Raw genomic sequence first — 72089 nt, forward strand, 5'->3', positions numbered from 1 at the left:
GGGAATGGTTTCAAGTTGTGGTGATGAACAGGTTATCGAAAAACTAGAAAAATTGATAGAGGCAGAGCATAAATTATCTTGACGTCATAGTAACTGGTAACTATTCGTTCAAAATTTTTTTATTCGTTTGGGTGTTTGTTTTATTTTATGGAATTTGAGGGTGTGAAATTGATTAATAATTTGTGGAAAGAGGTGAGAATGAAAGTGTTGTCCTGGAACATTAGAGTTATAGCTTAGTGTGGGTTTCCGTGAAATATGGTCAAATGTTATAAAGTTAATTCTCATTGGAAAGGAAGGAGTAAGTGTGTAATGCAAATGGAATCTCTGATGTCAATGCTGTAGTAGACACGGAATGGGTGGAAGTGTTTAACGAGTTGTGCCAGAGGGGGTTGAAGAGAACGATATCCGATCATTGTCCACTATTGATTTCTGTTGAAGCTGTGGATTAAAGCTCCAACTTATTTTGCTTTGTCGATTGCTAGCTGACTAAAGGGGACATTATGAAATCAACAGGCGATGAATGGAGAAATTTGTGGTGCTGGGTGGACCAAAATCATGTTTAAAAAAAAAAAAAAGGATGAGTAAGCTAAAAGACTTTTTAAGGGGATCGAATAGAGAAATGTTTGGGCTACGAATCGGATTTACTGTCAACTTAGATACAATAGGAGGAAAGAAGCAAGGATTGGAAACTCTAGTCTGTGTTAACGCAAATTGACTATGGATAGGGGAACGCCTGTTACCTTTGCCGTTCTGGCTAATTACTAGTATTAATAAAAGCTTGACTTAGGAAAAAAAAATTTTAAGAAATAATAAATACTCCACTTAATTATAAGTCACAATCTAATTTTTTTTATTATTATTAAGGATGTGAGATGTTCCTTATATAAGACGAAAGATATTAGAATCATGTAACCAAATTATATTAGATTTTATAGTTTATGTACTTATATTATGTATGTTTATCTTATCAAATATGTATAAAATATAAATAATATTATGTAACAATTTTTATCAGCACATTAAATATAAAATATATTTTATTTTTTTTGTTAAATTTGTATATAATTTTTATTAAAATTTTAAATTATATTATTTTCATATTTTTTATATCATTTTTATATTGTGTCACTGTATCACAATTAAAATTATCTTAAACTATAATTTATATATCAACATCTTACTGATTTAATCGGATCTTATCTGTTTTGGAGTTATTATAGTTTAATTGATTAAAAAGTTAATCATTGAGGTTAAGTGGAAGGAGTCACTTTCGAAGGGTTTAATCAATGAAAAGGGAAGAGGTTTCCCACGAAATGAGAAATGCAGTGATGTGGCAACGAGTAAATACCTCAATCACAGATGGATGATCACTTCTATTGTTAATAGCAGCAGCTGCTTCTGCCATCTTACAATGTTTTTCTCCAACTCTCCTTACCCTTTCCTTGAACATCTCATATTTTTCCTGACAAAAAAAAACAAAAAAACCCTCATATTTATCGATTATGTTTAATTATAAGTGACACATAAACATAAAAGTTTTTCTTTTCTGAGTACATATACAACAGTTTTTTGGCTTACATAGATGAAGTATAATTTATATTCAGTTCATGGTCAGAATATCAATAACTTTGTATTTAATAAAATATATTTCTTTTGTCTTTTTAAATATTATTTTGTCTTTAGATTTTAATAAAATAACATTCTACCAATATAATATAAGATAGGAGTTCAAATCTCATTATCCTTATTATAAAAAAATTATATATTATTTTATTTACATTTTTTTAACTGTCCCCAAAAATAAAGTATAATTTTTTTAATCCATAAGATTGAATTTATATGTCTTATTATATATTTAAAAATTATATTAATAATTTAAATTATATAAACTTTAAAAATAAATAATTTTGACTAATAAATAAATTATCTTAAAAAATTCTTGTACTCATCAAACACGGATGATATTATCATATTATTTTATCTTATCTTATTATAATCTTGTATGTCAAATACATTTCAAGTTCAAAACATATGAATATATAATTATACCAATAGATTTCATGTTTAAGAAAGTTAAGATAGAGTAGTAGTAATCAAATTACCTCCATCTTTTGCCTCTCTGCCATGAACTTAGAACAATTAAAGTCGCCATGGTTATTTTGAGATCCTGAAAAATAAGCCTCAGGGCACCTAGTTTTGATACCATACATCCTACAAAATGGAAGCCACGACCTAGCAAAGATCCAAGCCTCCTTGATACCACCCAAAGTTACAGCAGAACCACCATCATCCGAAAGATACACATGAAGCTTTTCTGGTGGATAATCTAGCGCCATAGCTGATATCACAGTGTTCATAACCTCCACAGTCGGCTCCTTGTTTGGATCCGCGGTGCAAATAAACACATCAATGGCTGGAAGTTTATCATCACTTGGCAATCTCTCTGGAAATACTGTCCGAGAAACAGTACGCCAACGATAAGCTTGTGCAAGGAGCCAGGAGAAAGAGAGAATCAATTCGGAGGCAAAGATTAGAAGCCATGGAAGTGTGGGTACGGTCCTGTTTTTGATTTCTTGGAAAAAGAAAGAAACCCTGTAGTATATCAAGAAAGCTATTGCTATCGAATGGAGGATTGCGTGTGATCTATTGATGATTATGGAGAAGTAGTGGACATGACAAAGATGGAGAGGAAGAGAATTATCCATGGCAATTCTTATTGCTTGCGCTTGATTTGCTTTAGCTCAAGAATCATATAAATCGAGTGCAACGAGTGCATATTTAATGGCTACAACCGTCTCTTTGGTGATAATTGGTTTTAGAGACATTGATAGAGAATTATGATTATGTGTTTTTTTTTTTTTACAAGGATTAATGTTACGAATATTTATTTTTGAATTATAGTAGAATATTTAATATAATACTTGATTTTAAGAATCTTTAATATGATATATAAATTATGAATTTATTAATTAATATGATATTTGAAGAATTTTTTGTCTATTATGTATTATTATTTATTGGGAATGAATATTATATTAATTAATAGATTTATTTTTCATATATCACATTAAAAAATTTTAAATTTAAATATATTAAATATTTTACTATAATTTAAAGACTATTCGTAGGCTGTCTTTTTTTAAGTTTGTGAAATAATTGCCACACAAATCACTATTCTATAATATTAACTAGTATTTATACTTATGTTTCACTTTGAAATAAATGAAAATATTTTAATGATAGATTATCAGTTAGTAAATTAAAGAAATAGTTGGTTAAATTAAAGAATAGTAACATAAATAAATAATATGCATATAGAGCATGATTATTAGTTAGAGAAGACTAAAAAACCCGTACCCGATGAGTTTTGACTTGACCCGACCTTTTAGGATCGATTTTTTTTTTTTGAAAATTGGGTATCAGGTCAGGTCAGGTCAGGTGGCATGAAGAAAAAGTCGGGATCGGGTTTTAGGCAAATTCGATCCTACCCGATCCGATATATATATAAAAATAATTTTTTTAATTATTTATTTAATTTTATAATTATTTTTATATATTTAATTTTATATTTATATTAAAAATAATATTTTATTAATTTCGGATCGGATCGGATATGATTTTATACAATGTCGGGCTGGATCGGGTTCGAGTATAAAAAATAATCGGATTGGGTCGAATTTGAGTTTGAATTCGAATTTTACATATTTAAAATCAGATCAGATTCGAGACGAGCAAAAACCCGTTATTATTAGTATAATTACGAAGCAAGGTGATGCAAAGCTTGAAGGAGAATTATTTAATTGTACCATTAATATTTTATATTACAAATAGATAATATTTTAATTAAAAAGTATTAGCAAGTACATAAACTAAAATGGACAATATGAAATTTTACATGATAAAATCCAATGAAATCCAATTCTATCTTTTTTACCAAGCTCATATGTCAACCTCCATTCACGTAATAAAAGTTCTAAATTTTATTTTAAAGGCTCATTTATTTCTAATTATCTAATTATATAAACATTTTTATTTGATTTTATAGTTTACAACTAAAATAATTCTAATCCAACGAATAAAATGGAATGATATAATAAAATAAAAAATCAATCTTCACTTAACACATTACAAACCTTTCTTGCAAAGCTCATAGTGTAATATAAACATTTCTTGCAAAACCCAAATTTGAACAGCTTGTAACTTGTTTAGCCGGCTCAACAAATACCCAATTGATTTTTTCATTGACCTTTTCCCAAATTCACACAAACCAGCCAATTACTTTACGTCATTTGTCACTCATTTAACTTTTATTAGGTGTCAAACAAAAAGTCTTACAAGGACTGTTTTAATATATAGGTTAATATTCAGCTTATAACTTGTTTAGCCCGCTCAACAAATGTCTAATTGGCTTTTTCATTAACTTTATCCTAAATCTATACAAACCAATTAATTATTTTAAGTCATTTGTCAAACATTTTTTTCAATAAATTCTAGTAATATTTCGATAATATTTTAAATATTATTTTAGTAATATTCTAAATTGATTTGATATAAATTTAGAAAATATTATATTGATTTAGTTGATTATATAAATTGATTTAATCATTATTTCTATTTATTAACATTTTATCTATGTATAAATAGGTTTTAAGCTTCATTGTAAAATACAAGTAATTACAATAAAAGTTTTCATCATTTTCTTCTTTGTCATGGTACAGAGTGATTTCATAGTTTATTCCAAAGGTAAATCATATTGGAATAACTAATATTTTCTTATTCTTATTCTTGGTTGATTTTCTCTTTACTTCTATGCTTCATTTTTTTTTGTTTCTTTTTTTATTTTTAAAATTTATCCTTTATATGAATACCCATAACTTATCATATCTCATTTCATTTTTTTAAAAGCTTAATGGTAAGTATTCAATGAGAAAATGTACAATCAATTTCAATTATCTTTGATAGAAATAACTTCAATCAATGGACTATGGCTATACGTAGTTATTTAAAAGGAATAAAGTTGTGACCTATTGTTACTAGTGAATGCAAAGTAACAGAAAAGAAAGAAAAGGAATCTATTGATAAATTTGCAAATTAACTAGAGGAGTGGGAGAGTCAGAATTATCAAATTCTTACATAGTTCACTAACAATGTTGTTTTTTCTATCAGTGTACATTTTTTGTAATTTGACCTTACTAAAGATGCATAAATTTTTTTTACCATATGATATAGCTCTATTACTCTTACTCATCAATATCATATATAGGAGAATAGGTTTATAGCGGCATGTTTTTCATATTTAACAGTGTTTATAAATGTCATTAAACGATTTGCAATATTTGCTAAAAATGCATCTAAGAGCATAGACAATACCTACGTTGAGAAAAAAAAGCAATATTTTAGGAAAAATTTCATGTACAAACGTTGTTAAATTATAAAAATTAATGACATTTGTATTAAAAAATGTAGTTAAATTTAGTAGCATTTTTCACTACAAATGTCACTAAATTAAGAAATTTATTTTTTTTTATTTCTTCCTATATTTACTACTATAATAAAATAAAAAATATTGAAACAACTAAAAAGGAATTTAAATTTACAAATTGAATATTATAAATATTTAAATGTCTAAATACATAATTTGTTCTAATATGCCTATAACACAAAGTTTAATACAATAACATTTCAATTATTTCAGTATATTAACCAGAAATTTAAAATGCATGAAATTGATGACAGCTTAGATTTGGACCTTTGCCATTTGATGAAATATTTTTTCCACTATGATTATTAGCGTGTTCAAGAACCTATTGAATAAAGTAAAATAAATTTTTACACTTAATAATAAGCTATTTCTGATATTAAAAAAATATAAATAGTTACTAAATATAATACCTGAATTGGTAGACTACTTAGAGTGGTTATTTAAAATTGTTGCTGCATAAAATTCATAAGAGTGTCAAATTGATCATACAATTGTTGAAATCTTGCATGCTCCTAATCCATTCTAGCATAATCTTCTTCAATTCTAACATGGTCCTCTTCTCTTTTTGATTCTATTTGTTAGATATGTTGTTGTATAGTTTGCAACCCCTTTCTCAATATAGAGATATCTCATGAAAACTAACTTACTGAGAATGTAAATTGCTGAGTGCTACATCCATAGTAGCTAGATCGCATTAGACCTAATCCAATGCCTCAGACGCTTCTACGTCCTTCTTTTCTAGCAACTTCTATGAAAATCCAATCTTTCAATTCTTGCATTTTGATAGAATAATCGGATCGTGCTTCAATCTCAATGGCCAATTTCTTTTTTGCTTTCTCCCATAAATTAAAGCTATGAAATTTACTAATTAATTCATAATATATTTGAAATAGTAAATATTTACTTTCTGTATTAAATGAATCCAAAAAATTGCTATAATTTTTTTTGTTTTGACATTCAGTTAAGATCTATCTTTTTTCATGTAGGTTAATTGAAAATTTTCACATGTCTAATTTTTTTACCCAACTCAATCTCCTATACAAAAACATATATTATTGTTAAACACATATTAACCTTAACTTATTTATGCATATCAAGCGTGGTAATCAAGTTCAAACATTTGAACAAATTTAATATCATATAGTGGAGCTATATAAACTATTAAAATAAAACAATAACTGTAAATTTATATTTTTGTTTTTTGACATCACAAAAAATCCTAAATAGTTATAAACCGTAACTTATTCATATATATCAAGTATGGCAATCAAGTTCAAAATTTTAGGCAAATTTAATATCATGTATTTAAGCTATCTAAACTATTAAAATAAAAATATAACTATAAAATTACATTTTTACCCTTAACGACACAACAAGTGTTAAATAGACATAAAAGACAATCATTTCACACATGTTAATTATGGAAACCAAGTTCAATCATTTGGACAAATTTAAATATCTTATATTTAAGCTATTTAAACTGTTAAAATAGAAATATAACTGTAAAATTATATTTGTGCTTTTTAACAGCATAAAATATCCTAAACAGACATAAACGGTAACTTTTTCTCACATATTAATTGTCAACTAAGTTCAATGATTCGAACAAGTTTAATATCATGTATTGAAGCTATCCAAACTGTTACAATAGAGCAATAATTGCAAATATGTATTTTTGCCTTTTAATAGTATAAAAGTCCTAAACAGACATAAACAATAACCTTTTCACATATATTAATCATTGAAAACTAAATTCAATCATTCGAATAAGTTTAATATCATGTATTTAAGCTATCCAAACTATTAAAACATAAATATAATCGTAAAATTATATTTTTCCCTTTAATGGCACAAAAAGTCTTAAATAGGCACAAATATTAATTTTTCACACATATCAACCGTGAAAATCAAATTCAATCATTCGGACAAGTTTAATATCATATATTGAAACAATTACAAGTTTAATATCATGCATTGAAGCTATTACATATCATGCATTAAATCCATCATTTTGGGGAGACGAATTATGAAAAAGTTGGTTATGAATGTTGAAAGTATCTTGCAACAAGCTTTCTATGTCATCTTGTCTAAAATGATTATGTTAGTGTTAGGGAGCCTTTGAAGTTAAAGGAGTTCTAGTCAATGATCTTGATGATACAAACTCTCTATGAAAATATTAATTAACATATCTGGAGAAAAATCCAATAAAAACTAAATATTCCAAAACATCTTCATAGATTTGCCAATCGATATTAGCGCACCTCAAGCATGGGCATGATATCATATTATTTCACTTGCATTTTCAACTATAAAATTAAGAAAAATTTCCACTCCATCTCAGTATTCTTAACTTTTGCATCCAACTCTTATACATTTAGTACTTGTTACATTATCAAACCAAAATATATAATTAATTATATGAAAACGAACTGTGAGCAACTTAATTAGACAAACTCTAAAACCAAAAATAATAACAAGTTGATATTACCAAACAAGTTATTTAACTTTTTTTTATATTCTACAACATACATCTATATCATGCATGAAACGTGAAAAAATACGAAATAGAAAAATAAAAGATTATTCTCAAATCTTTGAAAAAAGTATATGTTTAAACTGACCAAGTATGAAATTTGAAAACTATTAAGATTTATACTTTTCTTCTCTTTCCCAAAAGTCCCTAATCTTTACATTGTAGTCTAAATCGTAAAACCACTAACTCAAAGGTCAATCTCAAATTCAACCACTTGCATGCTTAAGAATATAATTTGACTGAGAAAATATCATTAAATGTAAACCAAAAAAACATATTATGTATCATGCATTGATTCCTTTTTAAAGGATAAAAGCAAATATATCAATACTGCTGCCAATTTGAATAGAATATAAAGAACTAAAACATTTTTCAAGCTATAGCTAGTAATAATTGTGATTGTCAAATGGCATAATAGTTTTTCAGTTGTTAGAATCCTTTAATCAAGCATATGTTGTATATTTAACTTCATGATATCATGTTTCTTATACAATGCCAAAAAGGAATAGAGAAAACATGAACAAAAAATTTATACAATTTTTTTAATCAAATATTCATACAACCAGAAAATTATAATGTAATAGAGGAATATTAAGTATGTGACAAACACTTTACCTTATAGTATTCACAAATGACTATAGATGTCTTTTTTGGTTCTTTATCTTCTGTTGTTCATGGTTTTCACGTACAACGAATCCTTTCAAGTAAGATTAACTCATTTCATTGAACACCATAACTTGAAAAAACAAACAAAACAAATGCAAGATGAGGTGAGAAAATTTTTGGTAACAATAATGTCTAGGCAAAGTGTTTTCTTCAAAACATTAGTTTAAGTAAGTTTATTTATATTGGGTTTAGTGAATTCATGAGAAATTATTTTCTCACAACTTACTAGCGAATTTGAACCTAAGCAACAAAGAAAAGAACAGTCTTTTTTTTACCATTTAAGTCAACCATCCGTTGGTAAATAAAATATTTATTAAAATAATGAAATTTTTATTTTTTCAATGATAAAAATAATAATAAATTATTTTTAATATAAATCATAGTGTAAATGGATAATTATTATATCAAATAATTAAATTAAAATGGTTTAATTAAATGATTGAGTTATCCTAAACAGTTTAAGGATAAACCAGTAAAAGAAAGCTTTAATGGAGTTTGAGAATTTTATTAATTTTATTAATGGAGGATTTTAAGGGAATAACTGATGAATTACTATAACGAAAAAGATCTATTTGTCGTGTAAAATTGAAAAGTTTAGGATGTAATGTTTATTTTTCAAATTAATAAATGTGTTAAATTATATTTAAAATTGAAAGACCTGAAATTTTCTCTTTATGATAATATTTTTTTCCCAAAAAAAAAAAAAAAAAACCAACATGGTGCCACCATGCTTGAACAAGAATCCAGGAAACCAAATTCTAGTCTTGCAAAGTGTATTGGAAGGACGAGAAATAATGGACTAGAGATGTCTGACAATGAGGGATTGCTTTGCCTGAAAGATTGGCCAAAAAAAAAAAGATGGCCCCGTTAGGATCGACACAAGCATATAAGTCGCGATAAAAACTCCATTAACACATCGTTAACTTCTAAAAGTTAACCAGCAATGTAAATTAAAGTTGCGAATAAAATTATTCTGACTTCAAGACTTTTGTGACAGAATTATACCACAAATTCTTCTTTTAGATGACTACTACAAGGCATTATTAACTTATCTGAAAAACTGACAGCTGTTTTGAATGGCTTAAAGGTAAAACCAAGCTTAATAAAACAAAAATACACACCTTGTTGTAAACACCATTTTTTTTATTTTTATTATTATTATTATTATTATTATTATTATTATTATTTATTTAATTTTTTTTCCGTTTTTTGCGTTTGTCTTCTTCTCTTTTCTTCTTCTTTCTTTCCTTTTTTCTTTTCCCTTCTTCTTCATCTTTATCCGGTTCAAATCTAGTGCATTAAATGCACAATCCTTAAAGTCAAAATCACCACCGCTAGCTGCCAACGACCGATTGATAAGCCGCCAATCACGAACGGCAAGCGTAATTTTTCAGTTGAAAAATGGGATTCGAATCCCAGAAGATCTGGGATTTGAATCCCAAAAAGCTCTATAAATAGAGCTTATTATTTGCAAACGAGATCGGAAGCAGAACCGAAAAGAAAATTGAAAAAAAGAAAGAGAACTTTTTGTCAAAAAAAAAAAACCCATTTTAGTTTTCTGTCAAAAAAAAAAAAGGAACAAAAATAATAGTCCCCAAGCAGAGGAACCCAACGCCAGAAAAGCTACTTACAAACAAATAAAGACGTTAGTCGATTCTATCAAAAAAAAAAAAAAAGGGAGACCAAAACTTTGAGTCCCGATCTACATTGATCGGGACTGTTTTCGATGAAAAGGAGATCGTATCCGGAAAGATCGCGTCAAAGAGAACCACCAGAAGAATTTTGACATTTTTCGACAATCGAAAACCATTGGCAGCGACTGTCGGCGGTGGCCCAGACGACAGTCAGCACGATGGTCCGGCGACCGAACGGCTAGCTCTCCCCAGAGCTTTCTCTCCATTTTTTTTTTTGAAAAATCAAAAGAATGAACAAAAAAAATTTTTCAGTTATTTATAGAAAACATTAAAAGCAAAACGACGCCGTTTTGAGCATAGGGTCAAAACGACGTTGTTTCGATCAAGGAGGATCCGCGCGTCAACCTGCGACCCAACCCGGGGTTCGTGTACCTGACTCGATGACCCGTTTCTCCATCAGCCTCTGATCGGTCTAACTGAATCGGAATCGAACGCCTAGACCGAACCAAATTGGTACTGAATCGTTGAACCGCCCAGACCGAGTCGAACCTTTGGATCAAACTGTACATTGACCGATCCGTTGACCGATCCGGTTCAGGTAAAAAAAAATTTTTTTTTAATTTTTTTAATTTTTTATATATTATTTTATTAATATTTATACATATTAAAATATTTATATTTGTTAGATTAAATGATGAAATTGTGGTTAAATTTCTTTTATATAATTATGTTAATTTTTAAAATAAACTTTAAAAAAATAATATAAAAATAAAAATAATAATAACACTAAACTAATAAAAAATGTAGGAAAAGGAAATTTTTATCCGACGATGAAATTTAAAGGTATTTCGAGTAGTGATACCTACAAAATCTTTAGGTGAGAAGATTTTTTTTAAAATACTACCAGTGTATTGGAGTATTTATAAAAAAATTTTCAATACAGTAAAAATTTTTTTTAAAAAAAATAATAAATAAAAATTGATTAATATATAAAAAATATAAGTAATAAAAATGAGAAGAAAAGAAATTTAATCCAATGATGGGATTGTAAAAGTATTTCGAGTAGAGATGCTTTAAGAAATCTCTAGGTGAGAAGATTTTTTGTAAAATATTACCAACGTATTGGAATATTTATAGAAAATCTTCAATATAATTAAATTCCTTTTTCTTCAAAATTTCAATTTTAAATGGGAATATTAATAAGATAATTAATAAAATTTCTAACAAAGGAGAATAAAATGTGTGCATAAACATGGTAATATTTTTGCATTGCATGCATTACATTTTCTTACGAAAAATAAATTCGAGCCTCCGAAGATGAGATTCTAAGGTATTTCGAGAAGTGATGCCCAAGAAATCTCTAGGTGAGAAAAAGTTCTTCTAATGTTACCAACGTACTGAAACATTTTAAGAATTATTTCAATAAAAAAATTTTAATTTAGTTTTCTCGAGAATAATTTTTTTAAATAAAAAATCAAGGTAATTTTTTTTAACACCGAAAATTGGACTATTTTTATCAAAATCAAAGGATAACACGTTGTTAATTGGTACCATTTTTAACGGACGCTGTGGGGGTGCTAATCCTTCCCCACACGTAACTAACTCCCAAACTTAGACTGTTGCGCAGACCCTAAAATTATCTTTTTAATAAATTTTAATTAATTTTAAGATTTCATTAAAAGGATATGTTTTAATAGGTAGTCAATCGCACCTAGCCAAAAAAAATTGGTGGCGACTCTGTTATTTTTATTTCGTTTTCAAATTCGTCAGGCAGACACAAAACCGTTATGATAGCTTGGCGACTCCACTGGGGACACCTTTTGTTTTTTAGAGTCAGGCCAAAATTAACTACTTGTTATCCTCAAATTTTGATTTAAACAGTCTTAATCAATTTCTTAAATTTTTATTTTTCATTTTCAATAAAAAAGGTAAAAACAAAAATAAAACAAATCGAAAATAAAAAGCAAAAAACTCACACATATTTCTTTTACTATGCCTCTTATGTTTTATTTTTCTATATATATTGCTCTCAATAAATTAAGATATATTTGCACACAATGGCACGATGCATCTCATACATGAGCTCTATACCTGGGCTCCGTCTTTTATAAGAGGAAGTAAAGTACCTATGCTCTCGTGAGGTGATAACCTCCGTAATGACAAGCGAAATACTTTCACTGGAATTGAACCCTTTTCGTTTGTAACCTGTAATGGGTGAAGATCGGGGTGCCTTACTAGTCCAACATGGACGATAGTGAGGAACAATTTGGGAACCTTTAGACCCTATCAATCCAAACCCAGCATATAATAAGCCTAGAAAACCAGCCTTATGTAGAGCCCCGTCCACCTTCTTGTAAGAAATACCTAAGAATAAAAGTTATGTATAATACGAAACAAAACAAAACAAACAAAAAATCTTAAACAAAAAAAATAAACACTAAAAAAAAAGAAAAAATATTTTTTCTTAAATCACATCCTTACACTAACTCAATTTTGTTTTTGCATTAATCATATCATACAATTTTGCATCGAGATATTTGCTCTAGGATATATTTCTCCTAAGAAGTTTTCATGGATCCCATAGAACTACAGATTTGCTCATCCTCAGTCAGTGTGCCATGTGAGTCGTATAATGAAGTACATGCTTGGTCGAAAGAAGCTCAACAAAAGAACGAAGATTGTTTGCCTACCAGTTATGTGTCTGAATTACCTGAAAAAGTGCATTTAGATCTCACACAGAATGATTTAAAAGAGTTAGCTGCTGTTTGGGGTCAGTTAAATGAAAAAAGAAAATAAAGTTTTTACAAAAAGTATGGGCAGATTGCATCTTTTATTTCATAACGATTGATGAACAGCTGGTCAAAGCAATTATACAGTTTTGAGATCCAACCTATAGATGCTTCACTTTTAATCAAGAAGATTTGATGCCAACTATTGAGGAGCATTCGATTTTGCTCAAGATAAAACTACAATGTCCAGATAAAGTATTTATCCAAAAGCTAAAATCAGGTTATCGTAAAAAGTTAGCCAAGCTTATGGGGGTTAAAGTGGAAACCATTGATTCCTTCGTGAAGTCTAAAAGTGAACATTTCGGTATTCGTTGAGACTTTCTTCGAAACTTTATTCATGAGCATTTAAATGATGATCAAGTTATGGTTGTGTTTGCTCTAGCATTGTATGGCATGGTAATCTTTCTAAAGATTTTGGGTTACACTGAGATAATTATGGTAGACTTTTTCGAGCAAATTAAAATCCAAGTAATTAATCCTGCTCCAGTAGTCCTAGTCGAAACCATTAGATCACTGAATTTTTGTAGATAAAATAAAAAAAGATGATTCATAGGATGTGCATATCTATTATATGTATGGGTTATAAGTCATTTCAAGTGTGGAAAGAGTGTATTTTCGAAATCATATCTTCAAAATAAGGCACCAATTGAAGAGTTTTGCAAAAGTCAATGGCCAACATTAAAGACTAAGGAAAAATGTGTCTTTTTCTTATGAAGGCTTACTGGGGATGAAATCGAATGGATAGTGCCTTGGATGCCTCGTGTGCCCTTGCTGTATCGTGAAGAAAATGAGCCATGGATACCGTTATTAGGGCTATGGGGTGTTATAAGTTATGCTTTATTAATGGTGTTTAGGCAATTTGGTGTAAAGCAGTTTGTTCCTACTACTCATGGCCTGGTCCAAATAGAATTCATTTATGAGGAACCGAATTCATCGAGAACTTTGGAGCAGTTAATCCAAGCATGGAAGAGAACATGAAGAATGAGGTTAGGACCTCTCATTAACAATGTCACTTCTGATTACTAGATTTGAAAAGCAAGACGGCCTAGAGACATAGTACTCCCTCATGATGATAGCTCATATCAATTGGTTAATCTTTTGAAAGAAGTGCAATTATCAGAAATTGAGCTTGTCAAGAAAGAATTAGAAGCTGAAAAAGAAGAAATAATAAGAAAAAATTTGAAACTTCATGAGAAAGTAAGGTAATTGAAATATAAAGCAGAGATACAAAGGAGTAGATTAGAAAAGGTCATAAAAGAACGAGATGTGATCAATAGTGATTTAAAAGATCTACATTAGGAAAATAAGAGGTTATGAGTTCAATTCAAAACTAAAAAAATCACCAAGTCTTACCTTAGTCGACAACGTGAAATGGATGAACTGCGAGAAGGAATAAACCAATGGATGGGCAAAGCTCAAGAAAAGTAAGAGAAGACCATCAGAATTTCTCAAGAATGTCAGAATTGAAAGGGATTATACTTTACAACCTCAGCAAGATTGGTGGAAGCCAAAACGAAAAGGAAAGGTTGAAAGTCATGCTCGTAAAAGAGAAAAGAAAGCACTTCTATGTACTAAATGAAAAAAAATCACTTCACCAGGTGATCCAAGGGTTAGAGATACAACTACAAGACCATAAGAGCCATATTTCAGCAATGATAGATGAGTGGCATAGAAGAAAAAAGGATTAGATCTTCACATGTGATTCAGAAAGGGATGCTCACATGATATGGAAGGTAACAGTACATAGAACACTTGACTAATCAAGTTTGTAAGGCAGTGAAAAAAGTATGAGAGATGGTTGAAAAGGTAGAAGCATTAAGAAGAGAAGTCAATCTCATAGGGGAATATGGACAGCGCCTAGTGAACTTTTTAGATAAGGCGAAAAACCATTATGAGCAAATCAAACGCTTTTATGGATATAACTCTATGATGATAAATCTTATGTAATAAAAAGTTGTATGGGATCAATAAAAAATTCTAATGTTGAAATTCATCCAAGAACAAATATCTCTCACTTGCATTCATGCATCATGTATATCATTTTTCATAAAATAAGTAAAAAAATAAAATTTTCAACACATAGCATTCTAATTTTTTTTCTTTCTTTCTTTTTTTTTTAAAATAAAAACTTTGTGGTAATAAAGGTTCAAGAATAGCTCACCCATCAAAAATTTTGACCCAACCTACTCGTCATTCATACAATACCAGGGCTCAGATAAGAATCATGAAGCAAGAACAGGTCAGTCAATTTGAAAGAATTGAGAAAGCTCAAGAAAAACTAAGAGAGAATCTCAGTATAATAATGGATATGCTCAAAAAACTTGACAAAAAAAAAACAGTGGAAGAAAATCCTAGCTTTCAAGAGTAATCGCCATATATAGTAGATCCTGTCTACCAAGGTTTGAGCCACGACTGACCTAACCTTCACAAAGAACTAGAGTACCAATTTCTACTCCCGATGGATATCCCAATCCTTATCCAGGAATGACATCCACACCTACTCCAGGATAATTTCAAAATTTTGTTAATCCCGTTATGATGAAAAAACCACCTGAGCTAAACTTAGTTCCTGATTTGGATGATCCCAAGGAAAGAGAAAAGCTAAGGATGCAGACACCTAAAAAAATAGAAGATACCAGTACCTGAGAGAAGATAAAGTTATTGGAAGAAAGGTTTAGGGCTGTAGAGAGAATGAATTTTTATGGCTCCACAGATGCAGTTGACCTTTGTTTAGTTCTAGATGTGGTCATTTTGCCTAAATTTAAGGTCTCTGAATTTGAAAAATATGATGGCACAAAACACCCGATGACCCATATCACCATATATTGTCGAAAGATGACAGAACATGCTCGTGATGAAAAGTTGTTAATGCACATATTTTAAGATAGTCTTACGGGTTCTGCAACTAGATGGTATGTTCAATTAGATAGGACTCATATTCGTTCTTGATAAGAGCTTACAAAGGCATTCCTTACACAATATCGGTATGTCACAGATCTGATTCCAGATCGTTTATCTCTACAAAGTATGAAAAAAAAAGTAACTGAAAACTTCAAAGAGTATGCACAAAGATGGAGAGACGTGACTGCACAAGTTCAACCTTCTTTCACTGAGAAAGAAACAACTGTTTTATTTGTGAATACCCTGAAAGTACCGTATTATGAGAGACTGATAGGTAATACAACCAAAAACTTTATAGATATGATGATATCAGGTGAAATCATTAAAAATGCCATAAAAAATGATAAGTTCGATGCAGGAGAGACAAGTAGAATAAGAAAAGGTTGAGCTCTCAAAAGGAAAGAAAATGAAGCCCAAGCAATAAACTATGTAGGGCAACAGTTCAGAGGTTTCACACCCTACTCTGTACCAGTCTACCAAACCTATTACCCTTTCATAAACAATGTTACATCTATCCCTCATTCATATCAACCACTACAACCACTACAACCACTAGCTTATCCATCTCATTTTTAGCCATCTTTTCGGACACCCATCTATTTCTATAGTTGTCTTACTGTACCTATAAGACCAGAATGGAGACCTAATAGTGGTCCAAAAGCCTCAAGAAATACTCAAGAAAAATTCACTTTCGATCTCATTCTCATGACATACACAGATTTGTATCCCTAACTTGTTGAGAAATATCTACTTGCTCCTGTTATTGTTAAACCTATGAAACATCCGTTTCCCAAATGGTATGACCTTAATTCACATTGTGATTATCACTATGGGAATCCAGGTCATTCCACTGAGAACTATACTGCTTTGAAGCGTAAAGTATAGGGGTTAATCAATAAAAGAGTATTAAATTTTGATACCAACCAACAAGAGACTCCAAATGTCAATGAGAACCCTCTACCAAATCATACCAGACCATTAATAAATGTTTTGGTTGATGGGCAAACAAGCTATGTGAAAAGAAAAATAGAATAGGTCAAAACTCTTATGGCTAAAGTGTTTGAAGCCTTGGTCAAAGCTGACATGTTGAAGCTAATAGAACCTCAAAATTACTCTGAAACAATTAACTTAACTGAAAGCTGTAATTATCACGGAGGTGTTCTAGGACATTCAATCTAGAATTATCACCAATTCCATCAAGAGGTGTAAAAATTGATGGATAAAGGTCGAATAGAGTTTTACCAAAAGAGAGAAGAGTTGGTGAAAGCTGAAGTGTCTACCATTAATTTAAAGAATAAGTTTATACGTAGACCGGTAACTATCTATTATGATGAGAAGCCAACATCGAAGCTTGAAAAGCCTGTTTCTCGACTAGTGGTGACAATTAAAGTTCATGGCCCTTTTTCATATTAGAATAATAAAGTAGTACCTTAGAAATACGATTATGATGTCGTAGTCAACCCAGATACCGCCAACATAATGGGTGTATGAGGTATAACTCGAAGTAGCAGGTGCTATACCCTAGAGGCTTTAGAAAAAGCTAGAAAAGAGAAAGTTAAGGTAAGAGAAGAAAATGAAAGTCAGAGTGGTCTTGATGCAACCTCAAAAAAAAATGCCAAAAGTTAGTATTTGAGAGTGAAACGGGTGAATTTTTAAAGTTAATAAAACATAGCAAGTACAGCATGGTAGAATAGCTTAATAAGATGTCATCTAGAATTTTGCTATTGTCATTATTGCTCAGTTCAGAGTCACACCATAATGCTTTGCTGAAGGTGCTAAATCAAGCATATGTGTCTCGTAATGCTTCTGTTGAATATATGGAATACCTTGTTGGTAATTTGACGATTTCAAACTATATCTCTTTCAATGACGAAGAGATTCCTCCTGAAGGTAGAGAAAGTACCAAGGCTCTTCACATTACTGTGAAATGTAAAAGTCATATAATGGCTAAGGTTTTGATTGATAATGGCTCATCCATCAATGTTATGCTTGTGACTACCCTGGTAAAACTTTCTGTTGATGGATCTTATATGAAACCTAGTCATATGATAGTGAGAGCCTTTAATGGAACCAAAAGAGAGGTGCTAAGAGATATAGAAGTGCCATTGCAAATTGGCCCATACACTTTCAACGTGAAATTTTAAATTATGGACATCTCTTCTTCATACAGTTGTTTATTAGGTAGGCCATGAATCCATATGAAAGGTGCTGTCTCATCTTCATTACATCAAAAAGTTAAATTCATTGTTGAAAAGAAGCTAACATGTGTGGCAGAAGAAAAAGATTTATTGGTAACTCATCCAATAAATACTCCTTATGTGGATCAATGTTATGCCTGTGACTATTCTGATAAAATTTCTTGTTGATGGATCTTATATGAAACCTAGTCATATGATAGTGAGAACCTTTGATGAAACCAAAAGAGAGGTGCTAAGAGATATAGAAGTGCCATTGCAAATTAGCCCATGCACATTCAACGTGAAATTTTAAATTATGGACATCTCTCTTTCATACAGTTGTTTATTGGGTATACCATAAATCCATATGACAGGTGTTATTCCATCTTCATTATATCAGAAAGTTAAATTCATTGTTGAAAGGAAGCTAACATATGTGGCAGAAGAAGAAGATTTATTGGTAACTCATCCGATAAATACTCCTTATGTGAAATCAACAGATGAAGCTTTAGAATGCTCTTATAGATCTTTTGAGATTGTCAATACAATATATATAGCTGTAGGATCTAAATTGTATTCGCCACACTTGTCTACGATAACTAAAATGGTAGTCAAACAACTTACCAAGATGGGGTAGTGACCTAAAGCCAAACTTAGAAAGAACCTGCAAGGAATCATGAAGCCATCGACCATATATGAAAAGAGAGACAGATTTAGCTTGGGATATAAGCCAACAAGAGGGGATAGAATAAGAATGGTGAATGAGAAAAGAGATAAGAGGATAGTTAATCTTAGGGGATATGAGCCAGAGTCAGAGCCCATAATTATTCCATACCTCTATGATTTTTTTCACTCAGGAGGATACATTTATCCAGATTTATAGGGAGCCCCAAATGCAGGATTTATGGAAAAATTTTAAGAACTGACCATTCAAATGGTGGATGATGGAGAAAAGAAGATTCGAAGTGAAAAGCTATTCGTGTACCTTTGTTTTTCAGATTTTGAGCTGGATAATTGAAAAGTTACAGAGCTGCCTGTTGTCTTTAAAACTTTGAAAAAGTAATGTACTATGAAACTTTAAATCTCTAATTACTTTTTATGAGTATTAGAAGATCTTTTATGGTGTGTTTATGTTTGTCATTTTAATAAAAGACTTAGAAGATGCATCCGTATTTCTTCTATTATTTTCATTTTCATTTTCCATCATTTTCTTGTCATTCAATTTTTGTGTGCCAATATTCTCTTCATCTTACCCTTTACAAGGTCCCAAACAATGAACATGAAGATAATCATGGCAATAATCTCATATTTGATTTTGAAAACTTAATTTATATTGATGAACTTAATAATGAGAAAGATTCAGATAACTACACACTGCCTCTTGATTTGCTAAAATTAATAGAACATGAAGATAAGCCAATTGAACCCCATCAGAAAATTATCAAATTAGTGAATTTGAGAGATGGTGAAAACAAAAAAGAGGTTAAACTTGGTATGTCTCTTTTACCAGCTGAAAGATAGAAGCTAAAAGAGCTGCTCTGAGAATATATAGATGTGTTCACGTGGACTTACCAGGATATGTCGAGACTCAGCACTGATATTGTAGAGCACAAGTTATCTTTAAAATCAAGATGTAAATCGATACAGCAAAAGCTAAGGCGCATGAAACCACAGATGCTGTTGAAAATTAAAAAGAAAGTGAAGAAACAATTCGATGCTGAATTTTTAAAAGTAGCAAAATATCCTAAATGGGTAGCCAACATAGTGCCAGTTTCTAAGAAAGATAGAAAAGTGAGAATGTGTGTCAATTATCGAGACTTGAATAGGGCAAACCCTAAGGATAACTTTCATCTACCTCACATCGATACTCTAGTGAATAATACTGCTAGGCACTCCACATTTTCCTTTATGAATGGTTTTTCAAGCTATAATCAGATCAAGATGGCTCAAGATGATATGAAAAAAATCATATTTGTGACCATATGGGGGATATTCTGTTATAAGGTTATGCCTTTTGGGTTGAAAAATACTAGTGTTACTTATCAAATAGCAATGGTAACTCTCTTTCATGACATGATGCATAAAGAGATAGAAGTGTATGTAGATGATATGATCATAAAATCTCGTAAAAAATAGGATCATATAGTCAATCTTAAAAAGCTATTCGATAGGTTGAAAAGATTTCAGTTGAAGTTGAATCCTGCCAAATGTACATTTGGAGCCAAATCAAGAAAACTATTGGGCTTTATAGTCAGTGAAAAAAGAATTGAAGTTGATCTAGATAAGATACAAGCCATCCAAAACTTATCTCCTCTTCATACCTCAAAAGAAGTGCGAAGTTTCTTAGGGAGATTAAACTATATTGTTTGCTTCATCTCTCAACTCACTTATAAGCGTGATCTTATTTCAAGCTTTTTAGAAAATATGATCCTAGAGAATGGAATGATGAATGCCAAGAAGCTTTTGATAAGATCAAAGAATACTTATCAAATCCACTTGTGTTGATGCCACCAATGCCAAGAAAACCTTTGATTTTGTACTTGACAATGCATGAAAATTCAATAGGATGTGTGCTAGGGCAAAGAAATGAAACTGATAAGAGAGAACGAGCAATTTACTACTTGAGTAAGAAATTCACTGATTATGAGTCCAAGTATTCATCATTAGAGAAGATGTGTTGTGCATTAACTTGGATAGCTCGAAGGCTTAGACAATACATATTTTATCACACTACTTGGCTCATAGCAAAGCTAGATCCTATTATGTATATCTTCGAAAAGCCCTTATTGATAAGAAGAATAGCACGGTGACAAGTTATGCTTTTAGAATATGATATCATTTACGTAACTCAAAAGGCTATTAAAGGGAGTGCAATAGCTGAATTTCTTGCTGATCGTGCAGTCGAAGATTATGAGCCAATGAAATTAGAATTTCTTGATAAGGATGTGATGGCCATTGAAGAAAATGAACCTGTTGAAAAATCATTGATGATGTATTTTGATGGAGCTGCTAATACTTTGGGTCATGGTATTAGGGTAATTTTGATATCTCCTGATGGATATTATTACCCCATCACAGTCAGGTTAAATTTTAATTGCACAAATAATGTGGCTGAATATGAGGCCTGTGTTATGGGTCTACAAGCAGCAATTGAAAAGAATATCAAAATGTTAGATGTGTTTAGAGATTCAGTTCTAGTTATTTATCAGTTATGAGGTGAATGAGAGATAAGAGACTCTAAGTTGATTCGGTACCATAAATACATCTCTGAGTTGGTCAAGCAATTTAAAGAAGTTCAGTTTGAGCATCTACCTGGAAAGGAAAACCAAATTACTGATGCGCTGGCTACTCTAGCTGTAATGTTAAAATAGATGCAAATACTGAAATCCAACCCATCAAGCTGGATGTAAAAGATGTACTAGCACATTGCTCAGGTGTTGAAAAAAAAGTTGATGGGAAACCATGGTATCATGATATCATGCAATACATTAAAAGCCAGCAATACCCAGAACATACAACAGAAAATGATAAGAAGACTATCAGAAGATTGGCTATGAGTTGCTTTATTGATGGAGATATCTTTTATAAAAGAGGTCAAGATCAAGTGCTTTTAAGATATGTAAATGCAACTGAAGCAAAGAAGATTATTGAAGAAGTGCATGATGGAATTTGTGGGGCACATACAAATGGTCATATGATGGCTAGATAAATTATAAGGGCTGGCTATTATTGGTTGACAATAGAGGGTGACTGTATTGATTATGCTAGAAGATGTCATAAATGTCAGATTTATGCTGACAAAATTCATGCTCCGCCATCAACATTACACGTTCTGGCTCCTCCGTGACCATTCTCTATGTGGGGCATGGATGTCATTGGTCCTATCACTCCAAAAGCTTCGAATAGGCATAGATTCATTTTTGTGATGATTGATTACTTCACCAAATGGGTAAAAACTGCATCACATGCTAACGTGACCCGATCAGTGGTATGTAAGTTTATAAAAAGAGAGATAATATGCAGATATGGGCTTCCAGAGACAATTATTTCTAATAATGCCAAAAATTTAAACAACAAAATGATGAATGAAGTATGCACTCAGTTCAAGATCCGCCATCGTAATTCGGCACCATATCGTCCGAAAATGAATGGGGCAGTGGAGGCTGCGAATAAGAATATCAAAAGAATCCCGGAGAAAATGACTGAAATTTACAAAGATTGGCATGAGAAGTTGCCTTTTGCTTTGCATGCTTATAGAACATCAGTCTGAACATCTACTAGGGCCACCCAATTCTCTTTGGTATATGGAATGAAAGTCGTGCTACTGGTCGAAGTGAAAATTCCCTCATTGAGAGTCCTGATGGAGGTAGAGTTAGAGGAAGTAGAATGGGTTTGAAATCGCTACAAGTAGTTAAACCTCATTGAAGAGAAAAGACTGTCAGCACTTTGTCATGGTCAATTATATCAAAAAAAGATGATGAGAGCACATGACAAGAAAATTCATCCTCGTTACTTTAGGGAAGGAGACTTAGTGCTAAAAAGAATCCTTCCAAATCAACATGATAATAAAAAAAAATGGACACCAAATTGGGAAGGCCCGTATGTGGTGAAAAAGGCCTTTTCTGGTGGGGCATTGATTTTGACAGAAATGGACGGAGGTGATTTACTTGCTCCAATAAATTCAGATATTGTGAAGAAATATTTTGCTTAAAAAAAAGAAAGAGAAAAAATGATAACTTATCTAAGCTGAAAACTTGAAAAGGCAACTTGGATGTGAAGCAGAAGCATTATCAGAAGGAGATTCCATAACACAGGGGCAAGTATAGTTTGACGAACTCTGAATGATCAAAGAAGTCATCTGATTTAGTTTTAAAGAAAGAATCTGAGAATATTTTGTTCATGATTATCTTATGATCATTCTTTTGGACACCTTTGTTTCAACTCAAACACTTTGACATGCACTTATGAAATATATTATCTTTCCTTTAAAAATAATGCCTATCCATTCCTTTATCCTTATCTGATATTTTTGTTCATCATACAAGTGAATAAGAGAAATGTTTGATTGCATTTTATTTGTCTTAAATTTAAAATGATGAAAAGAAAAATAAACATGAAAGATCTTAGCATTACTTTTAAAGTTGACAAAGGTAAATGAAAAAAGATGAAAAATGCATGACAAGACATTGATGTTGTAGACTTTTGAAGAAGAAAAATATTATGGTCAGATGTTAAAGACAGATTGTTCATATAAGAATTCTGATAAAAGAAGCCAAAAGCGAGAGATTTCGATAACCTTTTTACTACAATGAATAATTTTGATTACATTACATGCATTGCATTTAGAGCACTCAGTACATGCATCATTAAGAAGTTGTAACAAAGATAGAAATTTTCCATTTCTTAATGAAAAACAAGATTTTGGTAAAGACAATGATCAAACAAAAGAATTCAAAAGAGAGAAATTTACTTGTTCAGAGATGAGAACTCAATTTTGAAAACAGATGAAAATTTTAAAGTTGTTGAACCTATACTGAGATGAGTTTTTTCAAGAGATTTTTAAAGTTGTTAAGCTTCTGCTGAGAGGAGCTTTTTCAAGAGATTTTTAAAGTTGTTGAGCCTCTGTTGAGAGGAGTTTTTTCAAGATGAAATTTTTAAAGTTGTTAAGCCTCTACTGAGATGAGCCTTTTAAACTTTCAAAAATATCAATTGAGCCTCTGCTGAGAGAAGCTTTTTCAATAGATTTTTAAAGTTGCTGAGCCTTTGCTGAGAGGAGCTTTTCTAAGATGAAAATTTTAAAGTTGTTGAGCCTTTGCTGAGAGGAGCTTTTTCAAGAGATTTTTAAAGATGTTGAGCCTCTGCTGAGATGAGCTTTTCCATATAAGATTTTTAAAGTTGTTGAGCCTTTGCTAAGAAGAGTTTTTTTAAGAGATTTTTAAAGTTGTTGAGCCTATGTTGAGAGGAGCTTTTCCAATATGAGAATTCTAAAGTTGTTGAACCTCTGCTGAGAAGAGTTTTTCCAAAAAGAGAATTTTAAAGTTATTAAGCCTCTGCTCAAAGGAGCCCTTTTCAAGATAAGAATTTTAAAGTGGTTGAGCCTCTGCTGAGAGGAGTCCTTTTCATGATATGAGATTTAAAAGTTTTTAAACCTCTGTTGAGATGAGCTTTTTCAAAAAAAAAAAATTAAAGTTATTGAACCTCTGCTAAGAAAAACCTTTTAAACTTTCAAAAATATCAATTGAACATCTATTGAGATGAGCCCTTTTTTGTCGACCAAAAAAAAAATTTTTTTTCTTTTCTCAATGTTTTATCTTTCCAAACAAAATGATTGTTTGTTTATCTTTGTCTTATTCCTGATTCACATAAATAGGCAAAAAGGGGCAACTGTAAACACCATTTTATTATTATTATTATTATTATTATTATTATTATTATTATTATTATTATTATTTATTTTTTTTTTCTTTTTTTTCTTGTTTTTTACGTTTGTCTTTTTTTCTTTTCTTCTTCTTTCTTTCCTTCTTCCTTTTTCATTCTTTTTCATCTTTATCCAGTTCAAATCTAGTGCATTAAATGCACAATTCCTAAAGTCAAAATCACCACCGCTAGCTGCCAACGGTTGACCGATAAGTCGTCAATCACGAACGGCAGACGTGATTTTTCAGTTGAAAAATGAGATTCGAATCCCAGAAGATCTGAGATTTGAATCCCAAAAAGCTCTATAAATAGAGCTTATTATTTGCAAACGAGACTAGAAGCAGAATCGAAAAAAAAATTAAAAAAAAAGAAAGAAAACTTTCTGTAAAAAAAAAAAACCAATTTTAGTTTTCTGTCAAAAAAAAAAAAAGAGGAACAAAAATCACAGTCCCCAAGTAGGGGATCCCACCGCTAGAAAAACTACCTACAAACAAATAAAGAAGTTAGTCAATTCTGTCAAAAAAAAAAAAAGGAGGCCGAAACTTTGAGCCCCGATCAAGATCGGATTCGGGAAGATCGCGTTAAAGAGAACCACCAGAAGAATTTTAACATTTTTTGGCAACCGAAAACCACCGGCAACGACTGTCGACGGTGACCCAAACGGTGGCCGGCGCGATGGTCCGACAATCGGACGGCTAGCTCTCCCCAGAGCTCTTTCTCTTTTTTTTCTGAAAAATTGAAAGAATGAACAAAAAAAAAATTTTTCAGTTATTTATAGAAAACATTAAAAGCAAAACGACGTCGTTTTGAGCATAGGGCCAAAACGACGCCGTTTCGATCAAAGAAGATCCACGCGTCAACCAACGACCCGACCCGGGGTTCGCGCACCCAACCCGACGACCTGCTTCTCCGTCAGCCTCTGATCGATCTGACTAAACCGAAACCGAATCGCCCAGACTGAACCGAATGGTACTGAACCGCCCAGACCGAGCCAAATCGCAAGATCGAACCGTCGAACCGAACCGCTCGTTGATCGGACCGTTGATCGGTTCGGTTCAGGTAAAAAAAAAAATTTTTTGAATTTTTCTTATTTTTTATATATTATTTTATTAATATTTATGCATATTAGAATATTTATATTTGTTAGATTAAATAATAAAATTGTGGTTAAATTTTTTTTATATAATTATGTTAATTTTTAAAATAAACTTTAAAAAAAATAATATAAAAATAAAAATAATAATAATACTAAACTAATAAAAAATGTAGGAAAATGAAATTTTTATTCGACGATGAGATTCAAAGGTATTCCGAGTAGTGATGCCTACAAAATCTTTAGGTGAAAAGATTTTTTTTAAAATATTACCAGTGTATTGAAGTATTTATAAAAAAAATTTTCAATACAGTAAAAAAAAATTTTTTTAAATAATAAATAAAAATTGATTAATATATCAAAAATATAAGTAATAAAAATGTGAAGAAAAGAATTTAATCCAATGATGAGATTTTAAAAGTATTTCGAATAGAGATGCTTTAAGAAATCTCTAGGTGAGAAGATTTTTTGTAAAATATTACCAGCATATTGAAATATTTATAGCAAATCTTCAATATAATTAAATTTCTTTTTCTTCAAAATTTCAATTTTAAATAAGAATATTAATAAAATTTCTAACAAAGGAGAATAAAATGTGTGTATAAACATGGTAACATTTTTGCATTACATGCATGACATTTTCTTACGAAAAATAAATTCGAACATCCGAAAATGAGATTCTAAGGTATTCCGAGAAGTAATGCCCAAAAAATCTCTAAGTGAGAAAAAGTTCTTCTAATGTTACCAAAATACTTGAACATTTTAAGAATTATTTCAATAAAAAGGTTTTAATTTATTTTTCTCAAGAATAATTTTTTTAAATAAAAAATCAAGGTAATTTTTTTTAACACTGAAAATTGGACTATTTTTATCAAAATCAAAAGATAACACGTTGTTAATTGATACCGTTTTTAACGGGCGCTGTGGGGGTGCTAATCCTTCCCCACACGTAACCGACTCTCGAACCCAGACTGTTACGCAGACCCTAAAATTATCTTTTTAATAAATTTTAATTAATTTTAAGATTTCATTAAAATGATATGTTTTAATAGGTGACCAATCACACCTAACCAAAAAAGATTGGTGGCGACTCCGTTATTTTTATTTCGTTTTCAAATTTATCGGACAGACACAAAACCGTTACGACAGTTGTTGTAATGATAACAAAATTAAATTGAATTAGAAAAAAAAAAGGGGGCTTTTTCCATACTACTGTTATAAATCACCAACACGAGGCATAAAACATAAATTGAAGTGAGGACAAAATTTAAGATGGCATTCCATTAACAACTAGGTCATCTACCAAGTTCTACCAAACAACACATCAAAGAGCTCAAAAGACCAGCCAAAACAATCATTTCCTATATAGCATGCTTCTGTTTATTGCCATGTTAATTTAATTCAAAATAACCCGTCAAAGAATTTAATATAAAATATAATAAGAAAACAAAATTTAAATAAATAAATAAATAAGCTCTGTCCATTCCATTATGCTACTTTTGATTTGTACGTTCAAGTTTAATTAATCCTAAGTATGAGACAATTCACGGAAGATCATACCTTATTTTACTAATTAACTTTTTCCATCATCTAATATCATTGAAGTTTATTTTAATTTAAAGATGGATTATAAGAATTAGATCATCAATAATATATATATATATATCAAATTACTGAATATGAGAATTTATTTAAAAAGAAATTAAACTAAACAATACTGAAGGCGAAGACCGTTTTCCCTGTTGAAAATTGGGTACAAAATAATCTGAATTTTTATCAACGTTAATGAATAATTTATGTACAGCATAAATTAATTAATCCTCTTTAATTTTTTTAAGGAAAATTATCAAGATGTGTGCAACCATCGTTATAACATTGATTTTTCATACACCTCGTCAGCACACAATTCCATAATTTGTTTTATATATAAAAGTTTAACATACGATTTGTTATCAAAGGATAAGTTATCGCATGATATAACATAAGTTTCATCGATAACTTATATTAAACTTACAGATCCTTCATAAATAATAATAATAATAATAATAATGGTAATGAAAATTGAATCTACATTATAAATCTTGTGTATTTGTTGTGCTTTAATTTTTTGTTCGTTATTATTTACTAAAGAGGTTGACACATATAGCCAGGCTCCTTCCAGTCTAATTTGCAGACACATTTATATGATGGACAGTACTTTTTTATTTTAACAGTCAAAATTTCTTTACATAATTTGTGTGTGCCGATTGATTGCCATCTATTGACTGCTCAATGTTACTATTAATCAGTTATTTCTTTCAGCTTCTTCTTTTACACAACTTCTGCATCTTCTCTTAAAATTTCATCATACTGCCTCGCCAATTTTATTTCCCTGCCTCCTTCATAGATCTCCTGTATAAACACTCCCTTTCTTTACATGTTTTGTTTGCATCAACTTATCAAGTACCACGATGATTTGGCCAACGGAGAAGGAAAACCCATCTGGAAAAGGACTGCCCTCAATGAAAACCAACTATTGAGGGTGCCTTTGGATTTAATTGCACCCCCAATTGCTATGCCTAATTGCACTATGCAGTAAAAAAATATGCATTTTGATTTTATTAAGCAGTAAAAATAATCTCGGTTAGCTAATGATCATTTTTAGTGAAATGGCTCAACGATAAGTTCATTAATTTTTTATTTTTTCATATTTTTGTTGAGAATAATGACTCAAATCCCATAAGAGATTTGTTTGGGATTTGTTAGAGATTTGTTTGAGATTTGTCAGATATTGTTTGATGGACAAGAAGACTTGCAAAAAAGAATTCTAAGAGAAAGAAGATTCTTAATAGGTAAGTTTGACTTACAAGAGAAGAATTCTAAAAGAAAATGGATTCTTAATAGGCAAGTTTGACTTACAGGAGAAGAATTCTAAGAGGAGAGAGATTCTTAATGGGCAAGTTTGTATGGTTATAAATAGGTGAATTCTCTATAGGGTTAGGTATGAGAAAAAGATGTAAGAAAGTTGTAAGGTTTTGCGGGATAGACACCCTATAAGAGTATTGGAGCTTTATGTCTTGTGGGTGTGTATGTTTGTTTGTGAGTGAACTAGAGGAGACTGAGAGGGTCCACATAGGTATGATGTATAGGAATATATGGGTATGTGTTTGGTTATGTTGAAAGGGTGTACAAGGGTTTGGATTTGTGTTTGTTTGGGTTGAGAATACTTCATAAAACTAGAAGAGATTGAGAGTGCCTTATGAGTATTGATTGTTAAGTGAGGTTGATGATTTGATGTATGTTTGTAATTCTTTACAACTAGTAGATCTTGTTTCTCATCCGTGGATGTAGGTTAGTTGGACCTAATCATGTTAAAATATTTTTTCTTGTGTGTTTGATTTATTGTTTGATTTTGCTTCCGCTGGTGTGATTGAATTGGAGGCTTTTAGCCCAACAAATGGTATCAGAGCTATTGTGTTCTCCAATAAGTGGTATCAAAGCTGAAGTTTCGAAACGTGAGAAGAGTTGAAGATTCAAGATGTGAAAAAAGCTGAAAGTTTAAGATGTGAAAAGTGCATGGTTTGAGACATGAGAAGAAGCAAGTCCAAAAGAGCTCGATTCAAGAGAAGAGTTTGAATTTAAGTTTTGAAGATTAAGGATTAGTTTGTATGAAGTGTGAGACACAAGAGAAGAAAAAATGATTGTGAAACTTTCATTGTAGGTGGGACCAAACATGTCTAGCATGAAGATAGATGATTTGATGAAATTTGAGTCAAGATGGAGATTATTGGGAATAATGACTCAAATCTCATAAGAGATTTGTTTGAGATTTGTCAGATATTGTTTGATGGACAAGAAGACTTGCAAAAAAAATTCTAAGAGAAAGAAAATTCTTAATAGGCAAGTTTAACTTGCAAGAGAAGAATTTTAAAAGAAAAAAAATTTTTAATTGGCAAGTTTGACTTATAAGAGAAGAATTCTAAGGGGAGAGAGATTCTTAATGGGCAAGTTTGTATAGTTATAAATAGGTGAAGTCTCTACAGGAATAAGTATGAGAAAAAAATGTAAGAGAGTTGTATAATTTTGTGAGATAGACACCTCATAGGAGTATTAGGACTTTACGTCTTGTGTGTATATGTTTGTTTGTGAGTGGACTAGAGGAAACTGAGAGGGTTCACATAGGTATGATGTATGAGAACATATGAGTATGTGTTTAGTTGTGTTGAAATGGTGTACAAAGGTTTGGGTTTGTGTTTGTTTGGGTTGAGAATACATCATAAGACTAGAGGAGATTGAGAGTATCTTATGAGTATTGATTGTTAAGTGAGGTTAATGATTTGATGTATGTTTGTAATTCTCTACAATTAGTGAATCTTGTTTCTCATTCGTGGATGTAGGTTAGTTGAACTAAACCACGTTAAATTATTTTTTCTTGTGTCATTTGATTTATTGTTTGATTTTACTTTCGTTAGTGTGATTGGATTGGAGGTTTTCAGCCCAACAAATGGTATCAGAGCTGTGGTGTTCCCCAAAAAGTGATATCAGAGCTGAAGTTTTGAAACATGAGAAGAGTTAAAGATTCAAGATGTTAAAAGAGTTGAAAGTTTAAGATGTGAGAAGAGCTAAAAATTTGATATGTGAGAAGTGCATGGTTTGAGATATGGGAAGAAGCAAGTCCAAAAAAGCTCGATTCAAAAGAAGAGTTCAAGTTTAAGTTTTGAAGATTGAGGATTAGTTTGTATGAAACATGAAGACACAAGAGAAAAAAAGATGATTGTGAGACTTTCATTGCAGGTAGAGCCAAACATGTCTAGCATGAAAACAGATGATTTGATTAAATTTGAGTTAAGATGAAAATTATTGAGAATAATAACTCAAATCCCATAAGATATTTATTTGGGATTTGTTTGAGATTTGTTTAAGATTTATCAGATATTGCTTAATGGATAAGAAGACTTACAAAAAAGAATTATAAGAGAAAGATGATTCTTAATAGGTAAGTTTAACTTGTAAGAGAAGAATTCTAAAAGAAAAGAAATTCTTAATAGGTAAGTTTGACTTATAGAAGAAGAATTCAAAGAGGAGAGAGATTTTTAATGAGCAAGTTTGTATGGTTATAAATAGGTGAAATCTCTACAAAGTTAGATATGAAAAAAAGACGTAAGAAAGTTATAGGGTTTTGTGAGATAGACACCCCATAAGAGTATTAAGGTTTTACGTCTTGTGGGTGTGTATGTTTGTTTGTGAGTAGACTAGAAGAGACTGAGAGGATCCACATAGGTATAATGTATGTGAACATATGGGTATGTGTTTAGTTATGTTGAAAGGGTGTACAAGGGTTTGAGTTTGTGTTTGTTTGGATTGAGAATACTTCATAGGACTAGAAGAGATTAAGAGTGTCTTATGAGTATTGATTGTTAAGTGAGATTGATGATTTGATATATGTTTGTAATTCTCTACAACTAGTAGATCTTGTTTCTTATCCGTGGATGTAGGTTAGTTAGACCGAACCACGTTAAGTTATTTTCTCTTGTGTGTTTGATTTATTGTTTCATTTCGCTTCCGTTGATGTAATAGGATTAGAGGCTTTTAGCCCAATAAATGGTATCAGAGCTGTGGTGTTCTCCAATAAGTGGTATCAGAGCTGAAGTTTCAAAATGTGAGAAGAGTTAAAGATTTAAGATATGAAAAGAGTTAGAAGTTTGAGATGTGAAAAGTGCATGGTTTGAGACATTGGAAGAAGCAAGTCCAAAACAGCTCGATTTAAGAGAAGAGTTTGAGTTTAAGTTTTAAAGATTGAGGATTGGTTTGTATGAAGTGTAAAAACACAAGATAAAAGAAGATGATTGTGAGATTTTTATTGTAGGTGGGGCCAAACATGTCTAGCATAAAGACAGATGATTTAATAGAATTTGAGTCAAGATGAAGATTGTTAAGAATAAGAACTTAAATCTTATAAGAGATTTGTTTGAGATTTGTTAGAGATTTGTCAAATATTATTTGATAGACAAGAAGACTTGCAAAAAAGAATTCTAAAAGAAAAAAGATTCTTAATAGGTAAGTTTGACTTGTAAGAGAAGAATTCTAAAGAAAAAGAATTCTTAATAGGTAAGTTTGAATTATAGGAGAAGAATTCTAAAAGGAGAGAAATTTTTAATTGGCAAGTTTTTATGGTTATAAATAGGTGAAGTCTCTACAAGAATAGGTATAAAAAAAGATGTAAGAGAGTTGTATGATTTTATGGGATAAACACCCCATAAGAGTATTGAAACTTTACGTCTTGTGGGTGTGTATGTTTGTTTATGAGTAGACTAGAAGAGACTGAGAGGTTCCACATAGGTATGATGTATGAGAGCATATGGGTATGTATTCGATTATGTTAAAATGATATACAAGGGTTGTTTGTATTTGTTTGGGTTGAGAATACTTCATAAGACTAGAGGAGATTGAGAGTATCTTATGAGTATTGATTGTTAAGTGAGGTTGATGATTTGATGTATGTTTGTAATTTTCTACAACTAGTAGATCTTGTTTCTCATCCATGGATGTAGGTTAGTTAGACCGAACTACGTTAAATTATTTTTTCTTATGTGTTTGATTTATTATTTGATTTCGCTTTCGTTGGTGTGATTGTATTGGAGGCTTTTAGCCTAACAAATGGTATCAGAGCTATGGTATTTTTCAACAAGTGGTATCATAGCTAAAGTTTCAAAACTTGAGAGGAGTTAAAGATTCAAGATGTGAAAAGAGCTGAAAGTTTGAGATGTAGAAAGTGCATGATTTGAGACATAGGAAGAAGTAAGTCCAAAAGAGTTCGATTTAAGATAAGAGTTCGAGTTTAAGTTTTGAAGATTGAAGATTAGTTTGTATGAAGCGTAGAGACACAAGAGAAGAGGATTGTGAGACTTTCATTACAGGTAGGGCTAAACATGTCTAGCCTGAATATAGATGATTTGATAAAATTTGAGTCAAGATGAAGATTGTTGGGATTAATGACTCAAATCTCATAGAAGATTTGTTTGGGATTTGTTAGAGATTTATTTGAGATTTATCAGATATTGTTTGATGGAAAAGAAAACTTGCAAAAAAAAAAATTTAAGAGAAAAAAGATTCTTAATAGGTAAGTTTGACTTGCAAGAGAAGAATTATAAAAAGAAAGGGATTCTTAATAGGCAAGTTTGACTTACAGAAGAAAAATTTTATGAGAAGAGAGATTCTTAATGGACAAGTTTGTATGGTTATCAATAGGTGAAGTCTCTTCAGGAATAAGTATAAGAAAAAGAAGTAAGAGAGTTGTATGATTTTATGGGATAGACACCTCATAGGAGTATTGAGACTTTACATCTTGTGGATATGTATGTTTGTTTATAAGTGGACTAGAAGAGACTGAGAGGGTCCACATAGGTATGATGTATGAGAGCATATGGGTATGTGTTTGGTTATGTTGAAATGGTGCACAAGGGTTTGGGTTTATGTTTGTATTTGTTTGAGTTGAGAATACTTCATAGGATTAGAAGAGATTGAGAGTATCTTATGAGTATTAATTGTTAAGTGAGGTTGATGATTTGATGTATGTTTGTAATTCTCTACAACTAGTAAATCTTATTTCTCATCCGTGGATGTAAGTTAGTTAGATCGAACCATGTTAAATTACTTTCTCTTGTGTGTTTGATTTATTATTTGATTTCACTTTCGTTAGTGTGATTGGATTAGAGGCTTTTAACCTAACAAATAGTATCAGAGCTGTGGTGTTTCCCAACAAGTGATATTAGAGCTGAAGTTTCAAAACATGAAAAGAGTTGAGGATTCAAGATATGAAAAGAGTTGAAAGTTTGAGATGTGGAAAGAGCTAAAGGTTTGAGATGTGGAAAGTGCATGGTTTGAAACATGGGAAGAAGCAAGTCCAAAAAAGTTCGATTCAAGAGAAGAGTTCGAATTTAAGTTTTGAAGATTAAAGATTAGTTTGTATGAAACGTGAAGACATAAGAGAAAAAAAGATAATTGTGAGACTTCTATTACTGGTGGAGCTAAACATGTCAGCATGAAGATAGATAATTTGATAGAATTTGAGTCAAGAAAGAGATTGTTGGAAATAACGACTCAAATCTCATAAGAGATTTATTTGGGATTTGTTAGAGAGTTTTTTTAGATTTATCAAATATTGCTTGATGGACAAGAAGACTTACAAAAAAAATTCTAAGAGAAAGAGAATTCTTAATAGGTAAGTTTGATTCGTAAGAGAAGAATTCTAAAAGGAAAGGGATTCTTAATAGGCAAGTTTGACTTATAGAAGAAAAATTTTAGAGAAGAAAGATTCTTAATGGGCAAGTTTGTATGGTTATAAATAGGTGAAGTCTCTACAGGATTAGGTATGATAAAAAGATGTAAGAAAGTTGTAAGATTTTATGGGATAAACACCCCATAGGAGTATTTAGTCTTTACATCTTATGGGTGTGTATGTTTGTTTTTGAGTGGACTAGAGGAGATTGAGAAGGTCACACAGGTATGATGTATGGGAGCATATGGGTATGTGTTTGGTTATGTTAAAAGAGTGTACAAGGGTTTGAGTTTGTGTTTGTTTAAGTTGAGAATACTTCATAGGACTAGAGGAGATTAAGAGTGCCTTATGAGTATTAATTGTTAAGTGAGGTTGATAATTTGATGTATGTTTGTAATTCTTTACATTTAGTAGATCTTGTTTCTTATCCATGGATATAGGTTAGTTGGATCGAACCACGTTAAATTATTTTTTCTTGTGTGTTTGATTTATTGTTTTATTTCGCTTCCACTGGTGCGATTGGATTGGAGACTTTTAGCCCAACAAATGGTATCAGAGCTGTGGTGTTCTCCAACAAGTGGTATCATAGTTGAAATTTTGAAACGTGAGAAGAGTTGAAGATTCAAGATGTGAAAATAGCTTAAAGTTTGAGATGTGAGAAGTGCATGGTTTGAGATATGAGAAGAAACAAGTCCAAAATAGCTCGATTCAAGAGAAGAGTTTGAGTTTAAGTTTTAAAGATTGAGGATTAGTTTGTATGAAGCGTGAAGACACAAGAGAAGAGAAGATGATTGTGAGACTTTCATTACAGGTGGGGTCAAACATGTCTATCATGAAGATAAATAATTTGATGAAATTTGAGTTAAGATAGAGATTGTTGAGAATAATGACTCAAATCCCATAAGAGATTTGTTTAGGATTTATTAGAGATTTGTTTGAGATTTTCAGATATTGTTTGATGGACAAGAAAACTTGCAAAAAAAAATTTTAAAAGAAAGAAGATTCTTAATAGGTAAGTTTGACTTGCAAGAAAAGAATTTTAAAAAGAAAAGGATTCTTAATAGGTAAGTTTAACTTACAGGAAAAGAATTCTAAGAGGAGATAGATTCTTAATGAGCAAGTTTGTATGGTTATAAATAGGTGAAGTTTCTACAGGAATAGGTATGAGAAAAAAATCTAAGAGAGTTGTATGATTTTGTAGGATAGACACCCCATTAGAGTATTGAGACTTTACATCTTGTCGGTGTGTATGTTTGTTTTTGAGTGGATTAGAGGAGACTAAGAGGGTCCATATAGGTATGATGTATGAGAGCATGTGGGTATATGTTTGGTTATGTTAAAATGGTGCATAAGGGTTTAAGTTTGTATTTGTGTTTGTTTGGACTGAGAATACTTCATAGGACTAGAAGAGATTGAGAGTATCTTATGAGTATTGATTGTTAAGTGAGGTTGATGATTTGATGTATGTTTGTAATTCTCTACAACTAGTGAATCTTATTTCTCATCCGTGGATGTAGGTTAGTTGGATCGAATCACGTTAAATTATTTTCTCTTATATGTTCGATTTATTGTTTAATTTCACTTTCGTTGGTGTGATTGGATTGGAGGCTTTTAGCCAAACAAATGATATCAGAACTGTGGTGTTCTTCAACAAGTAATATTAGAGCTGAAGTTTCAAAACGTAAGAAGAGTTAAAGATTCAAGATGTGAAAAGAGCTGAAAGTTTGAGACGTGAGAAGAGCTAAAAGTTTGAGATGTGAAAAGTGCATGGTTTGAGACATAAGAAGTAAGTCCAAAAGAACTCGATTCAAGAGAAGAGTTTGAGTTTAACTTTTGAAGATTAAAGATTAGTTTGTGTGAAGCGTGAAGACATAAGAGAAAAGAAGATAATTGTGAGACTTTCATTACAAGTAGGGCCAAACATGTCAGCATGAAGACAGATGATTAGATGGAATTTAAGTCAAGATAGAGATTGTTAGGAATAATGACTCAAATCTCATAAGAGATTTGTTTGGGATTTGTTAGAGATTTGTTTGAGATTTGTCAGATATTGCTTGATGGACAAGAAGACTTGCAAAAAAGAATTCTAAGAGAAAGAGGATTCTTAATAGGTAAGTTTAACTTGTAAGAGAAGAATTCTAAAAGGAAAAAGATTTTTAATAGGTAAGTTTAACTTACAGAAAAAGAATTTTAAGAGGAGAAAGATTCTTAATGGGTATGTTTGTATGGTTATAAAGAGGTGAGGTCTCTACAAGGTTAGGTATAAAAATAAGATGTAAAAAAGTTGTAAGATTTTGTAAGATAGACACCTCATAGGAGTATTGGGGCTTTACAACTTGTGGGTGTATATGTTTGTTTGTGAGTGGACTAGAAAAGATTGAGAGGGTTCACATAGGTATAATATATGAAAGTATATGGGTATGTGTTTGGTTATGTTGAAAGAGTGTACAAGGGTTTAGGTTTGTGTTTTTTGGGTTGAGAATACTTCATAGGACTAAAGGTGATTGAGAGTGTCTTATGAGTATTGATTGTTAAGTGAGGTTGATGATTTGATGTATGTTTGTAATTCTCTATATTTAGTGGATCTTATTTTTCATTCGTGGATATAGGTTAATTGGACCGAACCACGTTAAATTATTTTCTCTTTTGTGTTTGCTTTATTGTTTGATTTCGCTTCCGCTGGTGTGATTGGATTGAAAGATTTTAGCCCAACAAATGGTATCAAAGCTGTGGTATTCTCTAACAAGTGGTATAAGAGCTGAAGTTTCGAAACATGAGAAGAGTTGAAGATTCAAAATGTGAAAAGAGTTGAAAGTTTGAGATGTGGGAAGTGCATGATTTGAGACATGAGAAGAAGCAAGTCCAAAAGAGCTCGATTCAAGATAAGAGTTTGAGTTTAAGTTTTGAAGATTGAGGATTGGTTTGTATGAAGCGTGAAGACACAAGAGAAAAGAAGATGATTGTGAGACTTTCATTACAGGTGGGGTCAAATATGTCTATCATGAAGACAGATAATTTGATGAAATTTGAGTCAAGATAGAGATTGTTGAGAATAATGACTCAAATCACATAAGAGATTTATTTAGGATTTATTAGAGATTTGTTTGAGATTTGTCAGATATTGTTTGATGGACAAGAAGACTTGTAAAAAAGAATTCTAAAAGAAAGAAGATTCTTAATAGGTAAGTTTGACTTGCAAGAGAAGAATTCTAAAAAGAAATGGATTCTTAATAGGCAAGTTTGACTTACAAGAAAAAAATTCTAAGAGGAAAGAGATTCTTAATGGGCAAGTTTGTATAGTTATAAATAGGTGAAGTTTCTATAGGGTTAGGTATGAAAAAAAGATGTAAGAAAGTTGTAAGATTTTGTGGGATAGACACCCCATAGGAGTATTAAGACTTTACGTCTTGTGGGTGTGTATGTTTGTTTGTGAGTGGACTAGAGGAGACTGAGAGGGTTCACATAGATATGATGTATAGGAACATATGGGTATGTATTTGGTTTTGTTGAAAGGGTGCACAAAGGTTTAGGTTTATGTTTGTTTGGGTTGAGAATACTTCATAGGACTAGAGGAGATTGAGAATATCTTATGAGTATTGATTGTTAAGTGAGGTTGATGATTTGATATATGTTTGTAATTCTCTACAACTAGTGAATTTTGTTTTTCATCCATTAATGTAGGTTAGTTGGACCGAACTACATTAAATTATTTTTTCTTATGTGTTCGATTTATTATTTGATTTCACTTCCATTGGTGTAATTAAATTGGAGGCTTTTAGCACAACAAATAATATCAAAGCTGTGGTGTTCCTCAACAAGTGATATCAGAGCTGAAGTTTCGAAACGTGAGAAGAGTTGAAGATTCAAGATGTGGAAAATGCTGAAAGTTTGAGATGTGGGAAGAGCTAAAGGTTTGAGATGTGAAAAGTGCATGATTTGAGACATGAGAAGAAGCAAGTTCAAAAGAGCTCGATTTAAGAGAAGAGATCGAGTTTAAGTTTTGAAGATTGAAGATTAGTTTGTATAAAGCGTGAAGACACAAGAGAAAATAAGATGATTGTGAGACTTTCATTGTCGATGGAGCCAAACATGTCTAGCATGAAGACAGATGATTTGATAGAATTTGAGTCAAGATGAAGATTGTTGGGAATAATGACTCAAATCCTATAAGAGATTTGTTTGGAATTTGTTAGAGATTTGTTTGAGATTTGTCAGATATTGTTTGATGAACAAGAAGACTTGCAAAAAAATATTCTAAGAGAAAAAGGATTCTTAATAGGTAAGTTTAACTTGTAAGAGAAGAATTTTAAAAGAAAAGAGATTCTTAATAGGCAAGTTTGACTTACAGGAGAAGAATTCTAAGAAGAGAGAGATTCTTAATGGGCAAGTTTGTATGGTTATAAATAGGTGAAGTTTCTTCAAGGTTAGGTATGAGAAAAAGATGTAAGAAAGTTGTAGGATTTTGTAGGATAAATACCTCATAGGAGTATTGAGGCTTTACGTCTTGTGGGTGTGTATGTTTGTTTGTGAGTGAACTAGAGGAGATTGAGAGGGTTCACATAGTTATGATGTATGAGAGTATATGGGTATGTGTTTGGTTATGTTGAAAGGGTGCACAAAGGTTTGGATTTGTGTTTGTTTGGGTTGAGAATACTTCATAAAACTAGAGGAGATTAAGAGTGCCTTATGAGTATTGATTGTTAAGTGAGGTTGATGATTTGATGTATGTTTGTAATTCTCTACAACTAGTAGATCTTGTTTCTCATCCGTGGATGTAGGTTTATTGGACCTAATTATGTTAAATTATTTTCTCTTGTGTGTTTGATTTATTGTTTGATTTCGCTTCCGCTGGTGTGATTGAATTGGAGGCTTTTAGCCCAACAATTTTTTAGCTTTTATTATAAATACGAATATATTCATATAGTTTAATTTTGTTCTTTTTTATTTTTTATTTGAAAATTTTTAAATAATTTTTTATTTAATATAATAAAAACATTATTTGATATATTATTTATTATAAAAATAATTTTATAATTATTTATTAATTTTATAAATATTAATAATTTAAATTTATTTTTATTAATGTAATATCTTTAATAATTATTTTTTTCTCACCATAATTCATTTCACCTCTGTCATAATTTTTATATCTAAATATATATCTTATCATTGATTTCAATTTCATCGTTACAGTAATTAATCTCAAATCTACTATTATTTCAATCTCATTGTAATTAATTTCATCGTCCATCTAAATGAATCATAACTTAATTTGCAGATTTAATAGATGTCATCACTTAAAAATAACTATATAAATAAATTAAATTAAATTTTAAACTTTGAAAAGCAATTTTTCTTACCTAAATTAGTACTACATTATTTATAAGGATTTTAGTAAGAATGGTCTTAAGATATTTTCTAAATTAATTAAAATTATTTATAATAATATTTTGTAATAAATACGATTTATCGACACTTAATTATATGAATTTTAATATATTAAAAATAAATTACTCAATATAAAATTAAAAAGAAGCAGAAAAGTTTACATCCTTTATTAAATTCTTGGAGCCCAAATGACGTTGATAATGCATTAATATAGTCCGATATCGTACGCATAACAGCCCTGGCCCAATCGGCTCATTTGGAAACCCAAATAACTACCAAGCAGCCGATTGGTACCACTTTGTCATTGCAGCTTCTGGAACGCATTAATGCAGCTACTTTTTTTTTTTTAATCTTTTTTGTTAAATTAGCTTTTTTAAAAAAATTGTTCTTGCACTATACTTTTTCTTTTGCATTGAATGGTATGTTGATTCAAATATATTGAACATTTTAGAAAACTATTAGTTATATTATAAAGTTAACATAGATATGATGAAAATACGTGTATGTATACAATCATATATATAAGCTCTACAAGAAGATTTATGTTTCTCATCACATATTCATACCAATCTACAAATGAAAATCGATATTGAGTTATATAATTTTTGTTTTCACACGAACTCACGAAGAAAAGAGATTTATTGTATTAGTAAAGAATATATACAAAGGAATGATCAAGTTACATCGATGTAAAGTTTATTAATTTTATATTTTTTTTAATAATTTTTTTAAGAATAATATTTAAAAATTGGTAATAGTGTGATATTAAACGATTAAAAGTTTGATTAAGATGATTTTGAATAGACATACAAATACAAATGCAAATAATAAGCCAATATTAACCTAACATTACCTACAAATATAATCATGATAAAAAAAAATGACAAGAAAATGAATGAAAATAAAACAGAAAACACAGTGATCCAGATGAAGGAATGCGACCCTAATCTTTTCCTTACTAACAGCCCCTCAGTTATTGCAAATTTCATGACTATGATGTAAGACGAGAGTAAAACTTATCCAAACATTTTTCTCCAGCCAGCTCCCATAATCGTATCCTAATGAGTCCTCAAGCAATTGATGCCAAGCTCACTAGTATTATTGTAATGGTGCAAGAAAAATGCAGGTTGATACCTGGAAATCAAATTTACCTTCCTGGTATAGCTTGATTCGTTCATTGTTGACGACTTTGTTGGTTGTCAAGAAGCTGGCTTTCCTCGGGGCAAGTTTTTTCAATGTAGCATCCGAGCTTTGATATAAATGGCATGTAACTGATTTTATCATCCATATCTTCTGTTCATTTATCCATTTACCAATTTGCCTTTCTGTTATGAGAAACTCGTGTAAACGTTTAGAAAGGGCTGATAGGAAAATGAACAAGAATACACTAAAATGTGGACCTGAAACCTGGAGGATAAATATAGAAGGAAAATATTAGCTCCAGGGGAAGTCATTTTATGTACTATATTTTTAATATTGCATGATGAGCATGGGTCCATTGATTTGTGAACTTAAAATTTTGGATAACTTACATTTTGTCACCCAAATTTAGGAGAATTTTTATTTTGATTATCAAGTTATAAAAAATTACAGTTTAATCACTAATATTTATGATATTAATTTTTTTATGATTCAATTGTTAGTTTCTAACGATATACTGATATGACATATCACATCATCTATTAAATACTATGCGACATTATCACATATCATTAATTGAAATTTAATATATCATATGACATTACTCATACAATATTATAAAATATGAGTGAGATGATGAATTGTCTTTTGTTTTTATACCTAGATGATTAAGTAATCATCAAATAAAAAAATTAATTCAATCTATTTAATTGAAAGGAAGATTCAAATATAAAAACTAGATTCATCATCAATTTTGAATGAATTTGAATTATAAAAATATCCTTTTGACAGTTGTTCAGGATATTTCATATCTTATTAATTTTAAAATTTTTATTTCATTTTCCAACAAAATAATAATAATAATAATAAAGAATCAAATTTAATTGAGGAGACGTATTTCCATCTGTAAAAACCTACATAAAAACAGCTAGTATTTTATTTAAGAATAGATATATTCTTAAGTTACAACTTTACAAGCTTCATATGCATACTCTTATTGTAATATATTTTCTGTAACTTACTAGTAAAATTTGTGTATTTAATGACTTCTTAATGAATCAAGATTTGATATTAATAAAAACTTCATTTTGTTGGCCAGAATAAAAAGTAATTTAGTAAATCACTTATAATTGATTATCACATTGAAACAATGACATATTGATAATCAATATTAGAAAATATTATAATTCATACATACATACATACACAAGTGTATATATATATATATATGTAATTATACATAATGTGCACCCTTTACTGCAAAATTTGACCTCAGGGTCATGAAATGACAACCATTTTTCAAGGATTGGATCATTGGAACATTAAATCTCTACTAGGTTAAATCTTACAAATTTTGATGGATTTAAAGCACCCTTAGATTTTGGCAGAGGTTTCGTTTAGAACCTATATCCAGAATTCAAGTTGTAACAACTCTTGGATAGCAAATTTGCAGGTTGAAAGTAAAGCAGTTACCAGAAGCATCTTGTCATTAGCTCTATGAACTCAGTGACTTCGTAATGCGATGTATAAACCAACGGAAGAATTCTGAGATAATTTCATCAGAGCCAAATCTTCTAAAAGTCAGGAGCAGAGGCGCATAGCAAGAACTTCGAATATTTAATAACAACAACATACAAAGAACAGAAAGAATTTGAGAAGAGATGACAATGCAAATAGATAATTAAATCATTTCCTAAGTAATGAGCAGATGCATAGGTTCAGCCAATAAACAATTTGTAAATCCAACTCTTGGGAAGAAAAATACCAGTAAATGAAGCAGTAAACTAGAGGAATGCTAAAGATTTTCATCCTGCAGGATATGGGATACAAGTTATCACAAAGACAAAACATTGTTGCCATGGTGGAAGGTTCAGCAGATTACAAGTCCAATAATAACTTTGAAATACTGAGGTTGTCGAGAAATACATGAGGAAGACTTGAGATTTTCTATCTTTAAAAGGGGAGTCATAAGGAAGCATATATCAATAACTCTAGTACTTCGTAATTCTCATAAAGAACTTCATTATGGCAAATGATTGTATAGAAAGTTCCAATTATCTCTTAGAAGAACCTTTATTCACCTCATTCAGAGAAAAGAAGTTACCAATCACCAAGCTCTGCAATTACTACTACTCCAATATGGATGAGAGTTGAGCATCTCAGAAGATATCCTAAAGAAGCAAATAATTTTGATTCACGCAAATATCATATAAGACTGCAGATAATTCAAGCATTAAGACTCACCGCCTTCTTAGCATACATCAAACTAACTATATTTGACCTTTTTAAAAGTAAAATTACATAGGCAACAGCATTCGTTCGAGGCCAGATAAAGCATACAGCGTACACTGCAATAGGAAGCACAGTTGGAAATTCACATAAACCTTCTATCTTGATTCTTGTCATGAAGAGTAAATTGACAATATCAATGTCATAAAACTAAGTATAAAGATATGAAACCATAGTATACCAGACTGCCAGGTCTCTTAATAGATCAAAGTTTGCAATTACCCCAATATCTAAGAAAATCAGGACAATATTTATGTTTGTTGACTAAAGGCTCTAATGCTAGAACACACAACAACCCACAATTCTTCCATAATCATCTTAAGTACAGAAATTGAGAAATATAAACATTCGAAATCAGCTAAAAGATTCAAACTTCAATAGCAAAATAATTAATTAACACAAAAAAAAAATTGTTTTTTGATAGGATACCTACCTCTCCTACCCCACAGCAACTTTACCCTTCTGCTTCTTCTGCTCCACCATGAACTCCTGAACCCTCTCAGCTTTCTTCCTCATACCCTCAATCATCTCCTCTGACGCCGCGATTATCTGCTTCGGCAAATTAACCTCCAAGTAATCAAACCATTCCCCTAATGTCATCTTCTCCAACTCCACCTCTAGCCTTCCATTACAACTCTCCTTAACCTCCGTCTTCGACTCCTCCACTATCTTGTCATATTTTCTTACATTAATTTCTTCGTTGCGCAGCGAATTCAGCTCCTCCTCCTCATCCACTTCATCTTTTACAATAACTATTCCATCTGCTTCTTTCAAATTTGTTTCTTTTTCCTCTAATTTTTCTTCCAGCTGGTTCTTCTTCCTCCCCCGAGGGCGGCCTTTCCCTCGTTTCTCCTCGGCTTCCCCATTTTTTGGAACCTTCGGAATTACTAACCCGCAATTCACGGAATCCTCATTTTTCCTTCTCCTCGTAACCCTAACATTTTCTTTCTTTTCTAATTCAAAATTCTCCAATTCTTTATTAAAACTCTCCGTTTCGCTCTTCAAAGTCCTACCTCTCCTCCGTGGATTCCTCCTTCGGCTCTCCACCACCTCCTCTCCGCCGCCTCCGCGGCCTTCGAACGTGATCAAGATCGACGTAGACTCTCCCAGCTTCAACGTATCACCGTCGTGTAGATCAAATGGAGTTTCAGCAGGGAGTACCTTGGAATTAAGAGTCGTGCCGTTAGAGGATCCGAGATCTCGGAGGATCCATTTTCCGGATCCGGATTCGATTGTCAGGTGCTTAGAAGAAATGCCAGCGTCTTTGATTGGGACATTGTTGCCACGTTTTACTCGCCCGATCTGGATGGTGGATCCGGGTTGGAATACAATAGTTTCGCCTTTGCGTGGTCCCTGAACCATTTGTAGAGTAATCGGCGGTGGATCCATGTTGCGGGCTCCGGCGATAGAAAGCGAGAGTGAGAATTGAAAACCTTTTGAAAGAATTTGAATTGAGTTCAGGCGGTCTTTTTTTTTGTTTTAATTCCTTTTGTCTCTTATATCCAAATTTATCCGGTTTTTCTGGCCAAAACATAAAAAAATTTAACCGGTTGAGTGTAAACCCGGTTTAGGCACCAGTTTAAAGTTTAAAAGATTAATACAATGCCTAAAAACTTTTATCTTTCCATTCTTAAAATTTTATTTTTACAAAAGCTTAACTTACACATTATTTGGATGGAGAATTTAAACAAAAGCTTAAGTAGACAGTATTAAGATGGATGATGATATTAATATAAGTAAAATTAAAAAAAATATTAGAAGTATGATTAATTATTATAGTGGTTAAATTAAAATTATTGATAGGATGTGTGTTTTGATGTAAAAGTAATAATAATAGTAAAATTAAGTATAACGAAAAAAAAAAGTTTGAAAATAATGAATTTATTTAAAGTTTAGATATAATAATTTTATACTTTTATGTCCTTAATAATCATTAGATTAAAATTATTTATTTATATTAAATTAAAAATTAATATTATTTATTTACTTTATTATTTATTAGATATTTATTTTAATTAATTATTAAATTATGAAAATATTTATTTATTAATTAATTTAGATTTTATTTATTACATTGAATTAACATAATTATTTAAAATTTTTGAATAAAAATATAAATACAAAAAAAGAAATAGTAAGTGGTTTGGGATATTTTTGCCTTAATTGATCATTTTTATATGTTATAAAAAGGTTAATTAAAACGTTTGAGTAACCAAATGCCTTAATTGATCTTTTACAAATTTTATAAAGGATCAATTAAAGTGTTTGTCATTTTGAACACTTTAATTAATCTTTTTTTAACATTTTTTTTTCTATCAATTATTGAAAAGTTTTAATTGATTATATTTTATAAATAAAAATAATAATTAATTAAAATATTTATTTTTTTACTATTAGAGGAATCATTTGTCTTTTAAATATTTATTATTAATAAAACAAAAAAAGTTATCATCATAAATATTTAAAAAATTATAATAATTATATAAAAATTAATATACGTGAATTTTTTCAATTAAATGAATGAATTTCAATACGTAATGTTTTAAAAATAAAAAAAATTTCAAATATTGTATTTTTTAAAAATTATATATTTTTTTAAACTTAAAATTTCATAAATCAAACAAATTCAAAGGAAAAAAAAAGGGTTAAGTTGAAAAATAAAACCATGATGGGAAAAAATCTTCCATTGGACCTAAAAAAAAGTCTAGTGACAAGACAAAAGTATGGCATAATAAAAGTCGCACCCAAACCATTAGAGCATTTAAAAACAAAAATGGCTTTTTATTGCTAAGTGCACCTCACAACGGATGCAATTACGTTCAAATCATATCTTAAAAAATCAAAATGTAAACAATATTGGAATAAAGAGTATTTTTGGGATTAAGACTAAATTTGTCATTATACTTTATTTCAATGTTGAATTTTGTTTCTCTATTCTAGTTTGATAAAATTTTGCCACTAAATTATAATTTTTTTTAATTAAACTTGATTTTAAAAGATTTTAGACAAAAATATTATTCCTTAAAAAGATTTTATTTTTTAATAATTAAAATAATAAATTAATTAATAAAAATATTAGAAAATGAAAAGTTAACCTATAATTTTTTTTTGGTAGTTAGAGTTATCAATATTAAAATTATTATTAAAGTTAAAAATTCAATGTTCTATTAATAATTCTTACCGTTGTTGATTAACCTATAAATTTTACTTTATAAAAAACTAAAATCATATCATTTTTTTCATTTTTAATTTGATACAACTGGAATATTTTATGAAAATATTTCATTCTTGTTAAATTTTAGAAAAATAGCAACATGAAAATTTATGAAAATAACATTATGAGTAAGATATGTTGGATTTGGTGTACAACGACCAATTTTAACCTGAAAACGTTATTACTTATCGATGCCATCATCGGTTAAGTTTGAAAATTAAAAGAAAAAAAATAAAAAAAAGCTTTTGTTTTTATAAAATAAAATTATAAGTCAACTTTTTTTTTTAATGTTTTTATTAATTGATTTATTATTTTTTAATTATGAAAAAAATTTTGGATGGAATAGTTTATTTCGTTAAATTTTGTTCTAAGATCGTCTAAAATCAAATTTTAGATATAAAATTTAATAAAAAATAAAAGTTTAGTGGTAAAATTCAATCAAATTAAAATATAATGTCATAATTCAACATTAAGATAGAATATAGTGACAATTTTCTTTTAATCCCAGTATTCTTTTTTTTTAATATTTTAATATAAATTTAAAATAAAATAATGATCCTAGCTGGTAGGGATGAGATTAAGAAACTATTAAAATCTATTGACTATAAAATTGTATTAGGTTTTATTTGAAAGCACAGTAAAATGAGCATCTGATTTTTTTGTAAAATTATTATGGTAATATAATCATTGAGATGATCTTATTATTAAGTAATTTGAAATCACTTTTTTGTTAATAATCATTAATTTTTAAAAATTAAATATTATCGTGTTTGATATTATTAAAAAATAAATATTTTATTTTATTTAAAATTATGAAAATAACCATACATATTGTGATAGTTATATAAATTAATGATTTTAATATTATTTAAAAATAATAGTTTATTTAATTTTATAATAAATATAATTAAATTTTGAAATTAAAAATATACTTATTGATGCATAAACTAATTTTTATAATATAAATTATATAAACAAATTGAATTAGAAAATAAATTAATCTATTAAATTCATAATAAAAAAGCAAAAAGATTGCATTATATAAAAAAATTTTAAACAAATAATACATAACATATTTTTGAATTTATTAGAATGAAAATTAATTTGAAAATATAAACATTTATAATATAAAACAATAACAATTTAAAGAGAAAGTAATATTTCAATTCATATATTAATTAATAATATTGATTATTTTTAATTTTACATAATACTTCAAATCTGTAAGAAAAATTTTATTTTTTTAAATAAAATTTAATAATAATTTAATTACTCTCAATAATTTAATCACCGTGTACAAATCATCATGATATTTAAAATGATCATCCTATTTCAAATACCAGCTAAGTGTGCAAAGTATTAACTTTTTAGCTAACATTTGGAAAAACATCCTCGAAGTTGATAACATAGCTGCCTAGAAATCTCCTCTACCAACTGCTTCTCCTTTTTCACCCTTTCAACCATCCTTCCTTCAATCAAGGGATAGCTAAGAACCATGACAAATAAGTTGAGAAAAATCTGCCCAAACATCTCTTCACAATTCATTCCAAGATTAACTCTCCCTTAATCCACAAACGAAGCATACTATGTTCAATATAACCAGGACTGACAATGGAACCTTGGAAATCAAATTCACCATTTATGTATTTTTTGAGATCTTTGTTCATTGCTTTATTTGTGAGACTGAAAGTAGTTTTCTTCACTCCCAACCATTTCATGAAGAGCTACAGGCATCCAAAGAAGCAGCCAGGAAATGATTTTATCACCCCAATTCTCTGTTTATCTCGCCATGTCAGTGTTGTGACTTCATCATATAAGATCTCCTCTATCTGCTGTTTAAATTTAATAAAATGCATATTTATATCATATAAAATGCTGACAATTCTTGTATTTGAATTGAATTTTATACAAAAATAATGAGTCATAATTCGTTTTAACTCTGAAAATACAAAATGTATTTTATATTTTTATTAAATTTATATATAATTTTTAATAAAATTTTATGTCGTGTCATATTTATATATTTTTGTATTATTTTAATATTATATCACTATATTATATTTTGAATTATTAAATTTATTTTAATGCAAATAAATAAACAGTTGTAGGAGAAATTTTATATGAAAATTTTTAAGTAAAATTCATAAAATTTTTTATTAAAAACAATTAAATAAAAATTAAAACAAAAAATAAAAAACAGATAAATTAAAAAATCTTATTATATAAATAAAAAGTGTGTAAAATTTTAAAAAAATTTAACATATTTTCTTATTTTTTTGGATAAATACTTTTAGTAAAAGTATTAATAAAATTTTTATCATTAAATAAGTATTAATCAAATTTAAATTATAAATAATATTTTTAATAAGTTTTTTATATATCATTGATATTTACATTAAATACTATCAATCTATTCATTTAAATTTTTTATTAAAATTTTTAATAAATTACTTTTCCAAAAAAATTTTCATGTAAACTTTGTCTAGAGTTGAAAAGACAACAGGACCATGAGCTTAAAACCTGAGACAACAAATAAGGCATGACAAACTCTTGTTCTAATTCACTGCATCATCAGATGATAGCCAAAAAAGGAAAAAAATACAACCCAACCACAATACTAAAAAAGCCGAAGCAAGCCCAAAACCCTTTTTCTCCGCCACCTTTCCAAAAATAGTGAAAAAGAAAAAAAAATGAAAAATAAAATATAGATAATAGTGGACCCCACAATGCGTTTAGCCGATCAACAAGTTTGAAGGCACCCAAAACGAGTCAAGATATTGACTATTGAGCCACCCCTTTGTTTTTGCTCTCCAACATTTGTCACCGACCCTGTATATAAATAAATAAATATTATCAAGTGATTGATTATTCTATTAAAATTTATCTTTATCGATAAAAAAATTTTTAAATTTAAATTTTATCGATAATATTTATTAAAGTTATTTTAAATATTAAATTTATAATTATTTATTTTAAATTATAAAATATGATATATTTTATCATAATTTAAAAAAATTAAAAAATTTATTTACTTTAAATTTTTTTAATCAAAATAAATAAATAAATAAAACCCTCTTTAATTCTTTTTCTTTTTTTTTCATCTAAAATATTTATTTCCCTCGTCTTTGTTATTACTATAAATAATTTTTGTTTCTTATGCTACTCAATTAATTTTTATATTATTTTTATACCATATTAAAGTATAAATTATTAAATGAAGAGCAAAAGAACAAGCGAAGAGAAATTAAAAAAAATTAGTAAATTATAAAAAATTGATATTTAAGAATTTACTATATAATAAATAAAAATTTATTTTTCATGGGTTTTCGTCTCTCTTGCTTTGCTCGTTCTCCCTCTTGAGCTGCTTCCGTTTTTTCTCCCTTGTTTCTCTCTGTATTTCTCTCTCTAGAATATCAATAGAGCTGCCATAGCCCCCATTTCAGCAAAAAAAAAGAAGAGAAAACTCTATTGACTCTTCCTTTTCGAGGTTCGTTTTCACCATTCGATCTACACTTCGTCGTCCGAATCATTTTGATATTTCTTTTATTTCTTGGGTCTTTTTTTATTTTTTATTTTTTAGGGTTTGATTTTGATTGGGGTTTTGGGGGTTTTCAATCTGGCTATCCTTATTATTTATTTAGGGGTTTAAATGGGCTTACAGTTCACGCAATCGGTTTTTAATTAGATATATATATATATATATTTTAATTTGGGTCTTATGAGCTGATTCATAAGATTCTGTTTGGTTGATTTTTGAGCTATATTATTGATTTTATAAAATTTTTAATTAGGGTTTTATTGCTTTTGGTATTTTAACGGTGGGATTTTTTTTTGTAGTCGTTGAATTGGTCGAATTAAATGAATGATAGCTTCTTTTTTTTTTTTTTTTAAATTTTATATGGTTTTATGTTAATTATTTTAATTTTTGAAAAAAAATTAATATCAATAGCATATGGACATAAAAATGTTTTGTGTATTAATTGGTTTTGGGGGTAATTTTGGTAACTTCAATCGTGAACGACCTGGAAGTTTTGATGTAATTGTAGTTTTAATTTTGGGTTTTGGATGCTACCCAGATAAGAAAAAAGTGGGGGTAGATGCCTCTATGGCAATGATGCTTCTAATTATTTTGCATTTCAAGGGAGGTTTAAGAGTTAATAATTTTGAGTCGTTTCTTATCTAGGTTTTGAATTGTGTAGCAAGTGGAGCTGAAGGACTGTGAAGAGTTTTGAAGCGGGAAATGGCTGGGTTTGCAAGTGAAGACTCTGGAGTGGGGAGGTCTGTGGAAGGGATTTCAAGCGGGCAGCGTTGTCAATCAGGAGAAGCGTTAGCAGAATGGCGGTCTTCTGAGCAGGTGGAAAATGGAACACCTTCAACCTCACCCCCTTACTGGGACTCTGATGACGATGATGATGGCGGTATTCTTTTACATCCCTTTCATGTTTGGCTGAATGCTCTTTATTCATTTGAACATGTGTTTGTAAGCTGTCTGTGTATTCTCAACCATTATAAAGGCTATTGAAGCTTTCGGTTGAACCCTTCTAGTATAGTATCCAAAAAAATGAGTGATTAAAAATATGGAGTGGCATATTAAGAAAATTGGCTTGCATTCAGTTTTGGGTAGTCTATTGGGATTTTGCTGTCTACATATTGGAATGCAACTGAGGTGTTCTCTAATGTTTAAGCACTACTTATAATCATAACTACAATTGATGGATTAGTTTGTTGAAGCATGTTAAATGGAGCCACGGTTGTCTTGAGATTAATCTTAGCATAGATGGTTTTGACTTGTTTATTGTTGTCTTCCTGTGAAGTTAATATTTTTCTAGCTCTAGCTCATTGATGAACGGTTGATTATAGAAGGTTAAGTACTAAAGCCTGGTTCTCATTACACATTCACCTAGTAAAAGATATATTAAGAAAATATTTCTCTATCTTGTTTCCTTTATCTCCAGTTCTCTTACATATGCAAGTTGAATATGGCTGGATGAAAAGGAAGGACTTTTTGGAGAATTTTTTCCTGCAGATGTGTACCTGTGACATATGATCAAGCAATTGGTTTTTAGGACTCAGGAATTATATACTTCAGATTTTTTTTTTAAATGTCATCTGTAGTTCCACAAAAAGTTGTTTACTTTAGATTTGATTTTTATTATCTTCTGGAGTTCTGCAATTTGTTATTGACTGGAAACTTTTTCTTCCTGAGGCATAATACCATGGGAGAATCATAAAACATGAGAGGTGAATAGGCTAGTTTGCTAATAGATGATGCTTGTTTTGAATTATTTGAGTGCCCTAAAAGTACAAATTAATCTATCTTGGAAATACTTATTAAGAAGTTTTCTCAACCAGTCCTTTTTTTTTTATATTGTTTTAAGTATGAACTGTTTGGAATCTGTTTTTGTTGTTGTTGTTTTTTTATTTTATTTTTATAATTGAAACTTCTTAAACTGAGTTTATTTCTTTATAAGGTGAATTGGCTTGCTTGGTTGTACTAAAAGTACAAATTAAGCTGGGTTAGGGAATGCTTGTTAAGAAGTTTTTTCAACCAGTACTTCTTTTATATTGCCATTTTAAGTATGAAGTGTTTGGAATATGTTTTTGTTATTCTTCCTTTTTTTTCTTTTAATTGATAAGAACTTATTAAAACTGAATTTATTTTCTTTGTAGGGCCAAAACCTTCTGAATTACATGGAAAGTATACTTGGAAGATAGAGAATTTTTCACAAATTAACAAAAGAGAGCTTCGCAGTAATGTGTTTGAAGTTGGTGGCTACAAGTGGTATGGGGCATAAATATTATTGGCTGTTATTTTTCTACTTTGCTTTGTCAAATTCATAATTTTCATTCTGGAATTCCTGTTCTTTCATATCATTGTTAAATTATATGTAGAGTATATTTGGGTACACGTGTACCCAAACACAGATTAATCTTTTAAACTTTATATTGTTGGTTATAACGGAACTTATGGCTTTGTAGCTTAGCAAATTCGAGAATTTTGATTTGATCTGTTTGCCACGGTTGACAGGTACATTTTAATTTATCCACAAGGTTGTGATGTTTGCAATCATCTCTCATTGTTTCTCTGTGTTGCTAATCATGACAAACTTCTTCCAGGTTTTATATTATCATTAAATTCCCTTTTGGATTTATTATCATTAATCTTGTAATATGTTGAAATTATATAGTTGCTTGCTCTATTCTGAGACAGGTTGGAGTCATTTTGCTCAGTTTACGATAGCTGTTGTGAATAAAGATCCAAAGAAATCAAAATATTCAGGTTGGCTCTCTCGAATATAATTTTGTAGGGCTAATAGAGATCATGAACTCTGAATGACTTGCTGCGGATTGCAGATACTTTACATCGATTCTGGAAGAAAGAGCATGACTGGGGATGGAAAAAGTTTATGGAACTCTCAAAAGTTTATGATGGATTTATAGAATCTGACACACTAATAATAAAAGCTCAAGTTCAAGTCATCAGGTGCTCAGTAATTTATTAATAATCAAACCTCTGCCTGTGGTGCTTCATTCAATGCTTAGACAACTGCCTTTGTTACTGATCTTTATTGCTTTGTTACATAGCCTTTGCAGCTAAGTAAGTCCTTCTTTTTCTGTTTATATGAGTAGTAGCATTATATATAGACTTTGGATGTTGTTCTTCATGCTTATCAACACAACTTTTTTTTCAATCCCAGTTTTCAGCCAATATAAGATTTGGGTGAAACATTTGATTGATAATTGTTCCACTCTGCCATTGTATTATATCTTTGATGATCAAGTTGGCCTAGTAATCAGGTCATTATAGTTTAAGAAGGTTCCTTGCATGGAGTTTTTTGTTCATTTTGAAATTATGGCATTGGTATGTTACAACCAAGTTGATGTGTTGTATTAATTTGTGTACATCTGATTTAGTGTTTTTTTATTTTTTTTATTTTTTTTCCATTTTGATGAGCAAATTTAATATTTCATTTTGAATTTGTAGGGAGAAAGCAGACCAGCCTTTTCGCTGCCTTGATTGTCAGTATAGGAGAGAACTTGTTAGGGTATATTTAACAAATGTAGAGCAAATTTGTCGCCGTTTTTTGGATGAGAGACGAAACAAGCTAGGGAAGTTGATAGAGGACAAAGCTAAATGGTCAAGGTAATTGATTTTATATTCAATACTTTTAGTGACTTATTACTCACATATATCAGTGAATATCAGTTTTAACCGTGTGCAGCATCTGTGTTTGAAAAATTGTCATGCTTGAATGTTTTCTTTTTAGAGGGTGTTCCTATAAATTGATTTCTGTGGTTCCTATCACCTTTGCCTGATGTTGTGCTTAAATTTGACCTTTGTTGTTATACCATCAAATTCTTGTTGCCATGACCTTATGTATCAAAAGTGGCCTCAATTATTTTTGACTTACTGTTCTTGTTTATGTTTTGAATGGCATATATTTGGTGATTTGTTTCTCATCAAGTCATCACCTTTATCTTTTTGTTGCCTTTTTTTCTCCAACTAATTGTTCGCAATTGTTGCAGCTTTTGTGCTTTCTGGTTAGGGATTGACCAACATTCCAGGCACCGAATGTCCAGGGAGAAAATAGATATGATTTTGAAAGTAGTCGTGAAGCACTTTTTTATAGAGAAGGAAGTGACATCTACTTTGGTAATGGATTCACTTTATAGTGGGTTGAAGGCTCTTGAAGGGCAGAGTAAGGGCAAGATAGCGAAGTCAAAATTATTGGATGCTGAAGAAATGCCAGCTCCAATAGTTAGTATGGATAAAGATATGTTTGTGTTAGTGGATGATGTGCTACTACTTCTAGAAAGGGCTGCTTTGGAACCATTACCTCCGAAAGATGAGAAAGGTCCTCAAAACAGAACAAAGGTAAGTTTCTGAATATGATAGGCTTTAATGTGTAAGAACATTGGGTTTAAGCGATTATAGAGTAATTTGTAAGGTTCCATTTTAAAAATTTCTTAATAAATGAAGGCATATTTAGTGGCTTACAACTGCATGGTTTGTTGGTACAGTGCTGGACTCTAAGTTCTGGTGGTCAGGATTTAAATTTTGGCTACCTCAAGTATAAAAAATAGGGACATATTTAGTAGAATTATTTTCTTCTATTTCAAATGCATGAATTCTGCCTTGGTGTCTATAAAAGTAGATGCATTCTCTTCCCTGGAAGCTAATGTTCTTCCTCTGTGCTACTCTGAGAAAGATATTTGAAGCCCCTTGCCTGGCATATTTATTTTTGTTTTTTACAGCAACATCGTACAAAGCTCTTGTACATGAATTTGTTTGTTCTTTTTTTGGAGTTAAAAGATGGCGTTTCAGCTTTTTCCTTTCTCAGCTAGCCTTTCCATTTTATGTAGGATGGAAATTCTGGAGAGGATTTCAACAAGGATTCAATTGGGCGTGATGAAAGGCATCTTACAGAATTGGGTCGCAGGACAGTGGAAATATTTGTTCTTGCTCATATTTTCAGGTACCATATTAACTTTGCAGTCAACTAATAATAACTTGTTGATTATTTCCATTACTTATAGAAATACTGGCATCTGTCCTTGTAACTAGGATCAGAGCATTGTCTTATTTAACTTAAGTTCTTTCCAACAGATGGGGCATAGTGTTTCAAACTTCTATTCAGCAATCTCCATAGGATATCAATGAATGATATTTCCTATTATTTGCTTATTTGTACCACTAGATGCCCTAATTTTTTGCTTGCATACAGCAACAAGATAGAACTTGCCTACCAGGAAGCTGTTGCTTTGAAAAGGCAAGAAGAACTCATCCGTGAAGAAGCTGCCTGCCTGGCTGAAAGTGAGCAGAAGGGTAAACGAGGAGCATCTGAAAAGAAGAAAAAATCAAAGAAAAAACAGGTATAATTCTTTTTTTACCTTATATGGCAGAGTCTTGGCAGATATCACAATGAACACTCTCCTTGGACCACCTAAGCACAACAAAATGAAATAATATAAGGTTTTCATTTCCCCAAATTAATTTTCTGGTGGTTATCAGAAAGAATCCCTAATTTACTTTTGGAAGCAATTTGAAGTGTAATTTTTTTTTTTCATTTGGAAAGAATTAAGAGGGTAGATAGCATTAAGGTTTTTCTTCTGAATGCGAAACATTTTGCCCTGCTTACATACTGCAGGCTAAGCAAAAACGGAATAATCGTAAAAGCAAAGATAAAGGAAGGGAGAAGGCTATTGTGGCAGCACAGGAGAAGCACCAAGAAAACCACCCCGATGATGAAAAAGAAGCCTCTATGATGGCAGAGGTGCAGCCAGCGCCTGAAAAGTCTGATGTTCTGGCTGATGTTTCTGATGTTTCTGACTCAGTTGATGGTGCCACTGAAGTTCTTCAGCCTGACTCAGAAGACAGAGAAGCTAGTCCTGTTAATTGGGATACAGATGCTTCGGAAATTCATCCTCCCACAGAAGCCAGGATTGGCATAAGTGGACTATCATGTGTACAGAATGGAGTAGTTGATAGAAGGAGCCCATCTATAATGGATGATAGTTCATCTACGTGTTCAACAGACTCCGTACCATCAGTGGTAATGAATGGGCACTACAAAGGGAACTTGTTTTCAAACAACCAAAATAAAAAATCTACCAGGTAAAGTGTTGCTAAGGTTTCTTCCCATGTGTCTGGATGCTAAGACAAGGTATTTATCTCATCTGGGTCTTCAAATTTGTAGAGGTAAGATCGAGCGAAGTAAAATATCAATTGACGGCAGTAGTTGGACTACAGAAACTGATAATCGGCCTTCTTGTCCTGCATTAGATGCAGGGGACCATAATGATGTTTTTCAAATTAGTAAGGCTGGTGAATCTGAGTTTGAGGCTGCAGTTTCATCCTTGCCAGATCAGACAAAGTGGGTTGAGCAAGATGCTGTTAAAAAGGTGGTGCATTAATGTGTTCCTATTCCATCTCTTTAAGCTCTTAAATTTGTTTTTTTGTTACTTTTACTCTTGTACTGCGTTTTCAGCTTGATGGGTTATATGATTGACATTTATCTGTTCAATCTAATAGGAAGTTGTGTTGCTGCAAAAGAAACGAAGCACCCAAGATCCAGTTGATCTAGAAAGACCTAAAGAGAAGACGGCTGCTATGCCATCCTCTCCAAAAAGCCCTCCTAGAAATCTTCCTCCTGCTCAGTTTAGGTCAGAGTACCAGAGTGCTGTCAGTGTAGATTCTATGCCAGTTGGGAAGGCAAAAGCAAACAGCGTGCAACAGAGTGATCAATCTTCATCTTCTAGTACATCATTCCAAATTACTGGTATATTAAAATCTGAGACTCCGAAGGCTGCAGGTTCAAAACCAACTGAAAAACCTATGACCCCACAAATGCCTGTGATGTCAAGGCCCTCCAGTGCTCCTCTAAGTCCTGGTCCTAGGCCAGCAGTTCCTGTTGTTTCTGTGGTTCAAACAACTCCTTTTCTTGCTCGTTCAGTCAGTGCAGCTGGACGTTTAGGCCCTGACCCATTACCAACTACTAGTTATTTTCCTCAATCTTACAGAAATGCTATAATGGGTAACCCCTTTGCTTCTAGTTCAGCTGGTTTTACTCATCCTAACTCCCCTAGCTCAGGAGTCAATCCACCACCAGCATATTTGCAGTCACCTGCCCCCGTATCTGCATCTGTGTATATACCCCTGAGCTCCCAGAGGATGGAGCAAAGTTCAGTCCAATCAGGCTTTCCATTTGGCTTGGTAACTAGAGATACCTTCCCTAATGCGCCCCAATGGATGGAGGGTTCTCAAAGGGATGGCAGTAGAAGTATGCACTCTGATCCTTCTTCGTTGCGTAGTGAGATCGAAAATCTTGACTTGTACAAGTCCATGCCTAATGGATCCCGGGAACATTTCTCTACTGAGTTACCAGCCTCTACGTCTGGACGTCAGACCCAAGGTGTGTTGGCAGATGAGTTTCCACATCTTGATATCATCAATGACTTGCTTGATGAGGAACATAATGTTGGAAGGGCTGCCAGGGCAGGAACAGGCTTCCATTCCCTTGGCAATGGGTCACATTTATTACACCAGCAAATTTCTTTTCCATTTAATTTGGGCATGTCGGATGAGATGGGATCCTCGAGTAGCACGTGCAGGTTTGAGCAAGCACGGAGTTACCAAGATGATGGGTCCCAACGAGGTTACAGTAGTTCCTCGGGCAACCATTTTGATACTCCGATGGAATTTATTCCGCAAGTTAGCCCCCTACCTTGTGCTAATGGACAAATTGACGGATTGATCCCGACCCAGCGGCCAATGGTGTCTTCCGAACTGTCCTTATTAGGTATGAGGAATGCAGATGCTGAGAGTTACCCATACTACAGCCCAGAGTATTCTAATCTGGCATGTGGCGTCAATGGCTATACAGTATTCCGACCTTCGAATGGACGTTGAAAAAGGTAACCAATGATTGATTCGCCTACAGATTCTGTTGTTACTTATCCAATGTAATAAAGCATTCGAGGAAATTTGATGGGTCTTGGATTTGGAGTGAGTTTGTAATCTTTTCATGAGGAAAACATTTTGTAAAGAGTGTTACCGCCTTCTTTTAATGAATCATTTTTAGTTCTCTTAGAAATGAGGCTCTGGTATATTTCTTGTCAGGTTTTTGGTTTCTGCGTTACATTCCTGCCTAGCATCACTGTGAAGATTATTTGACAGAGTGTTTTCAGGTATACCATTTGCTCTAGAAATATCTCCTTGGAGCCATCCAAAGGAGATTAAAATCAAGTTTGATTAGCATTTACTGTGACTGAGTATTGGTGATGTGAGAGTTATTGCGAAGCAGATTCAGATTTGCACATAATCACCTTGGATCAGGACTGCAATGGAGTTCAAAATGAATAGATTTTATTATTTTATTATATATGTGATTAATTCGTTTAATTAATAATTTAAATTATTCAAACAAAAGTCAAATAATTTATCAAAATCAAGCTCGTAAACGAACGATTTGTCAAATATTAATTTTGTTAATGCTTTTATGTAATAAGTAAATTGAATGTGAATAATTTTTTTATGGTTGTAATTTGTTTGTTCAATTAATAAATTTGAAATATTATTCATGATTATTTGCTAGATTTAATAAGTCAATATAAACAATAGAAATTAAGTTTATTTATGAACTATTCATTGAATTTTTTTTATTTATACTTTTACGTTATAAATAAATTGAATATAAATAAAATTTTCTTATATTCATAATATATTCATTTAATTGAAGAACTTTAAAATATTAATTATGATCATATATTAAATTTAATAAATGAATATAAATTAACAATAATCAAATTTATCCACGAATTATACATTTTATTCATTAACACCCCTGCTTGGTTTCGAAGCGTACGTTATCAACCACGAGTAGACTTTTGTAATGTAAAATAATTATGAGCCGAATCAATTTTTGTAAAATGAAAAAATAAAAGCTAAAAATTGCAGGAAAATCTTTATTCTAATTTCTAAAGATAAAATAATCATTTCGATCCTATTTATTTAATTTTTAATTTAAACCCTGAATATTATTAGGGCTTTCTGTTGCCCCATCGTTTTTTGGCCCAACCTATTTGTAGTTGTTGTTTGACTTTGATCAAAGCAGAGAATGCGAAGGTTGACTCTTACTGACATGGAAAGTTTTCTAGGTTCCTGGAGAACAGAAGCATTGAAGATCTAATCTTGAATGTTGGTTCTGGTTATAGTAATCATTGCAAAGGAGAGACAGAGAGTGGATGTTGGGTTTTCTGCTTTTGCAATTCTCGATAACATTTGTTGTGAAAAATGAAGGTGCTTCACCCGTATTGCTGCTTCTGCTGGTGCTGGTGTTGGTTCTAACCCGATCCCTGTCCCGGCTGCTGATGAATTCTGGTGCTTTGGAAACTTTGCAAGGATTTATGTTTTGAGACTCGAGAGTTATTACATTAAAATTGTGTCAAAAGTAGAATTTTGGAAGGGCATTGTGTATGGCAACTGACCTTGTTAATGGATGCGTACACGAACTCACTTTTTGAGAATATGATTAAATTTTAAATGGCAAGATTGTGTGGATTATGTTCTTGTTAATGCTGGATTATGAAGAATCTGCTTTGGTTCCAATTAAGAGGGCATGAATGAAAGCTTTTTGGTTAATTGGTGAACAAAAAAATTCCTTTTTTTTTTTTTTTTTGTAAACGAAGGTCGGATGATTTGCACAGTTTTAAAAAATTTTAATCATGTTTAGAAACATATTTAGTCTTAATGTTGAAGAAAACCAATTGCTATATTGTCATTGCATGCAATCTAAAATAAGATAAGATTACACAATATAAAAATAATGCAAAAAATAAAAAAAAAATTAACAAAAATCTTGTATGAATTTAATAAAAACAAAAAAAATTATTTTATATTTTTCATATTAACATGAAATGTTATATAATTTTTATGTACAACATAAGACAAATACATTAATTATTAAGTTTTTATGTAACATAAATACATAAATTATCATATCAACAATAGATGATTCACATTTTCATTTGATTTAAATTATTTTCTAATTTCCACTGCAAAACGTTCAAGGCCTTATCAATGCCTTAATCATCCCTATGTTTTTCTCTCTTTTGTATCCTTTCTCTGTCTTGTTTTTTTGTTAGCATCTCCTACCTTTATTTTTTTTTCCCCATTTTTCATACTTCTCCCCCTCACTCCCCCAACTTTTTTTTTCTTTTAATCAAAATCACACTATTTTCTTTCTCTTGCAAATGAAACAGCAAAACTAATGGTGATGGAAGAAAACAAAATTTAATCATCAGTGTTAAGAACATAAAATTAATATGAAGATGGCCTTTTTATCTCATCAATTTTAATGGAAATATTAGCATGTAATAAGTTTGGCTTGAGTAATAAAGAAAGTGCTCTTCTTTCTTTGTTATTTAAGTTCAAACAGGTTAGGAGATTATAATGAAATAAATTTTTTTATAAATTTAATATAAATAAATTTATTTAAATTGATCCTAAGAGAAAATGTAGCAAGGAAAATCTAAAAATTTCTTTATCACTCAACAAAAAAATCAAAGAAGTTTCATGTGCAATCACAAAAATCCTCAGTCATCAGTCGTTTGGTAAAACAATAGAAAAAGCAGATGGTCTAAATACTATTTTCAACAACATCCAGCTAGCTCATCATCATAATCCTACGCCATCAACTATATATTCAAGTCAAGATTCTGCTATTGGGGATGAAAGTCAAATTTCATATATAATTTTAAAAATTGTAACTTTAATTAAAAAAAAAATTTAAGAAATAGTAGTAATTTACTTGCATTGAACAACTTCAAGTGCTACAAGTGTTTCATTTTTTGGAAATTTCAAAAACAGTAAACAAAATTGTTTTTTTTTTTTTTTAATGAAAAAGCATATATTGTTTCAAATTTTCCTTGGGCATTTATCATTTGAATCACATTTTAGTCATATACCAAAAAAAAAAAAATGTTGAACTTTGAATTGGTAAAGAAAAACAATAGTGAATTTGAAATAATAAAATTTTAAGGTTTGTAACCTTGTTTTTGACCCGCATTGATTAAGGTTGACACGTTAATCATAGGAAACATCTTGGTTTAGTTTGTTTTACTGCCCACCAAATTCCCCTCCCAGTAAATAAATAAATAAAGGAAAAATCAAACTCTCCCACATGGCCTTGATTTTTTGGTCAAATTGTACAATTTATCTTTGTGTTTATGTAAAATGGTAGATTTATTCTTTAATTATATATTAATAAGTTAAAATTGAATTTTTATATTTTAATGAGTAGCTAAATTAATATTTTTATTTTTTTAGATATTAATCTCTAAAACACCCTTTTTAACATTTTTTTTTTACCTGAATCACTTTTGTCTTATCAAATTGATAACTTTAGGATGGAATATCTATTTTTGAAATTAATTGATTTGATTTGAATTTTATTCCAAATTCAAATGAAATATATAATTTTGAAATTAATAAACTTGATTTGAATAATTTTATCCCAATTAAAAGACTTAATGAAATTTACTTTTTTTTTTCTTTTCTATAGATTCTTTCCTTTTTTAAAAGTCAGCCTAAAGAGTAAAAAATAGAAACGCAAAGTTCTATTTTTTTTTTTTATATAAAAAGTCATGTTCTCAAAATAAAAAAATATATATTGTAGATATTAAAATTTAAATTTCAAATTTACTAAATGTCATCTTTTAAAAATAATTATATTAATTAATTGAATTAAATTCTGAATTCTTGAATTTATTTTTAGATTTTAATACGTTAAATTTATTGGCTAGCTACTTTAAGTATACAAGAGTTTTCAACAGTCAAAGAAAATGGGTCGCTGCCTTCTGCTGATGTAGCAATTTTCATGCTATCATTAGAATCCATAGATTTCCCTCCGTGAATCTGAGATTAGGCCAATCAGATAAAGAACTATTACTAGACAATATATCAGCATATATGATAATTTTCAGCCTATGTTTGGCCATAGAGATACATACTTACAAAGTAGGGAAGGATTTCACCGTTTGATCAAAAGCTTCAAGGTGTACTTCGGCCATGAAACAAATTCAACTCTTGATTTCGGTAACATATTTATGTTCATTAGGATAATACTTAACCCTGAAAACATGGGATGGAATTAAGGTTTAACTGCTTCTTGTTTTTACAAAAAGATCTAACCTGAGGGCAAGGGAAGTGGTTGCAGATACTGAGATTTAAATATTAGAACTATTAGATATTATTTCTTAAAGATAATTATATGAACTAATAGAGTTTGAGGTAACAACTTGTTAAATGGCATTGAATGCATCAAATTAAAAGGAAAAATTTTCTATGGGAATAGAATTTACAAAGCAAACGCAAAAATGTGGCAAAGATGAACTGCAAAAAATTTAACAATTTGATAATAGAATTAAAAGGAATACAGGATGCACTGCAAAAGAGTAGTAAAAGAAACGAAAAGAAAGAAGAATTAAGAGATTAAGGTATAATGGTTTAGTTTCAGTTTTCAGCATATAATGTATGAATGTCTGCTGCATTACACAATAACTCTAAAGAATTTGCCGAATCTGGCTGTGTTAGTTGTTGCAATTATTCCTCCGTGGAAGTAATACCCTTAAACTTTATAACGTTAATGCCAGGAAAGGCGGGTGGTGAACGAATGAGATGGCCAGCAGCGTTCATTTCATTAAGCACACATTTGCCCGAGCCACCAGGGATATTTGTGCAAGGAGAACCAGCAGATGGTGGCACTGGTCCCTTCTGCAGGGACTCGAAATTAGGCACAACTTCCCTGAATAATTGCTCTCCATGCCGAGGCCTTATGGAAGCACCAAATTGTGCAGTAAATGAAATGAACAAGAGGGTGAATAAAAGTATTGCTCTTCTTTGTTTGAGGAATCCCATTTCAGTTAAGAACTTTTACCAGCTGCTAGTGTTGTTTCTTTTATGAGCAAGAAATTAAAGCAATTGGTTTGGATTTGTATGTTTGGTGTGGGATTGGTATGCACATATATATTGTTGCAGAAGCATGGAATTAAGTTGTTAACTGAAGCCATATCCTTATAGCTTGTTAATTTGACTCGGGCAACGTTTCGCTAAAGATATCTTCAAGGAGTCCCTTCTTGACCTGGCCATACGGTAAGAACTTTCAAAGTCGATCATAGTGTAAATCAAAGACCCAAACACACGGAAACTTGTGCCCCAAACACTGCTTTCTTTAATTAAAGACAGGTTGAACGATGCAATGAAACAAAATTTTAACAGGTCTCTAACATGCAAACAGCCAAATTACGTGACAATTAGACACACACATACACATATTTTAATTATTCTTAAAAATTAATATATATTAAATTTGAGTTTTAAATATCTGTATTTTTTTTAATTTTCAGCTGCAATATTTTCTGTAAAAATAAATACAATGAAAACTGGAGATTAACGAAAAAGATGACACTTCAATCAAAGTCTAGATATTTACAATTAGCAAAATTCTAATATTTTTAAAGACTGAAAAAGTTACATATTCAAAGTTGAATATTATATATGTTGCCTTTTTAAATTGTGTTCATAAGAGCAAAAGTGAAAAGGCGACTTGATCTGCTAGCTGTTTAGTGACGACTAAACATTTAATAATGTCATCACTTACATAATCAACTTGGACTAATTAGTTGTCTTACAGTAGTTTTTGCCTCTGATCAACCTGGGAATAATGTGGAGTATTTGCTATATATCTTGAATCACGTGAAAGTATTGGATTCCATGGGAAGGAAAAGGAAAAAAAGGTGTAGCGGTCCTTGCAATGGGGGAGAATGGGTGGAATGGTGAGAGGTATAAGCAGACGGGGGCTTGTGGAACGCGTAAGTACTGACTTTGATTTGATTATCAGGAGAAATAGTCAAGCACGCCCAAAGTCATTGATTCTCGTTAGTCACATGTTGCTAGTTAATTAGTCGTGGTATATGCAAGATATTTTATTTTTGAGATATTTGTATTTCAATTCATTTAATTTTGATAATATTTGAATTCATTTAATTATTTGTTTAAATATAATGTTATTATCTGAATATATATATCGAATTAAATAAATATTATTCGTTAAATATTTAAATTTATTAAAATATCATATACTTGAATTTTTTATCAAAATATAAAATAAATAAGAATTTAATTTAAAATTTAATTTCATTTTTAATTATTAAAATATAAAGATTGTATGTTAAGATTCGAATCTTTTCATAAGTATAATATTTTACATATTTTGCATACTATCCGATTAAAAAACTTAAATAAATTCAAATATTAGATAATCAAAGGGTACAATCCATATGTTCTTTCTCTAGTTGTGAGCGTCTCTCTTTAGGTTTAGAGATTTCTTACTTTTCTCTCAATTTTTCGTCTTTTTTCATGATTGTTTCTTCTTTTTCCATGATTTACATTCCTTTTATCATCTTCATTTTCTTATCTACGATATATGCGTTGTTTTTTTGTAAGTTTCCCTGTGTGTCGTCTTTCTATGCTTATTCGCAAGGTTTGTTTTCTCTGTTTATTGTTTTTTGCCTTTTCTTTGAAATTATAGAGTCTGTGGATCTTTGGTGAACATTTTAAGGGTTTCCTTTTGAGATTTGTATTTTCATCTTTATTAAAATTCTTAGACAAGCTTTAGGATACAGTGGTAACCATGACGACTAGGATTGAATAACCGCACTCCGTGATTCATAGTCTGCTTTTTGTTTTAGTTTCATCTTTAGAAAGGAGTGGATGCTCTGTATCAATGGAGGATTTGGAAATCAAGTTAGAAGCACAAGTTAGAAGTACCGATTAGGTTCTGCTTCTGCAATAGTTTTCCCTAAAGAGAATGCTCTAGAAAAAAAATTTGCAAAAACTATAAATGTGTAGAATTTAAAAAAAAAAATGAAAAAGACTCTCTTGCCGCCTCCTCTCTAATCCTATTTATAAAGGATTTATAGATCTTGAAGAACCAAAGAACACCATCCAAAATGCCACATTGGATGCCAAGTGGGACGAAATTTCCAGCTCATTTAAAATCTTCAAGAAGCTCTTATAGTTGCACTATTTTCTTCTCTTCTCTTCAAGTCCTCTCTTCTTCAAGTTCTTCAAGCTTTAAGTGCACTTAAGTTGAAACAGTAAGAAGTCTTTGAAGTGCCAATCTAGTAACAACCATTGGCCTCCCCTTCTGTTCTCACTTAATGCTTTCATGAAGTTCCTTTATGTTCGGCTACTTATATCTCTTCTTGCTCCTTCATTGAGGCGCCACTTTTATTGATCCATGAGAGACATTTTTAGCCAATGACATGTCTTCTAAATGCCAACTAAGCAAGTTAAATTTCAGAAAAATTGAGCTCTAAATCAGCTCCCTAAAAGGCCTTGAAATTGTAACTTCTTACATCTTCTTCCTTAAGCCTGTATGCATTTTCTCTACAAAGCTCAAACAACTTCCATTAGCTTAAGAAAGAAAATATGCAAGGTAAGTATAAATATCATGACTCGAAGTAGGTCTAATTAAGCTCAAATACACATTAAAACAAGTAAATATAAGCTAGAAAAACCTTCAAGTAAGCAATGGCTTCCTTTGTACATTATGTTCGGCCAGTAAGGGGAAAATGCACCAATTTGCCTCAAATTCTTCTTTAAATAATCTTTTTTCCTAAAAAATCATAAAAATACTTACACAAGGAACATTTTACTAGTTAGGAGTATTTTTTCACAATTTTCTTATGAAATAAGGAAAATTTCATCATAAAGAACCAAGAAAAGCTATAATAATTCTATAAAAATATAGAATTATCACCCCTGAACTTAGATTTTTGCTTGTATTCATGCAAAACAAGAATGTGCAAGAATCAAAATCTACTTCAATATATTTTTGCTTGTATTCAAGCAAAACAAGAATGTGCAAGAATCAAAATAGAATTATTTTTTAAATCTACTTATTCAACATGAATTCGTCATAAATAGCCTAATGGATATTGTCATAATGTATAGATTTTTGGACCTACCACTAAACGTAGACTTTAGGAATCGCCATCAATATTTTTGTTTAGATGTGATTAGTCACTTGACAAAATCTGTCCCATTTAAAAAGAAGTTCTAAAATTAACTTAGGTATCTTTAAATAGTAGATTCTAGTCCATGAAACCAGATTTTAGATTCAAAAGTACGATTCTGTATGAGTAATGTTATAGCACTCTCACAGCACCCATTTAAAGGATGGTAATGACTTGATTTCAAATTATCCAAGCCTTAACTATATTTATGTTTTACCAAAATATTTAATATTAAAAATTAATTTTAAAATTACTCTAATGTTTGGTAGTAATTTAAGATAATTCTCTCACATTAGGAGTATTCATGAAAATTAGTGTCTTAGCCTGAAGAGACTTCGTCGTCAAATTCATATAAATTTTAGTTAAAGAAATCATCAGTAAAATTTTTCAATAGTTCGGTAAGATTTACTTTAATGCAGATCTCCTAATAGTTTGGTAAGATTTTATTATAAGATTATTTTATAAAAAATATATTAAACTTTCAATAGTTTGGTAAGATTTAATTTAAGATGCAAATCCTTCAATAGTTTGATAAAATTCATAAAAAAATAAATTCATGAAGAAACCCTTGAAAGTTTGGTAGGATTCATGAATTCTCTTTAGAAACATTTTTATTATATCTTTTTATTTTTATTATTTAGAAAAAATGAAATTTATATAAGTATTTAAAATAAATTAATAATAATGATAATAAATGAAATTAAAAAGAATCTAAAAAATAAAAAATAAATAAAATGAAATAGAAAATAAATAATAAAATTTAGAAAAATAAAATAAATAAAAATGGAAATGAAAAATAAAATGAAAAAAGAAAAAAGAAAACTTGTGATCGAGTTGAGTTTAACACGCGGGTCGTGCGCGGATCCATACGGATCCTAGATGGGTTTTAGGACTCCAAAACGACGTCATACCAAGATTAGTGTAAAACCCAAAAATAATATGCTTTCCTCAAAAGCCAGGCTATCTTTTTTTTTTCTCCAAAAATATTTCTCTGACCTCTCAACCCTCCACCATAAACTTCAAAGTATCCTAGACTTCAGCCAAAAACTCAATATTCGATGTTGGAAAATTCAACTGGCTACTGAAAACTTTAAACTTTTTCACAAAAATTAATGAACCCAAAATCTAGCTACCATAAAATCTTTTAGCCACCATGAGCCTAACCGAAAAACTTAAACTTTAGCCAAAAAGCTCATAAAAAACCCAAAAATATGAACAAAAACTCAAAAATTCAAGTATTCAAATTGGAAAACCTAAAAAAAATACAACTATTCCCAGTGACTTCTCATATTTCCAAAACCAATCTAAAACCTAGGGATTAAAACCTCAAAACAGAACTATCTAAAAACCCCAAAATCAAAATTAATTGCAAAAACCTAATATTTCCTCTCTAAACTAAGAAACCCTAGAAGATTTTAACTGTGCCCTTTTTTGTGTGTTATGGGAATGCAATTTATAAAATATTAGATAGTAATTTTAAGGATTTGCCTTAAGATTGGATCTGTTACCAACATATCTAATCTTAATTTGCTTTGATTTAGAAATTCTAATTTTAATCGATTGAGGTTAATTTTGTTTCCAGTTTCACACACACATGATTTCTAGAAAAGTTTTCTAATTTCGTTTCCTTTTTTTTAATAAGTAAAATTAAACCAATAATAATAATAATATAATAATAATAATAATACAATAATAATTGGGCCAAAGCCCAAATGAAATAAAATGTAAGAAGTTTGCACATGAACTTCTTTGAGGCTTAACGATCTCGAAAATACCCAAATTGAGAAATTAATCATACCCCAGACAAAAATGAGTGTCTATAAATATAACTAAAGAAAAATTATAAGCATGATGTAGACACCATTTGTCCTGTTTTATTTTAACTTAAATATAATTTTGTTATTATTATTATTATTATTATTCTTAATTAATTAATTAATTAATTAATTAATCTTTAAAAAAAGGGGAAAGAGTAAAAAAAAATTGTTTCAACTCTGACAACTAAAATCAAATGGACAAAAGGTTTTTTTTCCCCAAAGGTCAGAGCGTTTAATGCATCAAAACTTTGCACTACCTAATTTGGCAGCATGAAATTTGGTAACCAAAAGTCATTTGACAAACTTCATTTTTTCCATAAAAACTCCAAAAAGTCTACAAAAGAATCCCAAAAAATTTGGGATTTGAATCCCAGAAGCTCTATAAATAGAACTAATTCCTGTAAACGAAAGAAAAGAATAGAGAGAAAAAAAAGAACACTACAAAAAAAAAAAAAACAAAGAAGCAAATGGGTTTTGCAAAAAAAAAAAAAAAGAAACAAGAAACACACACATGTAAAAAAAAATCACAGTCTTATTTGACAGAGGAACTAACAACAAATGCACAAAAAAGTTTTTTCAAAAGCAAAAAAATCCTGAGAATAAAGTTCTCAATTAGGAAGTTTGAGATTTTTTTTTTTGAAAAAATCTGGTTTTAAAATAGTGTTTAGAAAATAAAAATTAGTAATCTAAAATTTTTTGGGATTATTTTGAAATTGTTTTGAGTCATAAGAATCTGAAAAAATTTAAAATTTTCAACAACTGGAATCTGAAAAAATCAATTTTGGCATCTTGACTTGCTACTTGACCCGCACGCGACTCGCCAAAAGATTTTATTTTATTTTTGTTTTTTGTTTAATTTTTTTTATAATTTATGATTCATAATATTTATATACTTATATATATATATAGTTTTTTTTACTAAAAATAAATAATTATAAGTAATAATACAAAAAATGTAAAGCAATAAAAATAAATAAATACTAAGATTTTAATTTAAAATATAAGGATAAATAAAAATAAAAATATTAAAGAAAAGAAAAAGAAACTTTATTTTCTCATAATTTTAAAGCAAAATGCTTAAATTTTACCAAGGTAGTGGGATAATTTAAAATAATGATTTTTGCTAAAAAAAATAAAATAAAAAATAAAAACTAAGGATTTATTTAAGTTAATCTTTTAAATGTAATTTTTAAAGAAAATTGAAAAAGTTTGATTTTCTTTAATTACTACAAGTAAAGATACATTTTCATATTTCTCTATAGAGTTGGGATAATCTAAAATTATTTTTACTAGAATAAAAATTTATTTAAACAATATAAAAATAATAAATAATAAAAAAATAAATCAAAAGTGTTTCTTGAAATAAACCTCTTAATTACTACAAAATTTTTTTTGGATTTCATCAAAAAATTCGAATAATTCAAAACAAAATTTTTTTGTTTAAAATATTTAGGATTTCACTAAAGAGTCAAGATAAACTTAAAATCTGTTTAATAAATTTTGGGATCTAGCTAAAGAGTCCGAATGTTTCTAAAATCATTTTAATAAATAAAATATTCTATGATTAAATTTCATGAATTTTGTAAATGGTCAATTTTCCCTAAATATTATCTAAATAAAGATTTTCTATAAATTCCGTCAAAGCGTTGAAGAATATATAGAATATGAAATAATAATAATATTAGTATTACAACAATAAATATTTTATATAAACAAATTTTAGGAAATTAAATTTAAATATAAAAAAAAGACCATGTAATCAAGATTAAAGGATTATACATATTTAATTGATACCATTCTTCGAATGGGCAATGTGAGGGTACAAATGTCTTCGTCACTTGTAACCGTACTCTTGGACTCTATCATGATTTCGCTAACCTAAACTTCTTTTAGTAAATCTTAATTAATTTAAAGATATTTACTAAAAAATGATATTTTTGGGTGGTCAATCACACCCTAGAAAAAGATTGGTGGCAACTTTGTAAATTTTCACCAAGTCTAGCGATCGAGTCTCTCTGGCAAAAAATCGTTATGACAGCTTGATCCCTTCATTGGGGACGCTAGCGAGTCAAGCTAAAAATTAAACATGTATCATCCAAACTTTGATTTTACAATCTTTTCAATATTTAATTTTAATTTCTTTTCTTATCTTAGTATAAAAATAAGGAGAAAAAAAAGGTAAAAATTTGATGAATTCATTTAGTTTTATTATATTATTTTATTTGTCTTATATTTTTGCTAATTATATTGTTGATTTTATTTTTATTAATAATCGTTACATTCCCTCATACATGTGCACATTTGCATTCATGCACGAGCTCTATATCTGAACTCTCAAATCTATCCCTTTGTATGAAAGAATAAAGCACTTACGTTTTTTTTAGATATAATGCCTCCGCTTGGGCTAGCGAAATATTTCTACTCAAGTTGAACCCTTTCCGTCCATAACCCGTTATGGGTGAAGATCGGAGGCCTTACTAGTCTAGAGTGGATGATAGTGATAATCAATTTGGGAACATTTTTACCCTACATATAGTGAACTTTAAAAAGATAACCTTAGATAAAGCCATACCGTTTTTGTAAATTGTACCTTAAATTAAGACACATGAGGGAATATTTATTTTAATATGATTACTAACCCTATTTTATGTTGCTCTCCTTTTGTTTCATGATCATGCATCATCATAAACACTTGCATATATGATACGCTTGTCTTTGTGCCAATATTAGTCAAAAGATTTTTGATCTTGCTATGAAAGCACCATCGTGATGTTCTTAGCTTCGAAGCCTACTATGTATGAAGAGACTAATATAGTGATAACTCAATCATTAAAAGCCTAAAACAGAATGAGAAAACTATCTGAAAGAATCTAAACAGAAAATTTTGCCTGAAGAAATCAAACTGAAGCTTTAACAAAATGACATCTCTAAGTTAGTTAAGATTTGGCATCATGTAACAACTCCTAGGAAGATGGCTTTCAAGGAAAAATATGGTCATATTACTTAACTCCTTGAAATGCCTACAGAAAATCAGTTGATAAGAGCTCTAGTTCAGTTTTGAGACTCTATTTATAGATATTTCATATTCAATGAGATAGATATGACCCCGATGATTGAAAAGTATACTACATTGTTATGATTGCATATTTCAAATCCAGATAAAATCTATTGGCGAGGTCAAAAACTTGGATCTCAAAAGAAAATTACTTGTATAATAAAGGTTTTTACTTAGAATGTGAACTCATATATTCAAACAAAAGGCAAAAATGATTGTATCTCATGAAAAATCTTGCATGATTACATCAGCACTTAGAGGATGAACATGGCATGAGAATGATAACTTTGGCAATATATGGCTTGATCATTTTCCCAAAGCTCTTGGGGCATATTTAGTTATCAGTAATTGGCTTCCTTGTGTAGGTGGATAATAAAATCAATCATGTTCTTTTTATACTAGTAAAAATTTTTAGATTATTGAATTATTGTCGAAAAAGAGGAATGCTTCATAAGGTGTGCACAGTTACTCTATATTTGGGCAAAAAGTCATCTTTAGCATTATATGGGTAAATTTCATCCTACTTATAATAATAAAAGTAGGCTAATTGAATAATGCTGTAATGTTAAATGGCTAGAATCACAGTCCAAAGAAAAGTAGGTATTGATTTTGCAAAATCTCACTAGTACTCAAGTTATATGGAAAGCTCCATGGATGCCACGAGAAGCCATGTTGTACAAGTGTGGTGACAAGCCATGGGTTCCATTCTTAGGATAGTAGGAAGGTATAAGCTATGCTTTAGCAATGGTTCATCAACAATTGAAATTAGAGCAATTCATTTTGATGACTTATGGCTTTCAAGAATTAGAGTTTTCTTTCGAGGAACCAAGATTTTTGAAAAAGGTGAAAAAGACTATCAAAGAATAGAAGCAGACCCGAAGAGTAAATCATGAAAGGTATACAAATAAAGCCATACCTGAATATTTGATATGGAAAAGGCAACGCATTAAAAACAAAGTTGCTCCCAAATGAGAGAGCTAATGCCATCAAGAAGATGCCTATCATAAAGAGGTCCCTAAAGACATGAAAATTATGAAGCATAAATTTGGAAAAAAAAATGAGAAATTGAAAAGAAAAGCTTTAACATAAAATTAATGAGTGAAAATATAAGACTGATAAGAGTGAAGCAAAATCCTAAAAACTTGAAAAAGAACATAAAGAGATTTCTAAAAGCTAGCATAAATCCATCAGTTCAATGACCACAAAGCTTGAAAAATTAAAAAGAACACAAAATAGCTTTGGTTTAATTTGTTGTCTAAGAAAAAAAAGCTTAATCAGTCTGCGAAAAAAAAAAGATACTTCAAGGTCTCGTAGATCACTTGAAATAGTAAATGCACTATCGACATAAAGCTATTCAAGTTTTGAGAGAGGAATAAGATCAATTTGAAAATAGAGCACAGTATTGAAAAGAAAAATGTCTATTAAAGGAATCTCAAGCCATTCACCTGGTAGAACAAATAAGATAAGTCAGCTTCAAAGCAAGAGACATGGCCTAAGAAGCTAAATAAGTAAAAGATGAGTTTTATCCATGATAGCACAGCCAATGCTTGATCAATTTTCCAGATAATGCTTATGAACACTACAAGCATGTAGGGTGCTTCTTTTGAAAATTTTAATATTATAATGAAAGAAGTATTCAATAAGAATAATGTGACGTTA

The 72089-nt window shown here is 30.3% G+C and overlaps 3 protein-coding genes across 8 annotated transcripts in view; 1 reads left to right on the plus strand and 2 right to left on the minus strand.

Annotated features, from left to right (window-relative positions):
- LOC111279937 (quillaic acid 3-O-glycosyltransferase CSL1-like) overlaps positions 1–2840 on the minus strand; it is an 8374-nt gene extending 5534 nt beyond the window's left edge. Inside the window, exons 1-2 of the mRNA XM_022867009.2 lie at positions 2103–2840; positions 1349–1462 (exon numbers count right to left, since the gene is read on the minus strand). Coding sequence (XP_022722744.2) covers positions 1349–1462; positions 2103–2705 — 717 coding nt within the window. The 5' untranslated portion in view covers positions 2706–2840. The remainder of the gene's footprint in view (positions 1–1348; positions 1463–2102) is intronic.
- A 38743-nt stretch (positions 2841–41583) lies between these two features.
- Positions 41584–44226, minus strand: LOC111279676 (FHA domain-containing protein At4g14490-like). 3 transcript variants are annotated; one of them, XM_089756725.1, is made up of 2 exons: positions 43200–44226; positions 41584–42084 (listed from the first exon to the last, which is right to left on the minus strand). In XM_089756725.1, the coding sequence occupies exon 1, from the start codon at positions 44153–44155 to the stop codon at positions 43205–43207; it is 951 nt and encodes a 316-aa protein (XP_089612851.1). In that variant the 5' UTR covers positions 44156–44226; the 3' UTR covers positions 41584–42084; positions 43200–43204. The 3 variants fall into 3 exon arrangements, with proteins under 3 accessions (XP_089612851.1, XP_089612852.1, XP_022722391.2); XM_089756726.1 differs by having other exon boundaries at positions 41585–42022; XM_022866656.2 differs by lacking the exon at positions 41584–42084 and adding an exon at positions 42111–42648.
- Positions 44227–49300: 5074 nt separating this feature from the next.
- Positions 49301–57574, plus strand: LOC111279134 (TNF receptor-associated factor homolog 1a-like). 4 transcript variants are annotated; one of them, XM_022866028.2, is made up of 13 exons: positions 49301–49467; positions 50164–50398; positions 51651–51762; positions 52009–52097; positions 52192–52260; positions 52335–52464; positions 52966–53124; positions 53508–53856; positions 54345–54457; positions 54707–54854; positions 55130–55596; positions 55679–55883; positions 56014–57574. In XM_022866028.2, the coding sequence occupies exons 2-13, from the start codon at positions 50221–50223 to the stop codon at positions 57388–57390; spliced, it is 3396 nt and encodes a 1131-aa protein (XP_022721763.2). In that variant the 5' UTR covers positions 49301–49467; positions 50164–50220; the 3' UTR covers positions 57391–57574. The 4 variants fall into 4 exon arrangements, with proteins under 4 accessions (XP_022721763.2, XP_022721764.2, XP_089612174.1 ...); XM_022866029.2 differs by having other exon boundaries at positions 50180–50398; XM_089756048.1 differs by lacking the exons at positions 52009–52097; positions 52192–52260; positions 52335–52464.
- Positions 57575–72089: the final 14515 nt, after the last annotated feature.

Source organism: Durio zibethinus, chromosome 27 (assembly GCF_047325235.1).
Source record: "Durio zibethinus cultivar Kanyao isolate XHJ-2024 chromosome 27, ASM4732523v1, whole genome shotgun sequence".
In the NCBI taxonomy this organism is placed as follows: Eukaryota; Viridiplantae; Streptophyta; class Magnoliopsida; order Malvales; family Malvaceae; genus Durio; species Durio zibethinus.

What these genes read in the sequence shown, in the direction of transcription:
- LOC111279134 (XM_022866028.2), top strand. Translation starts at nt 50,221, where the DNA reads ATGGCTGGGTTTGCAAGTGAAGACTCTGGAGTGGGGAGGTCTGTGGAA. An exon ending in TCATGACAAACTTCTTCCAG is followed by an intron (nt 52,098 to 52,191) that starts GTTTTATATTAT and finishes ATTCTGAGACAG; the next exon opens with GTTGGAGTCATTTTGCTCAG. An exon ending in GTTCTTGCTCATATTTTCAG is followed by an intron (nt 54,458 to 54,706) that starts GTACCATATTAA and finishes GCTTGCATACAG; the next exon opens with CAACAAGATAGAACTTGCCT.
- LOC111279676 (XM_089756725.1), bottom strand. Translation starts at nt 44,155, where the DNA reads ATGGATCCACCGCCGATTACTCTACAAATGGTTCAGGGACCACGCAAA.